General features: G+C 40.9%; 2 long non-coding RNA genes across 4 annotated transcripts; both read left to right on the forward strand.

Annotated features, from left to right (window-relative positions):
- Window positions 1-7,842: 7,842 nt before the first annotated feature.
- On the forward strand, window positions 7,843-59,896 carry LOC135982333 (uncharacterized). Of its 2 annotated transcripts, XR_010599616.1 has the most exons (5): window positions 7,843-8,326; window positions 13,593-13,636; window positions 16,811-16,911; window positions 54,837-54,973; window positions 56,948-59,896. It is a non-coding gene; the product is annotated as an uncharacterized LOC135982333 (long non-coding RNA). The 2 variants fall into 2 exon arrangements; XR_010599617.1 differs by lacking the exon at window positions 13,593-13,636.
- On the forward strand, window positions 31,712-36,847 carry LOC135982334 (uncharacterized). Of its 2 annotated transcripts, none has more exons than XR_010599619.1 (3): window positions 31,712-32,012; window positions 32,745-32,812; window positions 35,865-36,847. It is a non-coding gene; the product is annotated as an uncharacterized LOC135982334 (long non-coding RNA). The 2 variants fall into 2 exon arrangements; XR_010599618.1 differs by lacking the exon at window positions 35,865-36,847 and adding an exon at window positions 33,502-35,255.
- Window positions 59,897-72,089: the final 12,193 nt, after the last annotated feature.

The following is a 72,089-nucleotide window of genomic DNA, read 5'->3' on the forward strand; positions in this document are numbered from 1 at the left end:
TGTGAGGAGGGACAAGTGGGGAAGAAGGAATAAGGGGGCAGCAGCAAGATGGCAGAAAGTGAGTTCAAAATTAAGAATAAAGGAAAAGAGAAGGGATAGAGAAGGAAGGAAGGTAGAGGAGGAGATGGGATAAGGATAGAAGTGGCAAGAGAGAAAAGGTGGGTCATGTGGATGGAAAACGGGAGAGGAGGAAAAAGAATACAGCTTCATGAGAGAGTCCAAGAGAGGAAAAGTCCAGAAGTCCCCTCATGTGATTTCGGGTAGCTGAGGTTGTGGAGTTTCTTCCATCTGGTTCCCTACTACTGCTGGTATTGGTTGATGATGAGAGGAGGCTTTTGTGGGTTAGGGGGTCTTGAATTTCAGTTTCAGATATTTAAATCTTAAATTTCATGGTATTGAAACAAAGCATGAATAAGTATTTAAAATGGCAAAATATAAACATGTAAAGTCCTTGACAAACCCCCCCACACAAAAGTGATGGTCCCCCATACTATGCCACCCCTACTTCTGTGCTGCTGCTGCTGACAGCATTGCTTTCAGAACTGAGTGGCCAGAGAGTGGCAGCTGCTGTCTGCGTGCCCAACTCTGAAGACAGTGTCGCTGCCAGCAGCAGCATAGAAATAAGGTTGGCATGGTATGGTATTGCCACCTTTACTTCTGTGCTGCTGTGGTGGCGGTGCTGCCTTCAGATCTAGGTGGCTAGAAAATGGCAGCTGTTGGCTGGGCACCCAGCTCTGAAGGCAGTGCTGCCACCAACAGCAGCAGCATAGAAATGAGTGGCATTATGGGGGGGAGGGCTTGTCACCTTTTTGGGGAGGTCATCATGGGCTTTACATGTTTATATTTTGCCATTTTTAAATACATATTCATGCTTCATTACAACACCATGAAATTTAAGATTTAAATATCTGAAACTGAAATTCAAGTTTTTAAAAATGCTATGACTGTGAAGCTAAAGAAAATTGACTGTGATTTTGGTAGGGCTCTATTTATTGTAAATAGTTTTCTAGTTGATTAGTACTTAGTAGTGTAGGTAGGATTAGTTTCTTTTTCAGTCATCAGTTCTGAGGTTTCCATTTCTTGATACTGAGGGAGCCTTGGTCACTGAGCTTCAAACCCTGGGTCTCTTGTGCTAGGCTGATGCCTGTGAGTGAGCCACATTCAAGCTCTTTGAAGTATTTAGAGGAAGCTCAAATTCAGCCAAATCTGCAAAGATGTTAAACCAAGGGAAAAAAAGACAGAGATGCCAGCTAAAGTTTTTGCTTATGCAGGCAGCCCAGAAACCTCCACCAGATCCTCGCTGTCCTGACTTGGCACTGAGTGCGTCAACATTGGTTAGGAGAGTACCTCCTATGCTATCCGAGAGCTGGCACTACTTGCCTTCCTCAGTGCCTCAGAAGAGGCATAAACCTCTGGACAGACCTCGGAGAGAGGAAGGTCACTGGCACAAAAATCTGATCCCTCCTCCTGCTTTTATAGCTTGGGAATCACCAAGAGTGGAATGCACATGTGCAATCACTCAAAGAAGAAATATCAGTTACTAACCTTTTGTAACTGTTGTACTTCGAGGTGGGTTGCATATGTCCATTCCATGCCCCACCCTCCTACTTCTGAGCATTGGACTTGTCTGGCAAGAAAGAAGTGAGGGGGCTCTGAGGCGGGTTGGCCCTTTATACCAGGTTGCAGGGGCATGCGACAGCATAGGGCACTCGAGCAGCCACGATGGGTTCCACTGAGGGAAAGAATTTCTGACAACTGTGTGCAGGGCATGCACACACTAAGAGTGGAATGGACGTATGCAACACATCTCAAAGAACAACGGTTATGGAAGGTTAGTAACCATTTTTTAAAGCAAGGTCTGCAGCAGCTTTCAACCGATCCACACATCTGCTTGCATTTTGCAAGTGAAAAACCATAGAAAGCAAATGTTATGGCAGACATTACAAGCACTGCAAGGGCTGAGGCAGCCCTCCCCTCACAGTCCACTCTCCCCTGCTCCCTGGCTCCTTCTAGGCAAAATAATTTTAACTAGAACTTCTGAGAGACTTCCCCCTCCCTCTCCCAAACAATGTGCTGAAGATTCACTGAATGATAAGTTAAAGGCTGATATACAGAAAAATAATAGGAGTACTTGTGGCACCTTAGAGACTAACAAATTTATTAGAGCATAAGCTTTCGTGGCCTACAGCCCACTTCTTCGGATGCATATAGAGTGAAACATATATTGAGGAGATATATATACACACATACAGAGAGCATGAACAGGTGGGAGTTGTCTTACCAACTCTGAGAGGCCAATTAAGTAAGAGAAAAAACCTTTTGAAGTGATAATCAAGCTAGCCCAGTACAGACAGTTTGATAAGAAGTGTGAGAATACTTACAAGGGGAGATAGAGTCAATGTTTGTAATGGCTCAGCCATTCCCAGTCCTTATTCAATCCTGAGTTGATTGTATCTAGTTTGCATATCAATTCCAGCTCAGCAATACTGCAACACAAGTGAAATTTCAGCATAAGATGTTTTAGGCCCAGATTTTTAGCAGTCAGGGTAATCAATCATCAGAACCGATTACCAGGATATGTGATGAATTCTTCTTCACTTGGAGTCTTTAAATCAAGAATGGATTTCTTTCTAAAAGATATGTTCTAGTTCTACCATGAACTCTTGGATTAGGTGCAGGAATCAGTGGTTAAAATTATATGCCTGTGCTATGCAGGAGGAAAGACTAGATCAGGGGTGTCAAACTCAATTGCACAGGGGGCCAAAACTCAAAACTCGCGGGCCGAACAGTATAACCATTTATTTAACAGACTAAATATTTATGTTTTTTAACCATTAATATGAACCAAAATACAGGATATCATTCCAAAATAAATACATTTCAACTTAAAATATTTTGCTCTTCATAAAAAAATATCCTGTCAATACAATACATTCAAAATCTGTACATGCTGGAATATTAAAAAATCTGAAAATATAAATAAAAAATTGAATTTAAAGCAAAAGTATAATCATAACAAATCATAACATTCCATTTTCTTGTCCTATTTAGTCAGAGCCTGATACTTGGAGTCTTTTCTTTGCAACAAGTTCGTTTATGTTTGGGGTTAGGTTCTGTGTTGTGAAGATTCTCAGGATCGATTGCAGGTGTTCATCAGTGAGGCGACTCCTGTGTGACGTTTTGTTAATTTTCATCACGGAGAACAGCTGCTCGCACAGATATGTGCTGCCAAACATGGACAGGATTCGAGCCGCATGTTGGCGGAGCTGCGGCATCCCTTCAGGAATGAAGCGAGTGAACTGTGCTGGCCCCGCAGTGTCGTACTTTGCCTTCAGTGTCCCGTTACATTGCAGTTCTATCAGCTCCATCTGCATTTCTACAGGTGCGGTTTCCACATCGACTGCAAATGGGTTGCGAAGCAGCTCGAAGTTACTTTTCTGTGCCTCAAAGTCCCTGAAGCGCCGTGCGAACTCAGTGCGCAGCGCGCTGAGTTTTTCAGCAAAGGTGGCATTTGGGAAAACTGTGGCACTTTCTTGGTTCCGTATTACTTGGCAACAGGGAAAGTGAGACAAGTTGCATTGGTGCATTTGTGTCTCCCATAAGCGCAGCTTCACTTGAAATGCCTTCACTGCATCATGCATATCGGTTATTATGTGCTCCCGTCCCTGGAGTTGAAGGTTTAAAGCGCTAAGATGCGACGTTATGTCAGCCAGGAACGCCAACTCACATTTCCACTTTTCATCCCGCAGAACTGTGCAGTCTTTCCCCTTACTGTCCATGAACTGGCAGATTTCCTCTCGCAGCTCAAAGTGTCTTTTGAGAACTTTTCCCCGACTTAGCCACCGGACCTCCGTATGATATGGCATATCGCCAAACTCGCTATCTATTTCCCGCAGAAAAGACTGGAATTGGCGGTGATTTAAACCGTGGGCTCTGATAAAGTTGACGGTTTGTGTTACAGTGTTCATCACATGATCCATTTTTAGGACTTTAGCACTCAGCGATTCCTGGTGTATGATGCAGTGATACACTGTCAACTCACCGGCACAGTTCTCCTCCCGCATCTTTGAGCGCATCCTTCCCACCAGTACATTTTTTTCACCACACATAGCAGGTGCGCCATCTGTTGTAAGTCCAACGAGTTTTTCCCACGGCAGTTTCATGTCGATTACACTTTGAAATACATTTCCAAAGATGTCTTCTCCTTTCGTTGTCCCGTGCATCGATTTAATGTCCAGTATTTCCTCTGTTACGCACAAATTGGAATCCACACCACGGATAAATATCGCCAGCTGTGCAGTGTCAGTCGCGTCAGTAGTTTCATCCACGGCAAGGGAGTATGCAACAAAATCTTTTGCTCTTTCAATCAACTGTGTTTTCAAATCAGTCGCCATCTCACAAACCCGATTAGCAACAGTGTTTCTGCTGAGGCTTACATTTGCAAACGCTCGCGTTTTATCTGGACAAAGGACGTCGCACACTTTCATCATACAATTCTTTACGAATTCCCCCTCGGTAAACGGCCGTCCTGATTTGGCGATCTCTTCGGCCACAATGAAACTTGCTTTCACAGCAGCTTCACTTTGTGATTTTGCTTTGGTGAAAAACGTCTGCTGGGATGTCAAATTCTTCTTCAACTCCTCTACCTTTTGTAGCTTCTGTCCTGCGCTCAGGTTTTTGAATTTGTTCTCATGTTTCGTCTCGTAGTGCCGTCTTAGGTTATACTCCTTCATTACAGCGATATTACTCCCGCAAAGGAGACACACTGGTTTACCTGCAATTTCAGTAAACATATACTCATTCTCCCACCGGCTTTGAAAGCCTCGGTTTTCAGAATCAATTTTTCTCTTGGCCATTGTTGGGGTCTAGCTTTGATTTGATATTAGCGTTGTATACATCAACAGACCGCGAACTTGAACCGCGGCTTGCCGTTGGCGGCAATTGCACTGCATCATGGGATTTGTAGTGTGTGTTATTGGGGCGTCATATCACAGGGCCATTAAAAACAGATATATAAAACGATTTCGCGGGCCGGATATAATTGTATGGCGGGCCGGATGTGGCCCGCGGGCCTTGAGTTTGACACATGTGGACTAGATAATCATAATGGTCCCTTCTGGCCTTAATATCTATGCATCTTTGCAAAGGTTTCTCATAGAAAAGTTCATTTTCTGACCACCTCATACAGCCCTTTTTTAAAAAACAGTCTAGCCTATGAAACACAATGGGGAACAAGGAAAATAACCCAGTGTTTCAATTCTGTTTCACCTCTGATGGCTACTTATAATTACCACACAAATAGGAAATGTTGCAATTGGATGTTTGAGACTGGAATAGATTTGGAATTCATGCCTCATTGTGCTCTGTCAGCTACATTCCATGAATACTTTTACATGTGAGCTGATAAATATGAGTCTGGGAGCCAAAGAACTGGCAATGAGATTCAGCACATGATTTTGCTGAGGGGCATGCTTGCAAAAAAAAGCTCCTCCAGGAATTGAACCATAATGATTTCTTTCAGTTGTAGCATTTTTGCAGGTGACATCATAGTTTACGACTGACATTATTACATATCTTTAATGGCAGGATGCCATATATGATCACATCACCAGAAATTTAATTCCCCCGAAAAGTAAAGCTGAATTAGAGTTTCCTATTGACATTCATTGTGTGGGCAAATATATGATACACAGTCATTATATAGCTTTAATATTTTCATAATCACAAGATTCTACATTTCAGACTGTATGAGTCAGTAGAAATCACTGGCCTGCATATCCGTTATTGTCATCGTACACTTTGTGTTGTGAAATGAGTTCAATGGTCTCTGCCTAATTTCTAATTGAAGACCCTCTATCTCAGAAACACCATCCAACCAGTCAATAGATACCCAGTTGATGTTCAGGAGAAATTCTGGACTGATTGAATTAATAATGTATAAATTATTTTTGACCTCAGCAGAATTTGGTTTTACCAGGTTAGGACAAAGTCAGCAACTACTGTTTAGGCTGAGCTTTGACAGGATCACTGACAATTTTTACATGAAGAGTGGATGTTTTTTCTAAAAGATATGCACTAGGAATTATTTTGGGGAAGTTCTATGGTCTGTGTTATACAGGAGGTCAGACCAGATGATCAGAGTGGTCCCTTCTGGCCTTGGTGTCTATGAATGTAGCCCATATAGAGAAAAAATAGTATTTTTATAGAATTGTTATATTTAAACCTACACTATATTAATTTTAAAAAATGTTAAGGATCAAGCATAAATCCATAAAAGAAAGGAAGCTCAAATAAGGCAATAGGCTATCCACGGTGTGTGCATCAGAGATCTATGTATGAAGCTATGTAGGAGATTTAGAAGAATGGATAATTTAAGGGTAGGAGCAGTGAGTAGAGCTTCGTGAAAATTGTCATATAAACTTTTTTTTTTTTAAAGAAAAATGCAGATTTGGTGACACCAAAGCATTTTGGAAATTAATGTTGGTGTCATCTAATTGTTTTGGTTAAAACAACCATTTAAAAAAAAAAGAACAAAAATGTTGAAGTGGTCATTTCAGCAAACATTTTGGTTTGTCAGTTCCAAATGACTTTTTGATTCAAAATTTCCTTCCCTTTTATTAAAAAATTAAATGTTAAAAATTAAAACATTAAGATTTTATTCTGGACCAAACAAGATATTTCATTTGAACCAAAATTAAGATATTTTGACTTTTTAATTCACCAAACTTTCATTTTCATTTCCATCCTGAATGGTTCTCCGGTGCCGAAGAAAAGCAAACATGGGGAAGGCAGTGGAGTGCGACCCACATCGGGCCACTCCTCCACCCCCGGTCCCACGGCGGCATCATTGACTCTGCCCAGAGGGATGTTGAGTCCGGTGCAGTACCCCCCCGCCGACGCAAGGAAGTTATACGCGTGCCAGCAAAATCACGGTGACTTCTATCCCGGAAGCCTTTGCAAGTGGCTAGGGACAACTTATTGCTGCCAGTACTGCCATCCCTGATGGGACAACTGCCGGCTCTGATAAGCATGAATGAATAGGAGAGAGCCTTCCTGGCACTGGGACCTTTGGTACTGTCCAGGGGCAAACCGACCCTGCTTTCTTCTGCAAGGTCATCCCCGGTCCAACACTATTTCCTGGACCCTCAGCAATTTTCAGAAGTGAATGGACATGAGCAATCACTTGAAAAAGAAAACATGATCGTTAACATTTTGGTAACTGTTGTTCTTCTAGATGTGTTGCTCATGTCCATTCCATGACCCATCCTCCTACCCCTCCGTCAGCATTAGCCAGCAAGAAGGAACTGAGAGGATGCGGGGCTGGTAGTGCCCCTTATACCGTTGCATAAGTGCTTGGCACCAGGGGTGCTAGAAACGGCCTGACGGATACCACTGATGGGAAAATCTCCAGCCACGGTGCATGTGGCACCCGCACACCTAACGTGTAATGGACATGAGCAACATATCTTGAAGAACAACAGAAAGGTTAGTAACTGGTTTTTGTTTTGTTTTTTACAGCAATTCAGGGGTAAATTGGCAAGAGTCGCTTGCCATCTGTCTTACAAAAAGGTAGTTCTAGGCATTAAAATCCACATATTTAGCACCTGCACAAACTATGAAATATAAATAATATAATGCCAAGGCTGTGTTTAATGAAACAGAACCTTTGAGAGCACATAACACTGAATGCACTACTTCTTTCATTTTTCCTACTTTATAGTCATCTCTTTCTCAGCCTTTTTTATAAAAATCACAAACTGTATCTCTGAGGGGCTTTGCCTCTCAGTAAATACATATTGAGTTAAAAGGATTGACAATAGTAATCATAATAATAATGACCACATGATTGGAATGTTAAAATCAATGGTGACAACCTATTTAGCAAGGATTGAATAGGCAAAATGGGAGGGGAGTGGCATTCCATGTCAGAAATTACATTACCTGTTTCCAAGTGTGGCAGGGTGGACTAGGTCCAGAGGCCCCCTGCTGGAGGCCTTACAGCCCTGCATCACCCTGTCCCAGAATAGAGCAGCGAGAAGTCCTCCAGGCAGCCTAGAGTGGCTGCAGAAAAGTGGCCAATCAGAGGGGCTGTTGGAGCAACAAATAAGGGGCCAGAAGGACCAGATAAAAGGCAAGCAGCAGAGCAAAGCCTTCAGTGGCTGTGTGGTGCTTGATGAGGGAGGACCGGGTGCCTGGCTGGCTAGATGACTAGCAGGCCATGGCAGCTCACTGCAGAGAGCTCACTAGGCAGAACTGAGCCCAGGGAGGGCTGCCAAAGACCTGGTGCCTAGCTGGCTGGATAGAGTAGCAGCAGGACTATGAAAAGGTCAGTGTGGACAGGCTGAGCCCAGGACCTGGCCATACCAGGCGAGGGTACCAAAATGGGCCCTGCTGGTCTGGTTGCAGACTGAACCCAGGGAGGGCTGCTGAAAAGTACACCAGCTGAGGGTACTGAGATGGGCCCCAGCTGAGTGTTGAAGAAGGCAGTGCCTCGGGGAAGAAGCCTTAGAGCTATGACCCCACACCAGGGCCGAGAAAGAACTTTGAGTGTATACCCTGGAAGGGGGGACAGTGTGTGCAGCTTGGCCGGAGGGCTGAGCTGCCAAAGACTAGCCAAGAGAACCAGCAGCCAGGGGGGCGAGAGGCAGGCACCACCTTGATGTAAGACCAAAAAAGAAAAGCAGGCTCATGCCTAACCGAGAGAAAGGGGGCCATCCACGAGAGATGAGTGCTCCATCCCACCTGAGACAGAACTGTGTTTGTAGGCACTAGTGGCCAGAGGAAAGGGGGCACTCGTAAGAGGTGGGTGCTGACCCCGTTACACCAAGTCACTTGTAACTTGGTCAAAAATGATCTTGAATGCTTAGGATTGATGTCTTAACAGATAAAACATAAGATATACTATTACTTGGTATGTGCTACAGAGAACAGGATGATTGGCTGCTTATGCATCTATCCATAATGTATATTTTTTAAAAAGCTGTATGGTTATAGGGGACTTTAAATTAAGTGAAATATACTGGAGGGCTCCTGCTGCCACTGCTAACTATTTGGAATTTCTAAATATTATAGATGACAATTTTATAGCTCAAAAAGCGTCGCATCCAACATGGGGGAATTCTGTATTAGATCTTGTCTTGACAGATAAAGAGGAACTGATCACAGAACTAAAAATGAATGGGACTTAGGTAAAAGGGATCATGGCTTGATCACATTTGTTGTGGACAAAACAGGATAAAGTCCAGATCAGTAATATATATACCTGGTGCTTTAAAAGGGCCAATTTCAGAATGCTGAAAACAATTATGAGCCAAATCAGCTGGGAGGAATTTTTATCAGAAAAATGTGAACAATAGTTGGGAATTGTTTAAGAACACTTCACTTGATGCCCCCAAAGCCACAGTCCCATAATCAATAAGAAGGCCGTATTGATTAAAAAATTGACCTGGTTAGTGGGGAAGTGGAGGCAGCTATAAAAATAAACGAAAGAAAGGGGAAGTTGCTAGTAATGAATAATAATTCAGAAACTAGCACTTTTTAACAACAACAGAAAAAAAAGGATGGAAAGGGACACAAGGAGAAATCTATGGCAAGCAGAGTTAAGGACAATAAGAAGGTTTTTTTAAAGTATACTAGGAAAAAGAATGTAGGCCAGAATTCAGAACTCTATCCTGGGAAGCTGTGACTGGAAAAGATTTGGGGATTGTGGTGGATAATCAGCTGAACATAGGGTGACCAGATAGCAAGTGTAAAAAATCAGGACACTTTTTTTTGATGGAGCGGTGTAGTTGCTCATATAAGACAAAGCCTCTAATATTGGGATTGTTCACCCTAGCTGAACATGTGCTCCCAGTGTGATGCTGTGGCCAAAAGGGCTAATCTGATCCTTCAATGCACGCATTCGGGAATCTTGAGTAAGAGTAGAGAGTTTATTTTACCTCTCTACTTCACACGTGTCCAGTTCTGATGTCCGCAGTTCAAAAAGCATGTTGATGAATAGGAGATGGTTCAGAGAGAAATCACAAGACTGATTAAAGGATTAGAAAACATGACTTATAGTGATAGACTGAACTCTTTGAGTCTATTTAGCTTAACAAAGACAAGGTTAAGGGGTGACTTGATTGCAGTCTGTAAGTACCTACATGAGGAACAAATATTTGATAATGGGCTCTTCAGTCTAGCAGAGAAAGGTGTAACTCGATCCACTGGCTGGAAGTTGAAACTAGACAAATTCAGATTGGAAATGAGGCATTATTTTTTAACAGGGAGAGTAGTTAACCACCGGAACAATTTACCAAGGGTTGTGATGGATTCTCCATCACTGAGAATTTTTATTTCAAGATTGGCTGTTTCTCTAAAAGATCTGCTCTAGGAATGATTTTGAGGAAATTCCCTGGCCTGTGTTCTACAGGAAGTCAGACTAGATGATCACAGTGGTCCACCCTGGCTCTGGAATCTCTATGTAGAGAGAGGCTCATCTAAAATCTGATAACTTGGTGATTTTGAATCATTAAAACTTTTACATTATTTTATTGTCTTTTAAAATGCCTAATAAGCCATAACTCCCCTGTGCTATCTTAATGTATTTGTTGGTTTCCTCCCTTCTGTATAACTATTCCAATCCTCTTCTCTGTCTAGCCTAATAAGTTCTATATTTTACCCATAAACTATCCTCACACTTCCCTCAGATGATGGGTCCTTTCCTAAACACCTTCCCCCTAAAATTCCAAATTCCAATAAAGGCTGGGAGGATGCTGGACTCTGATATTTGTCTCTCTTTGGTCTATCCAGGGCATAGAGTTGATACCAGGTATAAAAGGGCATAAGTTTCATGGATCTGTGACAGAGCGTAAACTCCGCTGTCACTGTGATACAAGGCTGTGATGGTTCTGCAAGGCACCTACCCATTACCTATCCCACTTTCCCACACCTAGCAGCCAACCTCCCAGCTCTACATATGAACTCCAGTTCATAGAGTTAGTGGGGCTACTGAGGATGTTCAGGTGCTGTTCCCTGATTCTGCTGGGAGGGGAAGGAGAGGGAGGAGCTGCTGGGGCCCTTATGTCCCTGAGAAGATGCCTACATTGGTGAAATTTGCAAACCCCAATGTAGACATGCCACAGGGATGTAAAGTGGGATTTACACCAGTGGGACTTAATCACAAAATTACTGGAGTTACTGGTACTATATTTACACTGGTGCAAATGACTCTTAGGTAGACAGGGCCTTACATTCTCTTCACTTATGATTTCTAATTGCACTCTTGAGTGGACTTTGTAGCCACCTAAATTCTGAAATGGATTGTTAGTTTACTAGACTGGAGTCACTATATCACATTGAGCTAGGTTTACTAATCTCACTAGGGTAAAGAACAACTGTAGACCTTTGTGTCTTTCCCTTGGTTTCATATGTGTATTCTTAAGAGCATAGGATAGTGGTGACCATACACATTTTTGAAAACATCTGAATACAAATAAAGATTAGTGGGCCTTATGCTATCAACTTTAAACAGAATTGTGCCTGAAAACAACTGCGGAAAAATCAGTGGCACAATTATAGTCCAGCATAATTGATAAGATCCCACGGTGATACTATTCCATGGAGGTGGGAAAGGAGGGGAAAGCCATATTGACTGAAATATCAGGAGAAAAAAAATCAGATTGGAAAACATGTTAATAAAAAATTAGGGTGCTTATTGTTAATATGATTGTGTAGTATTTGGAAATTGAATGTAGAGGGTTATTGTGCTTCCATTATTTGTTAAGACAGAAACAAAATCTAACTAAGATTACTTTAACAAATTTTTCTGTTACCACTGCACTGAATAAGGAAACCCTGGATCACTTTGAAATATTTCCACAGAGAAGCACATTACACCTTAATGACTACACACTAGATGATGGAAGGCACTTAACTTTATCTAGAAAAAAATGTTTTTTAATGACTTCATTTATTCATTTTTTTAAAAAACAGTAAAGTTATCATGTTATAATCTCCCAGAGATACTCCCGGGTGTGCTGTTGAAAGGTAATTTCAGTGCACCTAAGGCTTCACACTGTAATAGAACCTGTTGTGCCTTTCAGCTTAATCACATAGTGGCATTTAGAAATCATTCATTCTGGCAGGCAAAAATGTCTTGCAATAACACCATTACCACAACTTTCATTTTTATAGCAAGTTTTACTATCGAGGCAAACACATCCAAGTACTCTACAAAACATTTTAAGTACATAGCAGTCGCAGAATCACTGAACATAGCAAGTCCCTTGTGAACAAGCAGTGCCCCTCATATAATAAAAGTATCTCACTTTTTCATAAGGAGTTATTATTGTTATAAAACATGCACATGTTGTTAACTTGCATACAGCTTCCTTTTCCAAGCAATGTTATTGAATCAGGCCCTCTGAGAGCAACGTTTAAAATATAAGGTAGCAGTTTATATCCATTTTTGGGCTAGTGAGCTGATGCCAAAAGATCAGATGTTTTACAGGAAATCAGGAATAAAATGTGTCTGTAGCAGATCGCTAATCTTAACTGGGGTTTACTAAGCCTATCAGTGTAAAGAAAGATTTTGGATATTGTGGTTTTTCCCTTAATTCTGTAAGTGTATTTCTTAGAGCTGAAGAAAGATGTAATCATCCACACTATGGAAAACATTCAAATACTGAAATGTCATTTTGTCATGAGTGATTGAATGGAAATGTCCCCCAGGAAACAAAAGTATATGTAATTTATTTAGGTTTTGGTTCTCATTTAAAAGCCTGAAATGGTCCGGGTCCTGCACACTACAAAAACTGCTTTTCTATTAATGTATTTCTGCAGCAGTTTCACTATACCTAGTCACTCGAACTATCAGTTCATTGGTTTGAACTGGCAGCACAGTGTTCAATGAGGAGTCCTTGACTCCTGCAACTCATTTCCCCACTTGGTTTGACAGAGCCCCTAAGCATGTTGACCTTGAAGGCAAATTGTAAAGGGCTGTCGTTGTTAATCCTGATAGACTAGGTGAGTGAGGAAATACTGTCCTCTGGGTTTATTGTACATATTTGTATGTGTTGTGTGGTACAGTCACGTAGGCTGAAGGAGGGGTATTTTTTGTAAGTGAAACTAAATACACAGAGTATGCAAATATTATAGAAATAGAATGTTTTACATTTATAGATGATATACTCAGTCAGATAGGAGTGAATCCGAAAGTAGCTTCTTTCATATATTATAGTCGACACAAATATGTAACATATGGAATATATATCACCTACTCCCTATGTACTTGAAAATATGCCCTTTCCACACGGGGTGAAGTGAAGCTGTTTTCATCTCTGCCAAACTAAAAACACATCCTGAATCTCTTGCCAAGATGAAACGTAATGGCATTTGGTACAGTTATTAATGTGTTTAAAAACACTCCTCAGGATATGTTTTATGTTGTTTTTATAGAACTATAATTGTACAATATTTCCTCCATTACCCATTTTAAGAAAGGAGATAATATTCCCATTCCATTCTGTTTTGTCTGACAAAAAAAATCATTGTGTTACATTTTGTGCTAGAACATGCATTGGTTACGCACATTTCCCTCCTTTCAAATGCAGTTTAGAGGGTAGAAGAATGTCCGCAGTAAGACTACACTGTCAAGGTAGGCAAATTTTGGCGCTTGCCTAAGAATTTTCAGTGTTTTCTTGATCTCAATAAATACAAATCAAAAACTTTACTAACAGTACTATAGATCTAGCATTTTGTGTCTGATTCAGAGGGATTTACCCTAAAATTTAGAGTCTGAATCCAGATCTGCATTTTGAATCCCCATGAAATATGGGGGTATGCAAAGTTTTCATTTGGGCCCATCTCTTTTAATTAAAAAAAAAAAGTCTGAATTCAGTAGTCATTGCTAAACTCTATTGATATGTGTGCTTGCACTTGCAAACTGAGTTTCCACACTGAAAAGCTGCAAGGTGCAGATTTCCTGACCAAATAACCTCCTGGTATGCTATATATACAATGCTGGTACTCTGGTACCCTATATATACAATAGCTGATAAAGAATTCTGCACAGTGCAAACCTTGCTTTAAAATCTATAAAATTGTTGCCTACAGATCATAGAGGTCACCTAAGATACAATATGACTTAAAGCTGGCACCTTCCTCACTCCTATATTGCCTTGAGATGAACTCTGAATTGAGTCAATTTTTAAACAAATTCTGTCTAGTAATATGTGTTAGTCAGAATTACAGGAGATGTGAAATATCTTTCAAAATGGAAACTTTGCAGGTATAATCTGATCACTGTAAATGAAAACCAATGATCTGACAACTGAACGAAATTATATTATGGTAAATAGGGAGTAGGTTTGGCAATGGCACCATGATAGATAAATAAAACCAACTGATTTGATCACTCCAGGCAGTGATTCCTATATCAGAATTCCATGGTATACGTGCATGTGTATATAAATATCTTAGGTGGTCTGAAGGCAGAAAATAATGTTAAGGTAGTCTTTCTGATTTAAGTCTGTGCTGATCATAATACTAAATACAGAGTAATATGACTGTCACTCTTCAGCAACTACTGTAGCTGTTGCAGTGATAATTTTTATTAAACTATATATTCACTAAAAGTGAGGGGAAATCTATGGACATATTAGTTTATCACACAAACATTAACATTAACTATGTACAACAAAGAAGGATAGGATCCCTCTAAATATTTGAATATGGACTGATGTGTCATCCTGACCTGGTTTCTCTGAAGCTACTCCTACCCCCTTCTGTATAAGCAGCTATCATGATAAAAATAACTTTTCCTCCATCCAAGGCCAGGCTCATCACAGATTGGTTTGTAAGGGGCACTTGAATAGAAATTTACTCGCATCCTTCCTCAGCTCAGAAACCAAACTCTTTAAATTGTAATGCCCAGTATCGTTCCTCAATGCCCAGCTGGAGTCTCAATGCTTTAGAACCTGGAATTGGGCCAAGAAGAGATCATTGGTTTAATATTTTAGACTGAATTGATTTTCATTTAATGTCTCATCTAATTACCAGTAAAATTGCACATTTACTGCTCATTACTGCTTAACTGGAAATCAACATTCTTCAATATTATGGATACTAACATCAGACATTTTCCCAACGTTTAAATATTTTAAGTCATTTATAAAATGTAACATTCATTTGGAATATAAACTCTTTTTGGGCTTCATTACTTGTTTTTATCTCTGGGTCAGATCCTGCAATCTGACCATCCCACTGAAGACAGCATAGCTCCAGACAAGCACATAGGCCTGCCCTCACAAGTGTAGTTGCCAAATTGGAGCCTAGGTTTGTGAAGCACTACGTCAATTTACAAGGCCATATGAAAAGTTAGTTATAACAACACTACTAAGTGTTTGCTAAGAATGAGCAACACAGTTTAATGATGTTGAAATTTTTTAACAGTTGCCAAATAACAGCTCAATGCAACAATAAAAGGAAAGTGGAGTGGTGGATGGGTGGAATAATTCTGTGCTTCATTCATTATTTCATTCATTGTATACTTCACATGGAACAAAAGGGAGAATTTAAATAGCACAAAGCAGGATTTTTATGTAAATTAGGACATAAATACTGGTGGTTTATGTCTGATAATGTACTAAATTTGGCTAATGCCTGTCAAGCTGTGCTTTTAAATGTTTATATAATTCAGTAGGATTTTCTGTGAATGCTTTAGCATAAAACAAAAGGCGAAGAAGCACACAAAATAAGGAAGAGGTAGAATTCCCAATATTATTATAACTTATTACCTAACTATGTGATGGGCACCTCAAAGCACAAATGAAGACAGACCCTGCCTTGAAGAGTTATACGCTATGGCCCTGATCCAGCAAAAGGAGCCACATGAGCAGACCTTTGTGCCTGTGCAGGACCCCCTTGAACTCAATGTGTTTGTCCAGTGAAGATAGCACCTGGGCCTTGATCCATGATTGGAGGCTTTAGGTGCCACAGCAATACAAATAATAAAAATAGGGCTCTGTAAGTGGGGCAGTGATCCTCCCACTTGCACCAAGTTGCAGAATCAGGGCTCAAGGCACTAATCCTGCAAACGTTTACTTGTGTAAATCAGTGGGACGGTTCATATGCATAAACATTTGAGTGATCAGAGCCTTAGTTATGTCATACATACAACTAGAAGGTTTCAGTGGGTCCTAGTGAGTATACATAGACACACAGGCACAAGACATGTAAACATGCACCATCCTCCCTAATTATGTTTTTTAAACTGAAAATTCAGTAGTTAATTGGATCACTTACTTATCAAAGATGAATCCTAAATTAAAATCTCAGCTTTCATTTAATATTTTCCTGAATGGTTTGGGAACCTCTTTAATGAAGCATTTCAGAGTAGCAGCCGTGTTAGTCTGTATCCGCAAAAAGAACAGGAGTACTTGTGGCACCTTAGAGACTAACAAATTTATTAGAGCATAAGCTTTCGTGGACTACAGCCCACTTCTTTGGGCTGTAGTCCACGAAAGCTTATGCTCTAATAAATTTGTTAGTCTCTAAGGTGCCACAAGTACGTCTGTTCTTTTAATGAAGCAGTTTCACCAGAAATTGCTATTTGAATACTAACTTGTCAGTATCATATTGGTTTTTTTTTTCCTTACTGTGTGAAGTTTGCTCTGCCACCTTCAGCACTCATGCTTCCACACTATAATTTTAAATGCCCTCTTTAGGTTTTTTTGTTTGGTTGGTTGGTTTTTGGGGGGGATGGGGGGTGGTTTTGGGTGTGTTTGTTTTTGGAATTGCATTGAACCCTGTTTGTTTTTGTTTTTTGTAGGAGCATAAAATCTTGCCTGTAGGTTAATTTTTGTCAACTGAGAGAAGATCCTTAGTTGGTGTAAGTTGTCAATGGAGCTCTGTCATTTTACACCAGCTATGGTAACTATTTTTAAAGCCTTCTATTTCGTTCCTTCTTTTTTTGTGTCTCTGGTTGTTTATTCTCTATCTTCAACTTTATAATTCTGCATCCCCGCATTCTGCATTTCTTAACCATATTTGTTTCTTAGCTTGTTGCTGTGAACAAACACAAACACACAGCATTCTGCCATACGACCATTTAAAGTTACATCCAACTGACTGCACACCACTGAGATAAACAATCGACCTGCAAAGCAATGTCCTTTTATCATTAAAAACTACACATAAAAATGTTCTGTCTCCTGCTATGAAAAGAAAGATTCACACTTGGAGACTTTGGAGATTTTTTTCTATTTAAATGCAGATTACAGCTTTCATCACAGCCACTTGGAAGCCATTAATCCTTGCAATGGCAGCTTCTCCTCAAAGGGGAGGAAGAGATGGACACACGGTTGGTTTTTAAAAACACACTTCTTTTCTCTGTGAAAGACTTTAGCTTTGATAAATTGATGGATTTATCCTAGTTTTACTGAAAGAAGAAGAGGAGCTTAGGCATGTTAGCCCCAGCACTATAAGAGCCTCATTATTTCCAACAGATGCTTTATCACTAAGCAAGATTTTGGGTCCTGATGCCTCCAGGGGGTGCATTTTTAGTATGAGTTTATAGATCTGCGACTGTTACTATAAGGTCAACAGTTGTCTGGTGAATAGGCTACTGCTCTGGACTCCGCTGAGCTGGTATCTAATGAGGATTCTCAGGCTTGCCATTGTGTTGGGTTTTCATTAACTGTTAGGGCTTTTCTAAGCTGGCAACATAAAGCGCTGCCACGGCAGCACTTTAACATGGCTTGTGTGGTCACAGCAGAGCACTGGGAGAGAGCTCTCCCAGCGCTCTAAAAACCCCACCTCCACGAGGGGTGCGGCTCCCAGTGCTGGTGTACTGTCTACACTGGCACTTTACAGCGCTGTAACTTGCAGCACTTGGGGGGAGTTTTTTCACACCCCTGAGCGATAAAGTTGCAGCGTTGTAAAGTGTCAGTGTAGACAAGCCCTTAGTTCCTCACACATTTAAGAGTCATGTCCATAAAAAGTATGTTCATTTAGAATTCTCTATATGCCCAAAATTGCACTAAGAGTCAGTCATTTAGGCCCGGAGCCTCAATGGTATTTAGGTGTTTGACTTCCATTGAAATCAATTAGAGTTGGGCATCTAAGTACTTTTGAGGATCTAAAATTATGTTTATGTTTATAAGATCTAAAGTTATGTTTATGTTTGTAAGAAGAGCAGCCTTGTCCACATAGAAGTAAACACTGAAATAGGAATTTATAATAAAATTACCTTGATATCAAGTTGCCTGGAGAGAAACCACTTCTGCAAGAGGGCAGCAATACACTGTGCTAGTCTTTCCAATTAGAAATACATTTTCTGTTTGTATCTACACCTGAAAGGTTAAAGGGGAATTAAACAGACAAAATGTACAAGATGGAGCAAAGACCACTGAAATATAATTGTACGTCAGGGACTTAGATAATGTAAACAGTTCCACTTAATTATAAAGAGGACATTAGCCTTGGAAGGCCAGTAAAACCCAAATGCTCTTGTTGTTCTCCCCAGTGGCTTCCCTTCCTTTGGTTAGGCTGACAACTTTAATATTAATGAGAAAGGTGCCCAAATCTATGTATTGGGACTAGGCAGTTTGTAGTAGTGGGGCTTCTGAATGGAGATACTGAACACAATCCTAAAGGCACTTAAATACCACCGGTAATGTATGCAATATTAGCTAGAATACTAAAATTCCTGTGGCTGCTAATGAAGTCTTTGGTTATTTTAAGCATATGAGAATAAAAAACAAAGTCAGCTTAACTGATTGAGGAAAGATGGAAGGCCCTAAATCTTATACCATGGAAAGCTTGTCAAAAAAGGACACCAATTTCCAGACCTTATTACAAAAAAAGACAGTAAAGGGCCTTTCAGAATCCTTCAAATGAGATTTCTGTCAGCAGAGGAGATGGCCAATGAAGTTCTCCACAGGGATATAACTGTCTAGAGCTCTGAGCGCAAGCACATTAGACTAATATATTTTTGGTGACTGGATCACAATGATTAGCTAGTCCTGCATAATACAGGCCAGAAAATTCCACCTAGTAATTCCTCCAGTGGAGATTATTCTGCCCTATTAGGTAAAGCCCCAGTTTAGGAAAGCACTTAATCATGTGCTTAACTTTAAGCCTGGTGTTAAGTGCTTTTCTGGGCACTGATGCTGAAGGGGGCGTAAATAAACACTATCAGCCCCAACAACTTTTGTAGTACATATATTTTAGAAAGACATCTGATTGTGATTTAAAGACAAGAGCTGGTTTGAAATTTTTTGATGAATCATTTTTTCATCAAAAAATGCTGATTTGTTGAAATTGAAACTGTTTGAGAAAGCTAAATAGACTGAAAAAAAGGTTAGAAAAGGTCAAAATCAAAGTTAAACATTTCAAAATGATCAAAATGAAATGCTTCAATTGACCTAAAACAAAGCAAAAAAACCCTTTTTTTTTGGTTCACAAATATTTTTGAGATTTCATCTTTTTGCCCAAATGGGAAATGAGACCATTTTTTGAACTCTTTAAAATATTGATGGGATGGGAAAGCTGTTTCCCAGCCAGCTCTATTAAAGAGACTATATATGATGGGAGCTCCCGGATGACTGGAAAAAGGCTAATGTAGTCCTCATCTTTAAAAAAGGGAAGAAGGAGGATCCGGGGAACTACAGGCCAGCCTCACCTCAGTCCCTTGAAAAATCATGGAGCAGGTCCTCAAGGAATCAATTCTGAAGCACTTAGAGGAGAGGAAAGTGATCAGGAACAGTCAGCATGGATTCACCAAGGGCAAGTCATGCCTGACTAACCTAATTGCCTTCTATGATGAGATAACTGGCTCTGTGGATGAGGGGAAAGCAGTGGATGTGTTATTCCTTGACTTTAGCAAAGCTTTTGATACGGTCTCCCACAGTATTCTTGCCGGTAAGTTAAAGAAGTATGGGCTGGATGAATGGACTATAAGGTGGATAGAAAGCTGGCTAGATCGCCGGGCTCAACGGGTAGTGATCAATGGCTCCATGTCTAGTTGGCAGCCAGTATCAAGCGGAGTGCCCCAAGGGTCGGTCCTGGGGCCGGTTTTGTTCAATATCTTCATTAATGATCTGGAGTATGGCGTGTACTGCACTCTCAGCAAGTTTGCAGATGACACTAAACTGGGAGGAGTGGTAGATACACTGGAGGCAAGGGATAGGATACAGAGGGACCTAGACAAATTAGAGGATTGGGCCAAAAGAAACCTGATGAGGTTCAACAAGGACAAGTGCAAGTCCTGCTCTTAGGATGGAAGAATTCCATTCACTGTTACAGACTAGGGACCGAATGGCTAAGAAGCAGTTCTGCAGAAAAGGACCTGGGGGTTATAGTGGACGAGAAGCTGGATATGAATCGACAATGTGCCCTTGTTGCCAAGAAGGCTAACGGCATTTTGGGCGATATAAGTAGGGGCATTGCCAGCAGATCGAGGAACGTGATCGTTCCCCTCTATTCGACACTGGTGAGGCCTCATCTGGAGTACTGTGTCCAATTTTGGGCCCCACACTTGTGGAAAAATTGGAAAGAGTCCTGCGGAGAGCAACAAAAATGATTAGGGGGCTGGAGCACATGACTTATGAAGAGAGGCTGAGGGAACTGGGATTATTTAGTCTGCAGAAGAGAAGAATGAGGGGGGATTTGATAGCTGCTTTCAACTACCTGAAAGGTGGTTCCAAAGAGGATGGATCTAGACTGTTCTCAGTGGTACCAGATGACAGAACAAGGTGTAATAGTCTCAAGTTGTAGTGGGGGAGGTTTAGTTGGATATTAGGAAAAACTTTTTCACTAGGAGGGTGGTGAAGCACTGGAATGGGTTACCTAGGGAGGTGGTGGAATCTCCTTCCTTAGAGGTTTTTAAGGTCAGGCTTGACAAAGCCCTGGCTGGGATGATTTAGTTGGGGATTGGTCCTGCTTTGAGCAGGGAGTTGGAGTAGATGACCTCCTGAGGTCCCTTCCAATCTGATATTCTATGATTCTATAGCAAATGCACCATTCTTCTCTGGCCTGTTATTTACTCTTTACAACTTTTTTATCTTTATATAACAGTCTTGTTACAGACTTTCGGGCATTTACATTGGTATGGGGATTATCGTATCCAGAACATTTATTACTGAACACTCTCCTTTGATTCTTCCTTCACTATCTGTAAAATGTCTATTAAAGATGCAGGAGATACGGTATAGTAATATTAATATTATGTTATCCCTCCTGCTGTCTCTCTGTATGAAAACCTATTGTTACACTTACATGGATATGAACTAGAACTAGTAATACTTAGCAACATAAAGATAGGTTCCCTGAATAAAATAAATGACAAATGAGGGGAACACTTGATAGCTAAGAAGTGCCAAAAGCCTTGCTTTTGATGAGGTGGAGTGTTCCTATTTCCTGCTTCATGTTGCCTCTTACAATTATACTTAGCAGTTATGTAGTGCTTTTCATCTTCAAAGCACTGTACAAGCATTAACTAATTAATCCTCCAATTAGGTGAGTAAGTATTATCTCCATATTACTTTCTGCCAGAGAGGTAAGAAAAAATAGGTGACAGGATTTTAAAAAGAGTCTTCTGTCTATGTGCATTTGTTTATCTTTGTGTTACATATACAGTATCCCAACAACCAGGTCTCCTCTGGGGGCACACAGCAGAGCAATAACATGCTACCAGTATTTACCTGACCTTTGTTTTTTTCAATGGTCAGCAGAGATTTAAGGATATAGTTCCCTTCTGTGGCTTCTCTCTCTCTCTCTCTCTCTCTCTCTCTCTCTCTCTCTCACATCATTTATGGCCAACTCCTCTCAGTTGTACCTTGCAAGTTCATAAAGTAAGCATATTTAGGTTGTAAAATTAATTCTACTCTAGACATAGGCTTGTAGCTCTTACCTTCTCTTTAACTCTTCCTTCTCCCCTTTAAAAATCCTTCCTTTCTTCAGACATGACAGTGCTATTCTACCCCAAAGCTAAAAGTACAAGTGATTGGCATCAAAGCCTGTTCTAAGATGGAACCTCAGACGGTGGAAACTGTCGACTCTATCTGTCTCACCTCTTTCTCCACTTTGCTACACTCACTGCCTCTCTCCCCCCCGCCCCCATTCCCCTAGTTCCTGGAGGTCAAGCATGCAACAATACTGTGTATCAGATTTAAACAGTCCTGGTGAGTTACTGCCCAAGTATAATCCTAAAATTGATATGATCCTTTGGAGCCACAATGTAGATACAATGAAATGTAAATTAGTAGTCATTAAACAACATTTTGCAAGAACTAGTTTGAGGTGTGCTCACCATTCCTTAGTGGCACAATATTACATGCCTTATTCTATAGAAGAAGTATTTGTGGTTGATGAAGAGTGATGAAGATCTTGTTACAATGAAGATCAATGAATTTATAGTTTATGCTGTGTGGGTGCTGGATACAAAACACTGTAGAGGGATGTAATTTTAAAAAGAAGAGTGCTCAGCACTTTTGAAAAGATCAGCCTCTTTTAGTGTGTCTTATGATGGATACCCAAAAATTGAGGAATGCAAATCACTAGTTGTTTCTGAAAATCTTGACCATGATCCTTGCTCCAAAGTGATGACATTCTAAATTGGACAAACTATAGCATGTAGATAAATAATACACCAGGTGACCAGGAATTGGAAAGTCCAATCAGAAATTAGTTTAGGAACTTTTATTGGATATTGACCCGATATGCAAACCTTGTAGTTGACAATGGTGGTGGAACTGAGAGGATGTCACGTTCCTTTCAGCCACTCAACATCTGAGTGACTAGCTGCCTCTTACTGAGCAGGCCTTCTGTGTGTAACTCCAACCCTATCCAGAAATACCTCCTCAATGATAGCCAACTGCAGCAACAGCTTTATACCTCCCTTCCAGGGCTCATTTCCCTGGCTAGCAGCTGAGGCTGTCAAGAAGTGCAAGGGAAGACTGTAAGGGATCCCAGTAGAAGTGAGATGTAAGGGGTGGAGGGAGAAAGGGAGATGGAAATGAGTCTCTTTCAGTGGGGAAGGAAAGTGCACACACAAAAAATGGTCTGGCTTTTCTCTGTTCTATCACTCACCAATTCAAACATTTTCTGTAAAAGAAGGAGATGGTGGCAATGCAGAGATAGTAGCAGCATTTCCTTTTCCTATTGCTCCTGATCTTTGTGTTAGACTTCTCACAACTACACACTTTTATACCATGGAAACTAAATAGTTTTTAAACAAAATCATATATGGTATGTAACTTGCTGCAAACATCCATGAGGATATGCAGCAGGCAATTTATGCCAAGAAATTAAATATGCCCCTGCTCCAAAGAGCTTACAATAAAGGGGAGAGTGGGTACAGTACACAAATGGTTTATGCTCTGAGACACAGTGATTCAGAAGATTGGTGCTTTGTCACAAATGTAATGGAATTTTGCAAATTTAAAGGCTGAACTAGCAAATCATTAATTACGGGACTACTCAAATGAGTGACTATTATTCATGTGAATATAAGTTTGCAGGAGAGCGTACGTACATTTTAAAATAACTAGACTGCAAATAATTGGTAAAATTTCTGTTTTTAAAAAAAGAAAAGAAAAAAACCCTGTAAAAAACTATCCAATTAGTTGGAAAATCTTTGCCTTTTTCTACTTTGTTGAATGACCCATGACAGATTTGTCACTCACTCAGCAATATAGTTGTGACTAAAACATAGAATATTCTATTTCAAACTCCCTTGTCAAAGTATATACATTTATTAAAAAAACCAACAAATCCTCCACTACCCTTTCCTTTCCTACATTAATAACAGAATTTATGATCAATGAGGTTTTTTCTAAAAACATGAAAGGCTATTATAGGCACACACACACACAAAAAACCCCAAATACACACCAGTTTTCCCCCCATTAAAAATAATAATAATAAATGGCAAGAAGAAACTTCTTTAAAAAATAATCACTTCAAAAAATCCTTTTAAGAAATAAGAATTGTAGCATACACAAGATAGACTAGACAAAAGCTTTCAGCTGGAACATTGCTATTTTTCAAAGCAAATTAAAGGAACAACTGCATGAAATATATAGCACTCATATGTAGACGTAGCTGATCTGATGGCTTGCTTTTTAATGGACTTTTCTGGTAGCCTGTCAAGACTTGTTTGCCTATGATTTTTCAATTGTCTAGTCTCTGAATCTCTCTCCCTCCCTTGCTGCTTGTTTCTGATATGGTGATTGCTGAAAACCTTTCCTATTCCATCTAGATATACCCTGTTCCATCTACCCACACAGAATATCTTAATGGATAGAGGGATACTTTTTTCTAAATGGGATGGATTTATCATTTGAGGGGAAGACATATAAACACAAGTCATTGTAGTCCATAGTTTTAAAGAAGACAAATTTGAATGAAATGAAAATGCTGAAAGTATGTGAACCCTGTGTGGGTTCGGTCACAGAGACTCCCCTCAAGACTGTCACTCGATGAGCTGGGATACCACTGAGAACAACCCGCCTGCCAGAACAGGTGCCCCTCCACTCCTGTCTTGCTGAGTTAGACACTCCAGTTAGTTCCAGCACAGACCCAGAGGTTGGGCCACACCTCTCTGCAGTTCACTGAAACTGAGATTCACTCAGCTCAGAGGCTTCTCAGTTAACAGGGACTTTCCCAGTGTTCAGCCTTTCTGGGAGCCTGAACCCAAATAAATCCATCTTACTCAGTATAAAGCTTATACAGGGTAAACTCATAAATTGACCGCCCTCTATAACACTGATAGAGATGCAGAGCTGTTTGCCCCCCCAGGTATTAACCACTTATTCTGGGTTTATTAATAAAACAAAAGTGATTTTATTAAGTATAAAAAGTAGGATTTAAGTGGTTTCAAGTAATAACAGACAGAACAAAGTAAGTCACCAAGCAAAACAAAGCAAAAGACACAAGTCTAAGCCTAATACATTAAGAAACTGATTACAGGTAATATCTCACCCTCAGAGATGTTCCAATAAGCTTCTTTCACAGACTAGACTCCTTCGTAGTCTGGGCCCAATCTTTCCCCTTGTCCAGTCCTTGTTAGTTCCTGCAGACATCTCAGGTGGTAAAGGGGTTTTCTCATGACTAACAGTCCCCTTTGTCCTGCTCCACCCCTTTATATAGCTGTGGCGTAAGGTGGGAATCTGTCTGTGCTTGTCCCCACGCCTGCCTCATCAATGAAAAAGTACAAGGATTAAGACCCCCTAGTCTCTATTCTTCCTGGGTTGGCTCACAGATACACAGGAAGGTTTGCAGGAAAATAAACCATTTACAACCAATTGTCCTAGTTAATGGGACCCATCAAGATTCTAAGCCACCATTAATGGCCTACACTTTGCATAATTAAATAGGACCTCAGAGTTATACTTCATATTTCTAGCTTCATATACAAGAATGATACATGCATACAAATAGGAGGAATATATTCAGTAGGTTATAACCTTTGATATAATACCTTACAAGAGACCTTTTGCATAAAGCATATTCCAGTTACCTCATATTCACACTCATAAGCATATTTCTATAAAACATATGGAGTGCAACGTCACAAACCCCATACCTTTTAACTCATAGTATGTTGGCCAAAACTCCAGATCATATTTATGGAGTTGGAACTTGCATATATGTGTTGAATTCTTAATAGAAGAACTTCCTATGTTGTTATAGTAGTTATAAATGTTTTCTATATATTAAAATTATTGATATATGGTAACAGTATTTTGTACTACTATTATGTAATGCCTTCTAAAATCAGTTTGGTGTGGTAGGTCTGTGTTGTTATCCCTGTTGACCGATGGGAAAACTATCACAGAAGTTCTCAGGTCACAGAATGAGAGCTGAGAATATAACCCTTAATTCTATGCTGGTGTAATTAATGCTGGTGTAGCAGTAATCAATGAACATGCCAGAGCAGATGGCAACTGGCGAGGGGAATGCTGATTTGGAATGAAAATTTGAAAGGTTGCAAGGGAAAAACTGCAACACAAACCTGTTTACCCAAGGGTAGTAATTACAATAGTGAATGCGTGGTAAATATACAAGTACAGGAGAAAGAGACAGTAATATCCCTCTTTCTGGATACACCTACGTATCCAGCTGTGGAAAGGAATATTTGGTATCCAAAATCAGGCACCGCAAAATAACCTGAAAAGTATAGCTGTGCGGTGAGTTGGAATGGGGAGTGACACCTACTGTATCTGGAGACAAGAGGATGGGTCTCGCATACACTGACGAAAGCATCAGGGAAAAAGGAACAAGCTGAGCAGTGAGAATGTATGCCCCAGAAATATACTATTTTGATTTTGCCATGTAACAACCTCAAATGGTACCTTACTAGATTAGCATTGGAAGAGTTTAAGACTAGATGTGCTCTGCATACCATTTATTTAGTTTAAATATGTTTTTCTCTCATCAAGTTTTGTTTTACCATAAACAAGGAGATTTTAAACTGTAGGGAATTTCATGCAGCCTATCACAAATGTTGTTTGACTTCTTTAACCTCAAAGAAGAGGTAGCGAAGGAAAGATGTTTGGAAACTCCCCCTCTCCCAGATTCTCATAGAAAAGAGCATGGGCTAAGGCATCTTATCTCCATTAAATGCGTTATGGTATGTCTACACTGGAAACGTCAAAGCGTCAGGAACGCTCCTGCAGCAGCGCTTTGAAGTGCAAGTGTGGTCGCACATGAGCGCTGGGAGAGAGCTCTCCCATTGCTCCTGGTAATCCACCTCCACGAGGAGATTAGCTCTGAGCACTGGGAGCGTGGCTCCCAGCACTTGGAGCCTGTCTACACTAGCGCTTTAAAGCACTCAGACTTGCTGAGCTCAGGAGGTGATTTTTCACACCCCATAGCCAGCAAGTTAGAGCACTGTAAAATGTAAGTGTAGACAAGCCCTTACATTCATGGCCTTTGAGCCTCCTCATAGTGTCATAGAGTATAATGCCAGAAGGGAGAACCAGATTATGTAGTCTGCTCTTGTGTATATCACAGGTCACCAACATCACCCAGCACCCGCACACTAAGCCCCACAGCCAAAATTAGATGAAAGTATTACAGCCCACAGGAGATTAGACTATTACATGTGACAGACAGAGAACAGGAGGGACTTAGGTGCACCAGTGCCTGAGGCCTCTGCAATGATAGGGAAATGGTTAAGTGAGATATACCCAGATAATCCTGGTAAGTGACATGCAACCACATGCTGCAGAGGAATGTGAAAAACCCCAAAGGTCACTGCAGTCTGACCTGGAGGAAAATTCCTTCCTGACTCCACATATGGCAATCAGACCCTGAGCATGCAAGCAAGAACCAGCCAGCCAAGTACCTGAGTAAGAGAATGTTCTGTGTCACCTTGGAGCTGTGGCCTGTCCCAACTCTAGCTGTGGCCATCTCTGAAGGTTCAGAGAAAAGAGATAAAAAAAACAAACAAACTTAAAATACGTATGCCTGATGCATAATAAATGCTTAATGATTCTAAGTAAAAAATGAGTTTAAGGTGATGACCCTCAGAGTTAGGTCAATAATGTTTTTCTTTCAACAGAAATCTATCTAAATTGTTAGCACATCGTGTGTTCTATATTGTGGTAATTAATATGTTCTGCAATGGCTGTTTTTAGTTTTTAAAAACTCTGGAAATTTTTCATTTATTTTTGTGCCCATTTGGGTGAAATTTGGTTTATCAACTAATGCCACGTGATTTTGGTGAGAATATGTTGTTGTTTGCACATCTTATTTAGCCAGCTATTTTCTAGGAAGGCTCTTCTATTTTATTGTGTCGTCTGTCACATTCTCCATTGTTAAAGGTTGGTTGTTTTTCTTTTTAAGTATAAAGGTTAGATTTTTGGACAGAATACTAATATTTTTATTCAGGAATATTCTTACTACTTAAAATTCTTCATTTTGTTCTCTCTCTGTATTCAAGCATCTTTCTTGCATGTAAGTTCAGTTTGAAAAAAAAAACACACATGCTTTATGGCAGCAGATTCAAGAGCAACATATAGACCTCCAAGGGAAACTCTGCAAAAGTGTGGAGAGGTTTTTAAATTCCTAATAATCAGTTACAAAAATATCACTTCTGGGTGACTGGTGTGTTGAATTTTGCACTGGTGTTTATTCTTGTGGAGCTACAAAGGGTGAAGTTCTCTTCAATAGCATGATTCTGAGGAGGTTTGTTTACAAGAAGAGCCCATTTACTGGTCAGGATTCCAGAATGAATCTTCTTAAACAGTATCAAGACTGACGCTTCATACTTTGGTACTTTCCCATTTTGTGTTATGTACAATTTAGTGAAACACTTCTGGGTCAGGTGCTCAGCATCTTTTCTTAGTATGCTAGGAAATAATTCAATTTCCTTTCCACCAACTATTCACATTTTTTTAAGTTGCTTGTATATTAGTAGGGATGTTTACTAACAACAACAACATAAAAATAGCTTAAAGGTCTTTTCTGTGAGAATTTTTGATTGGCTGGAATATTAACAAAGAAGATAATGTCTTCTTGTGCCTCCTGTTTCCTCATTCCAGTTTATTCAACATGCTACAACTAAAGTCCTCTTCCTTGCCCACTGCTCTGAATCTCCCTCAGCTCCTCAGTTTGATTCCCTCTGCTGTCTTCTTATCTTGGTCTGCATAAAGATTAAGCCCCTCCTTATCTTCCAGGCCCTGCAGAGTGCTCCCCTTGCCAATGTCTCTGCTACTTTGTCTCATATATTACTTTGCCAGTCCTCCCCACCTTTCAGAGAGGATTGTCTGCTTCTCCTGCTGATGCCTCTGCACTCTTTTTCAACAGCCTGCCTCCCTCCAAGGAGCCAAGAAGCTTCATACTCATCCTTCAAATGCTTCTTGAAAACTCATTTCAGCACCTTCCACCACTAATTGTCTGCCTCTCCTCTCTTACCTCATCTCATTATCCTTGAATTAAGCACACTATACAGTATAATAACCAAATATTCAATGTATAAACTACAGAAACCTTGGGGTTAACAAGGCATGTGCCCAGCTCAACTGATCATTCACTTTGCTTTTGCGTTGCATCCCCTTCACCCCCCCCCCAACTCCTTTCCCAACTCCTTTGTCTTCATTTGTTGCACACAGAACAACTATATTTAAAAAATTCATGTTTCAAAATCAAGAACACAAGTTAGGGAATACCAATACTGAGTTTGGCTGTGCAACTTTGATTTAGCCCCGTTGTGTGTAATGCATTATGGTACAGTCTTTAATTACATGATCACATACTATTTTTTCCATAGGATCCCTGCCTTATTCTGTGCCAAGGATAGACGGTGCTTACTTAATGAACAGCTATTCAGTATTTTGTTTTCTCCTCAGTGTCCAGTGTGTGGCCCTAGGACTTATTTTCTGCACACTAGTCAAACCCTGCTCTGAAGAAAGAATTATTGGTTTCTAGGGCTGTTGATTAATCACAGTTAACTCACACGATTAAGTAAAAAAAAATTAATAGCGATTAATCGCAGTTTTAATCGCACTGTTAAACAATAGAATACCAATTGAAATTTATTAAATATTTTTGGATGTTTTTCTACATTTTCAAATATATTGATTTCAATTAAAACACAGGATGCAAAGTGTACACTGATCACTTTATATTATTATTTTTGATTAAATATTTGCACTGTAAAAATGATAAAAGAAATAGTATTTTTCAGTTCACCTCATACAAGTACTATAGTGCAATTTCTTTATCGTGAAAATGCAACTTACAAATGTAGGGGTTTTTTTGTTACATAACTGCACTTAAAAACAGAAAAATGCATATCTCTAGAGCCTACAAGTCCACTCAGTCCTGCTTCTTGTTCAGCCAATTGCTAAGACAAACATGTTTGTTTACATTTACGGGAGATAATGCTGCCCACTTCTTATTTACAATGTCACCAGAAAGTGAGAAAAGGCGTTTACATGGGACTTTTATAGCTGGCATTGCAAGGTATTTACATGCCAGATATGCTAAACATTTTTATGCCCCTTCATGCTTCAGCCATCATTCCAGAGGACGTGTTTCCATGCTGATGACGCTCATTTAAAAAAAAAGTGTTAATTAAATTGTGACTAAACTCCTTGCAGGAGAATTGTATGTCTCCGGCTCTGTTTTACCCACATTCTGCCATATATTTCATGTTATAGCAGTCTTGGATGATGACGCAGCACATGTTATTCATTTTGAGAACACTTTCACTACAGATATGACAAAACACAAAGAAGGTACCAATGTGAGATTTCTAAAGATAGTTACAGCACTTGACCCAAGGTTTAAGAATCTAAGTACCTTCCAAAATTTGAGAGGGATGGGTGTGGAGCATGGTTTCAGATGTCTTAAAGGAGCAACATTCCAATGCTGAAACTACAGAACCTGAACCACCAAAAAAGAAAATCAACCTTCTGCTGGTGGCATCTGACTCAGATTATGAAAATGAACATGCATCGATCTGCACTGCTTTGGATTGTTATCAAGCAGAACCTGTCATCAGCATGTCCTCTGGAATGATTGATGAAGCATGAAGGGACATATGAATCTTTAGCGCATCTGGCATGTAAATATCTTGCAACGCCGGCTTCAACAGTGCTATGCAAATGCCTGTTCTCACTTTCAGGTGACATTATGAACAAAAAGCAGACAGCGTTATCTCCCGCAAATGTCTTAGCGATTGGCTAAACAAGAAATAGGACTGAGTGGACTTGTAGGCGCTAAAGTTTTACATTGTTTATTTTTGAATGCAGTTATTTTTGTACATAATTCTACATTTATAAGTTCAACTTTCATGATAAAGAGATTGCACTACAGTACTTGTATTAGGTGAATTGAAAAATACTATTTCTTTTTTTACACTGCAAATATTTGTAGTAAAATAAATATAAAGTGAGCACTGTACACTTTGTATACTGTGTTGTAATCTAAATCAATATATTAGAAAATGTAGAAAACATTCAAAACATTTAAATAAATGGTATTCTATTATTAACAGTGCAGTTAATCGCGATTAATTTTTTTAATCGCTTGACAGCCCTATTAATTTCTCGTGGGCTTTTCTATGGTGCTCCTCACTGCAGTATCTGAGTGCTTCACAAACATTAGTGAATTTATCTTCACAACTCCTCAGTGATATATGCGGGTTTTATCCCTATGTTACACATGGGAATGGAGGCACAGGAAGATTAACATCAAAAGTGTAATTTTAGGTGCCCAATTTAAGATACCCAGGACTTGAGTTTTAAGGGTACTGAGCATTATATAACAGCTCCCTTAGATTTCAATTGCAGCTATGAGTGCTCGGCACTTCTACAAATAAGGCTCCAGGGTCTCAGGTTGGGCACCCAGAGAATGAGGAACACACATTTACTGACCCCCTGTGAAAAATTTGGCTTGAGTGACTTGCACAGCATCATATAGGAGCTCTGCGGCAGAGTCAAAGATTTTTTTAAAAAATTATAAAAATACATGGCTGAGTCATTTTTTATGAAACTTAAAATAAAAATCACCTTTAAGTAGAGAGAGAGAAGCTCGAAAATTAGAGCCAGACAAGAGAAAATTTTAGGAAATTATGTGCAAGTTATAACAGGGCTAGAATGCAAACAATTTTGCAACTTTAACTAGAGGGTTCACTGCTGCTTCCACTGCAACAATCACTTATTACCACACCAAGTACAGAATCATCCGTCATGTATATGGTACAACCTGAGGAGACTTGTTGAACACTTCTAGTTTTCTCTTCTTTCATAGAAAAGTATAGCCTTACTGGTACCAGGTTTAATTTCTGCTCTGGAGGCAACTAAAAACAGTTCCCATATCTCATGTTTACCACAGTGACTGCAAAATGCATGAGAGAGGCACCACAGGTAAATCTTACATCTAGCTTTATTTCTCCAGCATATTTTCCATGTACCGTGAGAAGTGAATCTGTGTTTGCTGAAGCAACAGTATCCCAGGAGAGATGAAGCTCTGTCTTCTGTCAACTGTGCAAGCACTCAGAGTTTCACAATTTACTGCAGGTATTAAGTAAATGTTTGCGCAAATTAGTGCTGTTTTAAGTGCAACAAAATTAAAAAATGAAATGCAAACACCAGACGTTCTAGTGCATCTGATGATTGATGAAAAATTAAACTAGATATAAAGCTTTAGGTATTCAATAATCTTGCTTGCAAATGCTATATCAGTTCCCTTTAAATATTGGTCTTGTTAAGCTTTTCTGTATTTGGTAGCATTTTGGCTGTTAACCAGAATTGTTTAAAAAAATCAATCACAAGTCTATAAGCAAGGAAAACTGATTTGCCTCCAAAATACAAATGTACTAACTCACTTGTCACATTTTAGTCTCTCTCCTTATAGTGGATTCTTGTAAATGGGCCTCTTGGCAAAAGCTTGTTTCTTATGTCAAAATGACACTTTGAATCAAATAATTTTGTTCAAAATGTATCAGGGAAATAAAATTGGACCAGGACATGAAAGAGAAGCATGTGGAAATGTGGTGGACATATTCAAAAAGGGAGTGTCAGGTACAAAGATATAGAGGTAGGCTTAATACAAAAAGGGGTTATCAGATAAGTGAGCAAAGAAGCATGGGATGGAAAGGGATTTGATGGATTGCCAGGTAAATGTTTTTTTAATACCAAAGGGATTTACATTAATGAGGACATGCCACAGGTTCCAGGTAGCTATTTTGTTGGTAGCTGGAGTATCATGCATTAAATAAAGTAATCTTTCTCTTTCCTCAATTTGTCTAGAAATGTTCAGATTAAGACATTTGGCTTCTGACCAGATGCTGTATGAAGGCCACACTCAATAATGGCAGGTAAAATAACAAATGTTTTTTTGGTAGAGAATGTGGTGAAACTGTAGCAAGATAAGAACAAATTGAGGAGAATGAACACAAGGAACAGAAGGCTTCATTAGGCTAAACTAACATAGACTTCTGTACAACTATTTAACAACCAAACATTCCTGAGTGAGTGCCAGCATTTCAGTACGCATAAAAGACAAAGAAATCACACTTGTGACTAATGCTAAACCTCAAACTCTAACATTCAGAAAATATGCAGGATTCAAGTGCTATCTAGAGCAGTAGAGAAACTCAGAGGCAAGGTGCTCCTCTGTTTTTTAACTCCCTTCATTGTGTCTTAAGTACTATAGCATATTCTTTGTGGTACAGAAAAATCTACTACTAGGGATGTGCATGCATAAGCAATAGTATGAATATCATGACTTCTGATCCTAAATGGGCACAAAATTGTTACCTTGTCAACAAGTGGTTCTGAATGATGTTGCAAAGGAGATGCAGTCCCTGATAGCCCCTCATGTGGATGATCATGGAGAGCCATTTAATGTTTGAGGGCAGGTCCAAGGAACCTAAGCTTACCACTGTGTTATATTGGCCATTTTCACTGTGCATATATTAGGGAACAGGGGACGGTAGGAGAGAGCTTCTGTGCAGAAGTTCTCTTCATTTTAATTAAAAGAGATGCTTCATTTGTTACCCTACAGTTGCCTGCCTGGTCAGCTGGAGGAGTTGGAAGGGGAAAAGAGGACTGAATCACTGAATTGGGAGGAAATGAAGCAGAACATTGTGTACTCCCAGGCAGAGTTATCTGCTTCCCATTTAGTGACTGGTCATATCTGTGAGCTAAAACTCATGCCCAGTCTTGACGTAATGCAAGTCTGGATTAAGCTGGGTCAGAGAGGGTGTTGAAGGAGGGAATCTCTGTACAAAAGAGGTCAGACAGTTCTCAGGTCCTGCTGCCTGTGCGAAACTATGAAGTGCAGGTGTTTGGGTAGCTGGAAGAAGATGAGTGTAACAGAAGGATGAAGAAAGGACTGTTCCTTTCCACCCTCTTCTCTCTCTGGATTTGGAAACTGGGAGACATGTGAGCACTTATCAGCATCCTGCGTGCCAGAACCTGCCAGTTTCCCAACTTATCCTCCTTCAACTCCCACTTTAATACTCATCTCTGCCATAATACATACTGGAAACACCCCTTTGGTAATGTCTAGGTAGGTGGGGAGATGTGATTATTGCTGCTGCTTGGCTAAAAATTGCACATGCAGTTTGTCTGTGCAAAAACATCCACCCAATCCTGCCCACTTGTTTGTTTCATCCACCTGTCAAGGCTTGTATTTCAGTTGGTGGACTCTCAGACCCAGAGCAGGTGGAGACATGGGAACTGCTCAGGCATGACTTGTTAAATTAAGGATGTTGTTTCAGACTCTACTTAAATAGGTTCTAATTTTCTGCACTAAAATGGTTAATGTCAAGTAATCTATGCCCATCCAATTTAAGGGGATTATACAGTTGTGGGATATATCTTCACATCGAGATACCTGGGGGATTTGTCTAAACTAACTGTCATGATCATGCCACTAAATAAAAATGCAAACAATATTTCTATGTGGCCAATGTAAACAAAATGTTTGGTACTTTATTTCTGTTTTCTTTAAATAAAATGCCTAGTTGGTCCCAGTACTGTATGCATTCTACAGAAATCAATAATGCTTGTTAACGAATCAGAGCCAGACTGGATTCTACAGTAGGAAGCAATCAATGTTTTTAGAGAAGTGGACTTCACTATGTAGCATTGTTTAAATCCTACAAGGCTTGGTTTGAAGGGGGTGGCAGGGAGCAAACCCTGTAAGTACCTTGAACCAAAAGCTATAGTTTAAGAAATACAAACACTGCATTGCTAAACCAGGGGAGCTTGTAAATTCTCAGAATGAAAGCTCTCCTGTTAAACTTATTGCTATTGATGGATTTCATTCAGAATGCACACACTGTGGGACATTTCAAGTTTCATACTGATTATTACAGGCTTCTTGGGGTTCTAAAAAGCTGGCACTAGCTGTCCCAATCACTGGTTCCAGGAACTCCAAAAGCTCTGTAGACAAACTCAGTGAAGCTTCTAAGTTCTGGAAGAGAAATAACTTATAAATGATTAAATCTACTATTCCAGCTCCCTGAGTCTCCTATAGAGTGTAAGAAGCCCACTGCTTCTCCTTAATTCAAACTCTCCTGCTTCAATTTTTATAATATATACATGACAATAAATTGTTTTTCTTCTGCAAAAATCTTACAATGTCTAAAGTGTTTTCTTAAGGATACCAATGGGCAGATTATCTGCGGGTAGTGGAGCTATGCCTCAAGTTCATGGAGCTATGTCAGTTTACACCAGCTGAGGATCTGCTCTTGAACATTCCCCAAACCAGCTTATATAGAGGTAGGCTTGGAAATAGGTGTTTCAAGAATGAACCACATTAGAGTTTTGTGGTGGGTGCTGTGTGATTCAGAGTAAAGATTCCACAAACTTAACTCTGACCCTAAATTCTGCATAGGTGGTTAGTGGACAGGAATATGAGTAAATAAATATTCAAATGGGTTCGGTAATCTTTTCCTATTACTAGATCACTGGCTACTAATGAGACTATCCTACACTCATGCAGGGCTTGTCTTTGCTCCTTTTGAAGTAGTAAGGCCATAAGGCAGGTAGAGTGAGTCTGCTTATAGAAGGCCGATGGGATACATTTGGTTTCTCTGGTTCATAATTGATTTGTTGATAATGGAAGGGTGACCCTAAACCTCTGGCTAGTGGAAGGCGGGGGTGGTTCATTCCATAATTGCCATGTTCTGCACACTCTCCCTGAAGCTCTGGTATGGGTCACTACTGGATACAGGCCAAGAAGAACCATGATCAAACTCAGTAAGGGAGCTGTAGTCGCTTTGTAGAAGGTAAAATAAGGGATGCTGTGTTTCTAGTAACACTGTGGAAGGATAGACTGATAAATGGTAAGGTTTCTGTTCTTTATCTTGAGGAGAAGAAATGAGAATTTTTGTATCTCTGGGCTTGTCTTCACTACAGGAGAAAGTCAACCTAAGTTACGCTAAGTTGACGAAGTTTAGGTCGAGTTATCCCAGTGTCTTCACTGCACTGTGTGGACGGGAGACACTCTCCTGTCAATTTACCTTAATCTTCTCGGGGAGCTGGAGTACCGGAGTCAACCAGAGAGCGCTCTACCATCGATGTAAACTAAATCGATCCCAGCTGCATTGATTACAGCAGCATCGATCTCCCTGTAGTGAAGACCAGCCCCCTGTCTCAGAATAGTTAAGGTATATATATTTCCACCCTCTTCTCATTCTCCACCCTCATTATTACTCACATGCTTAAAGTTAGGCACATGCTCAAGTGCTTTGTTGGATCAGGGCCAAAGTGCTCAGCACCTTAGAATATGGAGCTCTACACTTTGAAGAGGTCCTTTTAGTTAAGACATACAGTTAAAGCTGTACAAGAGGCTGCCTTTATTAAGCCACAGCCAGTGTTATGAGAGCCAACTCAGAGTATCCCCAAATGGAGTTACTACAGTCCTGTTCTATTTTATTAATAGACCACTTCCATTAAATTTGTCAGTCTCTTGAGTAGTTGCATAAGACCAATTTCATTAAGATAAAATTGGAAACATATACAATTCGGTCACTTATTGTTTATTCTGTGAATTACAGCAGACTTAGTAGGTGCTACTCTATGAAGTTTTATAGTCTATGCATGGTCATGTCAAACCATTCAAAGTTTAAAACATCAGTTATGTGTTAGTGACTTATTGCAGCAGGCAGGCCTGCGGGTGCCAATTAGTGTGGGCTCAGTGATCTTTGACCTTATGATTTATTAACGGCACATGGCTGTAACATGAACTCAATTTTAGAAGAAATAAGGGTATTGACACATATATATATTATCTACCAAGTTCTGATTCTGAGCCTCTCTCATTCTTATTCTCGTCTGACAGATTGTTAATTTTCAGAGTGCAGTTTATGTTCCCTCATGCTGACTAGATGTAAATTGCTCGAGAGATTCCTTTTGATTTGCATTCCCCTATTAATGTTACCATTAGCCTTGATAGCTTTGTTGAGAAGGTTATGGAATCTAATAGTATATTCTTCAGGGACATTATACTTTCTTATTTTGCAGGGTTTTTTCATCCTTAAAAAGAATTAACCAAATGATTACCTTAGTTTTAACTTTGAAGTTAATGTTTGCCTCTCTGCTGGAAAAGTTCTGTGCCTCTTGACATCTTTTTTCCTGAGGCTGGTTTTATATACATATATATTTGGTTGCAAATAGACTGCCCTCTGGTTTAGATTTGGAGAAATATGTTTCTCTGTGTTTTGTTTATCCTAATCTATTATTTCTCAAGCTGTGTGAATAACTGATTTTATTGGTGCTCTGGGAGTTCCTAAATAAAATTAATAAATTGTGCCAGGTAAAACTAAAATAGACATTTTTTTTTCAAATCAGAACAGTCAGAAAACATTAGTTTTGGGTTGAATATGTTTTGGGTATGCTTAATAATACGTTTGGGTTTAGTGCGCAGGTGCTGGGTTGTGTTGGTGGCTGTGATGTGCAGGAGGTCAGACTAGATGATTCTGACCTTAAATTCTATGACATTATGAAATGAAGGGCTGGATAAATAGAACAAAGAGAGCAAAATTAGCTCTATAGCCAATGGGTAAGGGCACTCAGCTGGGATGTGAGACACGCAGGTTCTATTCCCTACTCAAATGAATATTTCAATATTTAATGGTCTCCCAAAGGAAATGAAGGAAGTCTCATCACTAGGGCCATTTGGTACAGTCTAGTTTTAAACACAAGCCAATGTACTGCAGGGAGCAATCCTGTACTGAGAGGGAGGTGGACAAGGCAGTCTAATCACTGATAGGACCAATTTATGAGTCTATATTGAAAGCTATGCATTTTTCATCCTAGTGGCCACAGATTACAATTTTGCCTGTAATGTAAAGTATGTATTGGATTTTCAAATCACTCTTGGCCATGTTTTTCTTGCCAGGAGGGTGGAGTACTATTTTTTTAACAATAGGTTGACTTATTAAATAGGAATAAAGACTTTATTCTAATATTCTGAAGGGCAGAATTATTTTTCTGGATCAGGCTGCCATATATTTGAGCAGAGGGGTTGGACTAGATGACCTCCTGAGGTCTCTTCCAACCCTAATCTTCTATGATTCTATTATATTGCACCATGTGCAAAAAGAGTAAAAATAGAAAAAGCAAATGCCGTGTCTTAAAGTTTTGGTTGCAAGGTAGAAGGTCTACTCTGTCAGTGCCCAAGTTAGACCAAAGATAGCCTTGGTTATATCACTTCTCTTTACTTCCCATCTATTTCCATGTATCCTGAGCCTAACTGAACAGCCCCCCTCCCACTCCCACCCAATTACTCATAGGCTATGTCTACTCTGGCCTGCGTACTGAAGTACGTGACTATAAACATGCTTGTGCATGCTGCCCATACTTGTGCCAAGTGTCCACATTATGCTGTGCTGGACAAATGTATAGGAGATACTCAAGGAACCACTTTGCTGTGTGTTGTTGGTAGTCTCCCACCTTCACACATTTGCCAATGGCAATTCCTGCTCACCTGTCTCTCTTGCCAACCTGGGTGGAAGACATGGAGTAATGGAATGATGATCTGGTTCTGCTCCTGCTTCTTATTGTGGGACAAATGTTTATGCAGTGGAGTAGGCAATCATGTAGATGCTGGATGGACTTTGGGGAGAATTTTCTGACACAGCAAAGACAGCTGATGTCAGGGTTCCTTCCCCACTCTGCACTCTGGGGTACAGATGTGGGGACCCGCATGAAAGATCCCCTAAGCTTATTTTTACCAGTTTAGGTTAAAAACTTCCCCAAGGCACAAATTCCTTTCTAGCCTTAGTATCGCTGCCACCACCAAGTGATTTAAACAAACATTCAGGGAGGGACACTTGGAGCCCTACCTTCCCCAAATATCCCCCCAAACCCCTACATCCCCTTTCATGGGGAGGCTTGAGAATAATATCCTCACCAATTGGTACAGGTGAACACAGACCCAAATCCTTGGATCTTAAAAACAATGAAAAATTAATCAGGTTCTTAAAAGAAGAATTTTAATTAAAAAAAGGTAAAAGAATCACCTCTGTAAAATCATGATGGTAAGTACTTTACAGCATAACAAAGACTCAAGAACACAGAGGATCTCCCCTCTAGGCAAAACTTTACAGTTACAAAAACAGGGATAAACCTCCCTCTTAGCACAGGGAAAATTCACAAGCTAAAACAAAAGGTAATCTAACAAATTTCTTTTCTGCTATTGCTTACTGTTTCTGCAAGACTAGATGCTTTGTTTAGATATGCTTAAGGAGATATAATTTTCCTGTCCTGGTTTCTTGTCTGGCTCCGAGAGACACAGACCAAAACCTTCTCCCACAGATTTGAAAGTATCTTCTCCCCGTATTGGTCCGTTTGGTCAGGTGCCACCTGGATTATCTGAGCTTCTTAACCCTTTACAGGTAAAAGAGGAATTAACCCTTTACAGGGTAAAGAGGGGTTTTATGCTACCCTTAGCTGTATGTTTATGACAGCTGATCTTGAGGGTCAATGACAATTTATTCAGCTTACATGGTACAGATATGGTGAATGTTGATATTGTCACAGTATACCCTTGGGTGGATCATCACTTCTGATTCAGGAGAACCAGCATGGTGGGGAGGGATCACATTGCTTTGGAAATGTGGGATAACCAGCAGTGGCTTCAGCACTTCCAAGTGAGGAAACAAACCTTCATGGAGCTGTGTGAAGAATTTGCGCTAAACCTCCAGCACCAGAACACTCGATTTAGGTAGGCCATACTGGTTCAGAAGCAGGTTGCTGTTGCCCTATGAAAGCTGGCTACACCAGACATTATAGGTCCATGATAAACCACTTTGGAAAATCTACTGTCGGGGTCACGGTTGTGTAGATTTGTGAGGCAATTAACACTGTGATCTATCTCCAGGTGGTTGCCATAAGGAAAGTTCTAGAAATAATAATTGGATTTCACAGGATGGGATTTCCAAACTGTTCAGGGGCATTAATGGCCTCCATATCCCAATATCTTGCCCACAACAAAGGACAAGTGAGCATGAGCAAGGCTCCTTCAAGGCTTAATGGACCACAGAGGCAGATTCAAAGGTCAGAAACACTGGAAAGGTTTATGACACCTGGATTTTGCTTGAAAAAGCAAAGAAGAGATTTTATTCTCCAGAAACAATATTGTTTGGTGCGTCTGTGCACACTGTTATTTTGGGGGACCACTAGTACCTGCTCCTGCCTTGTCTCATGAAACCATACCCCAACATCAGAGACCCTGGAAAAAGGGAATTTAGTTACAAGCTCAATAGCCACAGAATGACCATGGGTGTGTTTGGTAGGCTGAAATCTTGTTGGCACTGCCTACACACCCGTCTGGATGCCAGCTCTGGTAAACGCTCTGTAATGTTTTAGCGGGTAAAGGGGAATGCTTCTATCCTGAGTGGGCTCAGGATAAATCTGGTTTACAAACTCTGTACAGGCAGTTGCATCCCACCTACATGCACACTGGTTCTGGTTCCCAGCAGTGTGACAGATTTATGTTACCAATCTGCCTGGGGCGTCAGGCGATCAGGCTGAGGCCGCAGGATTTTTAGGGAAAGAGATGGAGGAGCAGATCAAGTGACTAAATTTTAAAGCTTTATTAATAAAATAATAAAATAACAGTGGAGAGTGCTGGGGGTTCCCCACGTCACTCAGAGGAAGGAAGAAAGCGTTAGTACCCCACGCTCTAACCCACTTTTATACTTACACCCACACTACCTGAGGCTGGCCAAGCCTGGGTGCAATGTAAGAAGAAGAGGGGGAAGGGTGGATGGGAGTTCTTGTCCCATGCACAGGTTGTCCGGGGTCCGCTGTTGATCTCTCACTTGCTTCGGCTCTCAGGAGGGTTTTTAAGTTCTGGGTTCTTCTGGGGACGTTTCATCCAGGGACCTCTGTCCCTGGTGCTCTTTGTACCAGTCCAAACCAGCCTTCCATTGCTTTCTTAGCTTTCCCAAAACACACCAGCCTCAGGGATGCGAAAAAGGTTGTTTCCCCCCCCCCCCCCCCCCCCGCTGACCTTCACTGTCTTGCTTGTTTTTGCAGCCCCTGCAGTCCTGTTCAGCTGAATCCTTCTTTCTTATGGCTGGTTGGGGTGGAATAGGCCCCCATCTTTCTTGGCCGGCAGCCGAGAGTCAGATGTATGCTGCGGCCTTGGGCTGGAGTCAGCGTCTTATTTTTGGACTGAGCTAGCTGAAGTGTCGAGTTAACCCGTTCTTTGCTCTCTACCTCCCTCTTTGGACTCTTGCAGCCTGCAAAAGAATCTTTCACTCCACACACACACCTTTGACCCTTCCTGACATGCTTTGCAATGCCTGCACCAACATTAGCAACATACAAGACTGATCTGCCTCCCCAGGGAACCCTGTGAGGGAGGGGGCCACTGGGTTGTGACTGAGGGAGGGGGCCACTGGGTTGTGACATTTTTTTTGACCCCGAATCAACATTTTGTTGTGAGAGTTTATTATTTAGGTTATTATTTATTATTATTATTTTGATGTGGTGACTAGGGTTATTGTTGTTTTTTTCATAAACAGCAATAGAGCACAAATAAAATTGTTAGGGCAGCAACAATTGCATACACTAGCTAGTAATGGCTTTTGGCTTTATTAGTAACATAGCATAACACATTTTTTTGTTGACATAGATGTCCCCTCCAGATGTCTGTGACAAAGGCAGCTTTCTCCAGATTAAACATGTGCTGCAACACCGTAAAGGAGGAGGCATTTGCCTGGAATACAAACAGTTGTTTCTGGGTGTGTGTGTCAAGGGCAGTGTAGTAGGTTTGGGCCGAGGTTCGGCCCTCAGCGGGGCTGTGGGGTGTCCCACCGCCTCGCTCTGGTCCGGCGGTAGTCCGGGACAACATGCACACAGTTAGGGGCTCAGGCCCGTAAGTAGGGGCTGAGTCAAGAGGTCCGAAACGCAAGCCCTTAAGCAAGGGCTGAGGCAAAGTCTATAGCAGCCCAGGCCCTAGGTCAGGGCGGGCAGCAAGCAACTAGTTAGTCAGGTACCCAGGCCTTTAAGCAGGGTCTGGGTCAGTTTGTGGCAGCCTTCCCAAAGGCCTGGTTGGATTTTATAGCAGGGGCCCATACTCCTTTCATGGGACCAAAGGCTGTGAAGGAGCAGGCTATGCCTGTGCACTTTTAGTTAGTGAAAAGGCCATTGCTCCAGGGGAATACCTGAGTGGAAGTGGATTTCCCTGGGCCTGCCTCCATGGAGCACATTTTTCTGGATGCTGTGGACTTGTTGGGTTAAATATTGTTGGAGCTGGGCACACACCGAATCCCACGCTTGTTGGTCCCCAGCCTTAATTATGGTTTTAATTAGTCCCTGCAAGGTATTCCATGTGTGGAGGGCTAATTTGGCAGTATGTTTGAGGGCAGTGGTGGCCACTGTCAGGTGGGTGAGATCCGCACTTGTGACCAGTCCCATGGCCTTTTTTAATTGTTTTAATTGCTTGTTTTTTATGGCCCCTTGCTGAATATTTTAAATACTAGCTGCTGTATTAGCCCCATTTTATAAAAGGAAGCAGGGAAGGGAAATCAGGGATGCCATATGTGCACACATCTTGGCCCAGCAGGGAGGCAGGGGATGACATCTGCCTGTGCTGAGGGATACCGTCACATCCTGCACAGCTATTGGAAATGCACATGAAGGAACATTGGTACACGCATGGGGGCGCTAAATAGCTTTGTGAGTGTTTTGTTCCCCTGCAGTGGAAGGTCATTAGCTGTTTGTTCCTGTGACATTGTGCAGATTAGAGACAATTATAACAGGGCGCCTCCATTTGCTTATCACCTAAGGGTTGGGTTTGTGCTGTGGCGAGTGATGCCAAATTGTAATAAAGTCACTGTGCAATGTTTTTGACTTCATTTGTTTACAAACCTCTGTTATTGGGAGCATTCAGTCTCTCTTAATGGCCTGCTAAAGATTTTCTGGGTGTAGTATGCAGGCATCTTTTTTTAACCATTCATTGTTCCTTAATGGCTGTTATAGAGCCCTAATCTCTACTATGGTTGAAACTGTTTAAGGAGGGAAGGAGATGCCACTTATGAATGGATGTTGTCACTGCCTGTAATAGCTACTGGCATTGTGTTTCAATTTTCTGCCTGCAAACTAAGCCACAAAGATGCCCATCTGACCTTTTTTTTGTGACTTCTGGTGTGTTGAAAACTAGTAGTGCCTTCTGCAAGCACATAACACTAACTGCACTTTCCTCAAACCTCTCTTCTATCTTTGTGACTCTGGATATTTCTGAATATGAGGGTAAGAGGGACAGAAAGAAAAGTGTTTGCAGTGTCATGGCAACAGACACTTATACAACTCTGTTTCATGTGTTGTGAATTGTCGGGCCCAATCCCCAACTAAAACATTTTTAGTTCATCATAAGAACATAAGAACAGCCATACTGGGTCAGACCAAAGACCATCTATCCCAGTATCCTGTCTTCTGACAGTGGCCAATGCCAGGTGCCCCAGAGGGAATGAACAGGTAATCATCAAGTGATCCATGCCCTGTCGTCCGTCCATAGCTTCTGGCAAACAGAGGCTAGGGACACTATCTGTACCCATCCTGGCTAATAGACACTGATTGACCTATCCTCCATGAATTTATCTAGTTTTTTTTTAAACCCTGTTATAGTCTTGGCCTTCACAGCCTCCTCTGGCAAAGAATTCCACAGGTTGACTGAGCATTGTGTGAAGAAATACTTGTGTGTTTTAAACCTGCTGCCTATTAATTTCATTTGGTGACCCCTAGTTCTTGTGTTATGAGAAGGAGTAAATAACACTTCCTTATTTACTTTCTCCACACCAGTCATGATTTTATAGACCTCAATCATATACCCCCTTAGTAGTCTCTTTTCCAGGCTGAAAAGTCCCAGTCTTATTAATCTCTCCTCATACAGAAGCCATTCCACAACCCTAATAATTTTTGTTGCCCTTTTCCGAACCTTTTCCAATTCCAAATATATCTTTTTTGAGATGGGGTGACCATATCTGCATGCAGTAGTCGAGATACTCTGGAGCCCTTTTAAAAATCATACTTAGGAAGGAGAGGCCACGCATAAGTTAAGAAAAATATAATATTTATTAAAAGTATGAGATGGAACGTGTCTCTGCTGCAGTCATCTTCAGTAAGCTTGAGCTTGGTCACTTAATCTGTCTGTGCCTTAGTTCTCCATCTATAGCATGGTTCCACCTTTGCCAGCTTGTTTAATTAGGCCTCGATTCAGGAAGGCAGTACATCCCTGCTCAGGAAAGCACTTAAGCAAATGCATAAGTGCTTCCCTGAATCATGGCCTTAGTTTGTAAGCTATTCAGGGCAGGGAGTCTCTCTCTCTCTCTCTCTCTCTGTGTGTATATATATATATATATATATATATATATATATATATATATGGTGTACAGTGCCTAGCACAATGGGGCCTGGTCTTGGTTGTAGCCTCCAGGTATTATGGTAGCACAAATACATAAGGGTAAATAATCTGTAGCTCACGAGCTCAGATACTAACCAGTTTGAGAGTGAAAGAAGGATATAACCATCTGGTAACTGTGGGAATGTCTACACAGCAACTAAACACCCATGGCTGGCCTGGATCAGCTGACTCAGGCTCAGGCTGCAGAACAGTATAATTGCCATGTAGATGTTTGGGCTCAGACTGGAGCTCAAGCTTTGCGACCCCATGGGGGCAGGGTCACAGAGCTCGGGCTCCAGCCCAAGCCGGAATGCCTACTCAGTAATTTTTACTCCGCAGCCCAAGTCAGCTGACCCGGGCCAGCAATGCCCATGCTGTCGGTCTTTTATTCCAGTGCAAGTGTTTTAAGGATGTGTGGTCTCAGCACAGCTACTGGAAGACAGGTGTCCATATCATAGAATCCACAGTTGGGCTTCACAGTGATGGTCCCCTCCAAGTCACAACTGAAGAACACTGAGAGGACAGTGGGGAAGCTTGCTCTCCTCTTGCCTGTGCTGTATTTGTTTTGTGGATAAACATGTTGGGCTTCATTTTCCAGTGTTGTCAGACCAACACCTCTCAAGCACTAAATTACATTAAAAAACAAACAAAAACCAATTAAAAATGACCACAGGAGGAATAGACAAAGAATAACATTTGTTGCTTGCTGTTGTAATGGCCATACCACTTCCTCATCAACTTGAGTCCTCTCAGGAGAACAGTGGTAAATACTTTTTTCCAGCTGATCTCTAGTCCCTCCAGAGAATCACAATTTTCTTAGTGTATCTATTTTAAAATGGCCCTGCATGTAAATGCAAATGAGATAGAAAATGGCCTCCTAATAGGCTTATTTTTGTGTCCAGTATTAACTTAAGTGTATCTCACTTACTCAGCATGCTGGTGCCGACAGTGCTAGAGTCAAATAGATATTGCTACAGCATCGCTTCCCAGTTAATGCCGGGTTATTTAGTGTGCCTCGCTTTATCATGACTCTCCCAGATTATGCAAGTTTCATCCCTTCTGTGTCTTGAGTTAACGGCAAGGTTTTTGGTTTGTGGCTGATTTCTTGGTTGCATCTTAGCATAGATATTAATACTTTACATAAATTTTGTAACAGCTGTGTACAGGGAATGACCGCCGCATGCACTTCCCCTTAAAAACTATATTTGAATATTACAATATCCTAGAAGGATATTGGGGACAGTAGATGTCTCCTAGCTAGTTTGTCTCTTTTGAGGTTTGTTTACAATAAATATCAAGCTTTTTCTTTATAATGTGTACTTATTTAGCATCTGTCACTTAGATTGTACCTTTATCGTCTCCTCTGCAGTCAAAGTACTTTATTTATTATTTCCTGCCAGAGCTCATCCCATTTCCTCCCCATCCATGTGCTCTCCGTGCTTCTCATCTTCTAGCAGGTGCTGAAATTTGTTCTGTAAATGTTAACAGAAACAGCAGAAGAAATTTCAACATTCACTCACAAATGTCCTCAGAACACCAGCAGTAGAAGGAATCCAACAAAAGGCTCCAGCCAGAGACTATTTGATCATAAACCTCTCAAGCAGAAAATTGGCAATCACTGCAGAAACAATTCCTCAGGAAAGTATTCAACTTTCAAATAACCCTGAAATGCAACTCAATAGTATTTGATTTCCAGTAAGGGAGCCTGACAGTCCATCCCTACATCAGAACTCCAGTGCGGGGGAAAGTCCAGTTTACTGAGCCTGCAGTTAATGCAAATGCTATACTCTAGGAAGTAGAATGAATGCAAAAATCCTTTGAGGCTCAAAGGATGATGATTCTGTGCAATTCATGCTTCTGACTGATTAAAGGACCACTGAGACTGTCCTAAAAAAATGTGTTTTCCCCTAGGGTTATCTTATTGATCTGACATAAAGTATGCAAAATAAATAAAACAGGCACCATTAAGATCTAATAGCATCAACTTGTTCCTGTGCCTTCTGTGTGTGTACTAAATATGAAGAAATGTGGTGCGCCTTTCACTGCACACAACATGAGGAAAGGACGAAACATAACTCTTTTCTGACCAATCTCCCTCAATCACTTTATATTTAAAGATGAAATAAACTGGTGTCGGTTTGAGGAATGAAGGTGGGGACTAACAGAAGGGGCCAACAGCTGTGGCAGATATCTTTACTGCAAGATACTAGCTATTTTTCCACCTCTTTCAGCTGCAGCACAGAAAAAAATAAGAGACAGAGATCATTACCTACATTTTGATAGCCATTCATCCATAAGTGCAAAAGCATCCACTCTGGTATGAAACAATGAAATGTGTTATCTACAGCAATCAGATTGCAAAAAAGTTTCAATGGGAACTCTGTGTAAATGAACAGGTTGGAATGCTAATGCAATAATAAATTGTGAGATACCCTTTGTCACCCAAATGTGAACAAAATAATATTTGTGCTGAAAAATGCAAGAATTGCAAGTCTTCTCTCTTTTGTGAGCATAAGCAGAACATGTGAGAGAATAATATACTTATTCAGTAAGCTGAGATATTATGGGGGGGAGGGAGTCAACTGTCTGACAGGATAAATGAGCTTAAATATGAGATACTATATGGGTACTTTGGTTTTATGGCAACTCTGATGGCAAATATATCAGTGATTCAAAAACAATTAGACTTGTAAATAAACTACCCTATGGTGAGAAGAAAGGGGCAACTGTTTATTTTGGCTGGCCACATAAAAACACAGGGACATTGCCTGGTTTTGGAGGAGGGGGGGATTTAAGAGAGAAGTGGGGGGAGAGAGAGAGGGATGTTAAAAAGCAGCAGAATAATGTTTTATATCCTATGTTTGGTTCCACTTTTTAGTCATTTGTACAAATGTAGAGGAAAAAATAATCCAAATATAACTGCTAGGATAATTTGAACATGTAAAAATATATTTATGGACTCTGTGTTCCCTTCCTACAACTACCTTATCTCCTTCAATACTTGCTCCCGTACCCATCAGTGAGCCCTTCCTTGACTATTGTTCTTAGACAGTCATGATTCCTTGGGACAGATGGTGATCTATATTTGTAGCTTTTGCTTATTACGATTTTTATTTTTACGTAAGTCAAACAAGATTGTCATTCCTATGGGCCTCGGTGATTGAAACCTTACCTTACATTCCAAAATGGTCAAGGCTAATGGGAAAGTAGATTAGAAAGAGAGAAAAAGAATCCTTGGCTCTGATTTAATGTCATTTACACTGTGTAAATCATTGGTTTCAATGGAATTTACTCCTGATTTTCACCAGCATGAAATCCGAATGTGGCCCTTGGTACACCTCACCCAACTAGGTCCTGCAGTGAGCAAACTAAATTCCAAACATTAATCTTGGAAAAAATAAATGAAATCTCTTTGGGCTTGCTTCTAGTTCTGCCCTCCCTGTGCCCAGAGTTAAGTAAAGCTGATTTTTTACAGAATATGTGGTGAGGTGTACCTGTGCATTGGATGGCAGGAGTTAAGTGCTCAGTGGTATGAGGGGAGTGGGGTGTGTGGGTGTGTGATAAATGCTGGTGACAAGACTAGGTAGTCTTCTCACATCCACTTTACCCCCTTAAGAAATAGCAGTAGCAGACGTGAAATGCTTGAGGCATAGCTATTGATGGTGCTGGTGGTGAGGGGCATTTCAACTTTTAAATTAAATAATAATGTAGTCAGAATGATAAAAGTAATAAGTGAAATATTTAAGAGGGGAGAATGGCAGAATTCTGTAAATCCCCAAAACAGACGAAGGAAGATAACATTGTACAATTAGTGGTTCAGTGCCAATACGTGGCAGAGTAGATGATTCCAATAACTCTTGTTTTCTCAAGTACAGAAATGACACACTTGTTATACAAGGGGTGTTCTTTGGGAAGGTGGCAGGCACTTCCCAATGCTTTTAATAATTTTAAAATTGCAGGGGAAATAAAATGACATTTGTGTTCATGGAAACACGGGAAGGTGGGAGTTATGATATATTCCAGCCTAATCCAGAGATTGAGACTGTCTATAACTCACTCAAAAAGTCACCAGCTGGAATTTGTTTTTGTTTCACTTGTGATATGGAAAATGTTCTATTACTGAGTGCCTAATAATTGTAATATTGATCACACAAGGCATATTCTTCATCTTCAAAGTACTTAATAATCTAAAAGTAATGTATTACCCCTTTTTTAATGCCTGGGGCAACTGAGGCAGGGAAGCTAAGTAGTCTGCTTATTTTCAGTTAGCCTAATTAATTTTTTCATGTTTCTGAATATAATTTTTAAAAAATTTCAAAAATGATTTAGGACTTGATCTACAGCCAATTGACGCTAATGTGAATAAGGATTACAGTGGGGTTTGGATCAAGTTCTTAGTCCATATGACATTATTTGAGTATTTGTAGAACGTCAGTGGATAGCACAGGGAGTCAGACATTCCATTCATGTATTTGTTTGACTTAAAGCTAGGGAACTTGCTAGGGATTAGATTGTTTATCAATAGTCACAAAACCATGACATCGCCCAATTTTGGTGGCATTTAGCACAGTTGGCAACTGTACAAGTATCTCCTTAAATCTGGAACAAGTGTTTTGTAAATCAGGAGGATAAAGATACACTGAAATATCTGTGGGAGCTCCTTTCTCTACTGTGCACTTTTATGTGAATCATATTAATATATACTGAAGGGGAAATTAAGCAAAAAATTCACGTCATTCCCCCCCCCCCCCCCGAGATTATGAATACCAATGAAGATTTGCATTTCATGCTTCAAAGTGGTGTTTATGACTTAAATATTGACGGACTTTATAGGGTAGCAGTCAAAATGTTCCCTAATGTTACTGCAGGATGTATACAATATGGCATAATATTGTTAAAGATGTAACAAACATATCACAGATCTGATGTTCAGTATTGGGTTATTAGAAGGCTAAGTTGGTGAGTGGGAGGAAAGTAGGGTTCCTAGGGAGAGGAGGAAGAGAGAAGACCTGATTGAGATTGTCCTTATGGGCCAGAATAGTTTTTATATTGTATCCAATGAAAAGATATTTTCTGGGAACAGATTTTATGCCATTTACTCACTGGGTATAATTCACTTTATCCTTATGAAGCCCAAGAATTTGGGATAAGTGCAGGGGTGTAAGAAGGTGAAATTCACACAAACGCACAACAAATGTATCCAACACAGGGATCCCCTCCATGTCTTCTATGGAGTGTGAAGTAGTTTGGCCACCATGGCTGACATTCTGTGCTGTTCCTGTTCAGGACTCAAGGAAAATTCTTTCACCCTGCAACTCATCCTCATCCACTTTTTCTAATGGAGTAGAACGTTGTCTCTGCAAGTTCATTACTGCTGTGACCAGGAAAGTCCACAGCACTACAAACAGTAATTGAACTAATTGATGCAACAAAGACAACAAAAGCAGCACAAAACCACCGATTCTTATTTTGATTGAGGCCTTCCAAATGGCGACTTTTTTTAGAACATTCAGTACTAGATCACAGTAGCGTTAAACTTAGCACTGAATTATTTAGTAGTGTCTCTTTAAAGATCAGTCACACACAGTTCACTAGTCCATTAGTGTGGGTGGTTTCATGTTCCCCTGGTCAATTTATTTCCCTGCTTACTTATTGCTCAGCGATCATGAACTTAAATATCCAAGGATCAATGAGACCATTTTCTTAAACTAGTGATTTATTCCATTCAAAGAACTTTCAAGCTGGCTTTCTTTCCCTATGTATTAACTTTGTATGCTGGACATGCTTGGGGACAGTAATCTACTAGATGTGATCCTTCAATCATGTCAGCTAATTTTTCACTGGAAAGCCATGCACCATGTAATAAAGCATGGCTGCTTGGTTTTCCTACATTAGTACCTTAAATGCCAGACTCATCTCTTTGGAACAGTAACTTGCATATTAAAGGCTCAGTCCCTTAAATTTGAATTCTGCTCAAATATTTCTTTGCTGACTTGGAATGGATTGAGAAAATGGAAAAGGTTTTTGGTGTCAGTTCATTCTGTGTTTTTTGTGTTTGGCTGAGATTATGGGTTTTGCTTTGCAATACAAATTGTAAAATTTAGGCCATGTAGATGCACTAATCATTATGTGGAAGGATTCTGGATGAACTGGGTTGTGGATCCTTAATGTCCAATGTATAGTGTACCGAAACCAATTTCTACATGAAACTGGGATATAATCAGTGTCTAAGGGTAGGGCAATGCTTAATTTGTACCTGGGCTTGCCAAGGCTGAGCCCCAGCACCTCTGGGCTTGCCGTGTCAGTTATAAAAGTAAAAAAAATTGCTTGAGCCCCGGCACCTAATTGCTTGAGCCCTGACACCTTGTTCATTACAAATTAAGCACAGGGCTGAGGTAGCTAAAAAGTTCAGAAAAAAGCTGAAGATTCTCCCAGAGTTCTGCTAAAACTCTAGCTGAATTCAAACATTCTCAACCCTCAAACTCTGAATCTAAATCCTTCCTATGCCATCAGATGTCACACAGGGCACAAATAAGGTTCTGCCATGCCTGCCTATCCTGGGCTGCTCCTTGCATTTTCTCTGTGTTGTTAATCCCTATTAGTTGTCCCTCTTTGAGAAGTGTTTGATGGAGGGATTCTTCCAGTTGGCTGCTGTTATACATGTTCCTCCAGCTGCCATATGGCAATTGAAGTTTTGTAGTTTCGTCTTTAACTTGTAGTTTTTCAATGGCTAAATCTTATTGAAACTGGTGAATGCAGCCTTGCCAATTTGTAACAGTATTTCCTTCTAGAGGTCCCCAGTGGCTTGCACATTACTGCCAACATATGAACTGAGTCACTTCTTGCATTCCTTTGCCTTCTTACATAGCGCTTGAGTTGGAAATTGTTGTGGTTTTCATAACTGATTATTAACCCAATCTTTCTTCTGATGCTAGACAGTCCTTTGGTATTTACTTGCATGTTAGTTGAGCTGTCACTTAAAAGTGCAACATAATAAAAAAAAATCTAGATCTCCATGCAATGCCTGTGATGTATCCATCTACACTTTGTCTCAGAATGAAATCAATGGCAATGCCAAACAATGCAGCGAGAGAATGAATCCTTGTTTGACACTAATGACTATGTTGAACCATTTGCTCAAGCCTGCCCTACTTGAACTGTGTAAACTGTACTTTGATATAAAGCCTTGATGACAATAATTAATTTTGTTGTCACACTAGAGCACTTCAAGAGATTCTAGAGTGAATCGTGATGGCGTTTATCAAATGTTGTGTTGAAATCTATAACATTTATGATGAGTGCTTTTTGCCATTCAATGCTCTCTCCAATGATTAATTTTAAGGGTGAAAATCTGGTTGACACATAATCTTCAGGGTCAAAATCCAGCCTGCTCTTCCCTTAACTTTGCCTCAACTGTTTACCTTATTCTGGTTAAGATTATGCAGCAAATCCTGCCTATCACTGAAAGAAGTGTAACACTCTCCAAATAGTGCATTCACTTAGATCATTTTTCTTCAGTATTTTGACTATAATGCCATTGTTTCCATTGTTCTGGAGGCTTTTCTGGGCCCCCTGCTTTGTTAAACAATTCGGTGATTTTAAGGATGGTCTCAGCATCACAAGATTTCTCCTAGTGACTTGGTCTTAACCTGCAGCTTCCCCAAGTTTTAATTTTTTTAAATTGTGTTTTTCACTTTGTGATGTGAGATATTACAGTGTCTAATTCTGGGTGATTAATTTCTTTGCCAAAGTTTCTTGTGGTTTTGGTGTTTTGCACCTCTTGAAAGTGCTTTGCCAGTTACTTACTTTGTTTTTTTTCTATTGTTATATCTTTGCTTGTTTATCCTTGACAGCACCTCTGGCTGGTGTAAACTTGCTAGACAGGACCTTGTTGAATTGATAGTGTTTCACCTCTTTCAACATCCACTTCAGTTTCTTTGTCATGTTATCCATGTACTTCCTCTTGTCTCCTCTTGCACTGCTTTTTCCAGATCTGTCCTTTTGTTTTATACAGATCTGGAAAAAGATCTCTTTTGGGGAAAGGAGGGAAGTGTTTTTGCAGTATTGATGTTTACTCTGGCTTGTTTCCTTTTTTTCACTCAGTTCAACATATCCTCACGTATGCAGACTTTATGTTTGCTTGTCTGGGAACAAGTTACGGTTGCTCCAGCATCTATGATATTGTCATGCAGAAAAGACCATTACACATCAGTGTTGACTTCTTTTGGCGATTTAATCCTTGTAGCACTTGAAATCTGTCCTCCAGTTCAGCTTGAAAGTGCTGCTGTGACGTCTGTCTGCTAGGCTTTTACTGTCAATTTTCTTAATGCTTTTTGGGGTTTTGTTTTTCTTGAGTTTGATCTTTAGTCTTGCCACACATAAAACGTGGTTACTTCCAACACCAGCTCCTTTCTGTGCTCTGACATCCTGGAGAGTTCATCTAAATCTCATTCCAAAATATAGATATTCAGTTTGTTTCCTGGTGATTCCAGTTGGGTAATTCCAAGTTACTTTCTGGATGTCTTTGTGTGGGAATAGTGTTCCACCAATTATGTGTCCTGATACTAGGCAGTTCTATCAGTCTTTCACCATTCTGATTTTGGGATCCAAGGCTGTGATCGCCCAATGTTTTTTCTACTCCATTGGTGTCAGCCCCAACTTTGGCACTGATGTCCCCTATTACTAAACATATTTGGGGATTATGTCATTTTTGTCATATTTGGGGATTATGTCATATTTGGGGATTATATCAATCTGAGTTTGTAGGCAATTGTAGAATATATTGATCTTTGATCTCATCACCATGTTGGCGCATAACATTGTACAATTGTCATTTTCACATATCATATCCACCTACTCAGAGAAGGCGGAGGACAACCTGCTGTTCCAGGTACAACCCAAGGGGAGAGGAGGAAGTGGCCCAGGGGAGCGGACTTTAGTCTGGCTGCAGCTTTGTCTGGGACATGGACAGTGTGTTGTGGTTGGGATCTCCGCTGACCCAGTGGTGGACGACTCCTCCTCTGTTAGGGCCCTTGGTCGGGGGCCGGTGGAGTAGGGTGTGCCCAGACCCCACCTGCCATCTCATGCCTGGGGTGGCAGTCTCCCCTTGCCAGGCCCAGTGGCCTTTGTCTGTCAGTTGTCTGCTGAAGATAGGACGCTTGACCCCTGGGGTTTCTCTGGCTCTGCCGTAAGAGCCCAGAACTGATTGATTGCTGGGTTTTCCCTGATCTTGCTGCAAGAACCAAGAACTAATTGAATACTGGGGCAGCTCTGGCTCAGCACCAAGAACACAGAGCTCATTGACCAATGGGTGGTCTCTGGGTGCATCAAGAGGGAGGCCAGAGCTGATTGACTCCTGGATTTGCTCTGGCTTTGTAACAAGAGCCCAGAGTTAACTGACTACCAGATTGCTCCCGCTCCAAAGGACTGGAGCTGATTGACTCTTGGGGTTGCTCTGGCTCTGTAACGAGAGCTCAGAGCAAACTGACTATTGGACTGCTCTGTCTCTGCACCAAGGGACCGGAGCTGAGTGACTTCTGGGTTTGCTCTGTCCCTGTCTCCAGAGTTAATTGACTACTGGTGTTGCCCCGCCCTGGCCTGAAGGGCTTGGAGCTACTTAACGCCTGTGTTGGCCTGGGCTCAGCCTGTTAAACTAGTCAGGATGCTAACACCTACGCTAATTCCCCCAAATACCAGGCTGAGGTCCTGATGGCGTAGTGAGGCAGTGTGGCCTCCTTCCGATCTAAAGGGGGAGGGATGATCACCACCTGATTACACCATCTCACCTCCCTGAATATATTATGGCTTTGTTTTCACTTTTAAATTGCTTTTTTATCAACTCCTGATCATCAATATTCACTTACTACAAGGATTAGAAGGTACATTCATCCATTTCTTTCATTACCTGTGTGGCTTTTTTTTGTTGCAGCCATTGGTCTAATGTTACAGAAGCCAATTTTCATAGTTTGTTTTGCCTTTACTAAAGAACTTCTTAGAGTCTTGATTTCCAGATGTCTTTCATCAATGCTCAGAATTTCTGCCAAGACAGAGTCCATTACTTTGGCATTATTATGTTTCGTGACATATACAGAGAGAAGTTAGATAAAAACCTAAAATACTCTTACTGGAAAGTTGCAATGTAACACTACTTTATATCTCATAATTCAGAATGACAACACATAAGAACCCCAAAACAGAGAGACAAACCACACTTCTCCTTAAAAAGCAGAGATACAACTCATCCCACCTTACTCTAGGCTGGCTCTCTGGAAACTGACTTTTGCTGAGCCAGATCACATACTACTCTACAGAGCTCCCTAGCCTGCAAACAGGATCGGGGAAAAAACTTTGAAATGTAAAGTGTGCGCCTAAAATTTTAATGCAGTTTTAAATATATCACAAGCATGCTGTTTGCTGGAATGGCTACCGTATGTTTCTGTAACCTGACTTTTTTTTTTTTTTTTTTTTTTTATGAGGATCTGTTGTTGAACCATAGCTCAACCCCCAACCTGGACGACCAGTGGACTGCTCTTCATCTGGTGCCTACCCTCTGATCCGCCTGGCTTAGGTAGCCCTGCCAGCAGCTAAAACTCCTGCCTGTATAGTTCACAAGGTCAATGGAGCACACAAGCCTTAAATTATTTCATTATTTTTTTTGTTTTCATGCACCCCATCACTTCCTTGTCTCATCCAGGACAGGAAGCAAAAATACTACAGGAAGCTGGTCTCATGATCAACCTTATTGAAACAGGATGAAATTGTGGTGAGCCTCTAAAAGATGCAGTACAGAAATCGCTGCTCTGTGAGGGAGCAGGTGGCTTTAAACTACCTTTGTGCCTGCCTCATCCTGGGTTTCTATTTGGTTCCTGTCATAACTTAGACAGTCCTGGGGACCTATTTAAGTTATGGAAGCCTCCCTGGGTTGCCCTGTGGGCTGCAGCACTTGCCTGGAATCTCCACAGCACTTCATGTTATATGACCCCACGCTGATACATCCCTCCCATGCCAGACTCACCCCTCATATGCCCCTGTGCCAGGGCTTGCGAGTGGGATCTTTGGAGGACAGCCACACAGTTGTTTTCCTCAGTTCCTGCACCAGGGAACCTTTCCCTAGCTGGATATGGGGCTTTTAGAGCCCCTTTATGCTGCTCCAGCCCTCTGCTCTAGCATAAAGAGGTCAGGGTCGAGATGCAGATCTCACCCAAGGAGTTTAAATGGAGGCCCCATTATGAGGGTTCTAGAGTATTGTGTGTGTGTTCTGTGCTGCATGTACTTTGTGCTGTTTAGGCAGAGTGAATGTAGTATGTGGATGGTACTTATTCTTCCACACCAGATATGTGCTTTACATAGATTTCTGTATTGTTCAGAGTATCGTCTATTAGAAAAGAAAAATCTTTTTTGTTGGTTTACATTTTCCCCATTATTTAAACCAAGGAAGTGCCATCATTGGCTATTAGTAGCTGGAAGGAATGTGTTAGAAGAATAGAGTAGCCAGTTTAAGCTTCCATAGCTAAAAAAAGAAAGCCAGGAGTCCCAAGTGTAGAGATGGCTAAACTGGTTCAAGTAAAGTAAGAACAGTGCTAATTTTTTGCCCAGCTTCTTGCTTCTTTCTCTCCTCTATCTGCCCATTACAAACACTCTCTCTCTCTACCTCCCCCCCCCACACACACACACACTTTTGTCCTAGCATGGAGCAGGGGGGAGTAAACATTTGGCTGAAAATTATTTAAGCTTTTAATTTTCATGTGCCTCTGTCATTTTCATTTTGGCTTGGAAACAAAGCAATAAAGCCATAAAAGAACCTATTTTCAGCATGTTTCCCAAACCAGGAATTACTGGAAAGCTGTGAGATTTGGAGTATATTTCCACGTTAATGAGGTGCAGGTATATATCCAAACTTCATTTTAGATGCCGCTCAGAATAGAACCTTTTGAGGTTTGCCCATCATTATCTGTGTCAATACACAAGGGTGCAGTAGATTGACTAGAATCCAAGGGACATCCTCTGTACTATGGTTGGTGTTTTTATTATGGATGGTGTCTTGCACAGTGCATAGGTGTGGAATAAAAGAGCTAACATGCCCAGGCAGACAAACCATTAAGTTTTGCACTGAAGTCTCTGGGAGGAAAATAGAATAAGCTGGCAAGTGTGATTGGAAGTAATTTACAAGTGCTAGTGTTTAAAAACCCAGAAGATGGGTTTGTGAAGAATCCTGAGAGAAAAGCCCATATAGTAATGCCAGTTAACTCCTGGGATACAAAAAGAGGCTTCCGAAGATATGGCGGGGGAATAGCAGGGACTAGTCTTTTGCCAAGGAAACCAGGCTGGGCAAGATAAATAAAAACATGGGGAAATGAGAGGGCAAACCTTGAGAAATAAAGGAGCTGGATGCAAAGTGAAATCAGCAGAGAGCAAGGCTGAACACAGTATGAGATTTTCCAAATGGAATTGTATCTAGGACACCAAAGCCATTCAACCTACCCAATGAGAGTGGATATATCCCTACTCTGAGGTATGAAGCAATGTCATTTGCTGATATTTAAAATTATTTTCTCTTTATACAATATTCAATTAACCTCTTTTTTAGGTAAGTCAGTTTTCTGGGGCAAATTCACTGCATTACATTCCTGAATGGAAACAACTTTCTGAACAGTGATGGAAGATAAGGAGCAAACAGTAACTTACCTGGAGCATTCAGTCACAGTAGAGGTGTGACCTAGAGGTGCATCCAAATCACTATGGACATGGGGAAATTGGTTGTATATTAAGAGACATGAATAAATGAAGGCCACTGGAATTGACATATCACTCTTCTTTCACTGTAAAGAGTTTTTTCTGGAGAATCCTGCACGTGAGAATGGGAGAACTTTAAAGGTGTCAAGCTCTTCAGAATTTTTCAAAAGGTTGTAACATTTAGTGACATTGCACACTACAACTCATGTCTAATGTGTATGTGTGAAATATAGATGAATGCAATAAATATTTCTCTTCTGAGGTGTAGGACTGCCTTTATCAGGACCATCTGTAACATACTTTGCCCCAAAGTAGATGGTTGAGGGGAACAAACTGAGATCTGGTAGGCAATCTAATCCTTGTTCGCAGCTCTCTAAGAGCGGTCAGGAGCCAAGTCAATCCTTGGATGAGAGGTTTACAAGGAAAACCAAGGGTGCTGTTGGGACTCCAGAAGGTGGCACTTTTTGCTGTCAGTTCTGAACCAATGCCTTAACATAATGCCCAAGAGTACTGTGCTATTGCAAGTGCTGTCCTTTGGATAAATAATCATGTAGTCAAGGTTAGTCATCGTGACCTACACAAATCATACCTTCAGTACAGCAATGTGCTGTGCCTGGAGATTAAAGTGAAGGCCATGTGGAAATTTCACCTGTTCCAACATGGAGTGCCCCATCTCCTAAGCATTACAAGATAATGAGAGCACATCATTCCAGTGTGCAGCACACTTCACTGGCTCTCTAACCAGATTAAATTCAAGATCCTGGTCTTCATCTTCAAAGACATCAGTAGAGAAAGGCCCCTGGCTAGCTCAGAGACTGTCCTTCTCTATTGCACACTGTGGCAGGGCACGGGTATAAACCCCTTGGATGCCCTGCTAAAGGGGTGGCTCCCCAGGAGGGCAGCCGGGTGCGGGGGGCCACATACTCAGCAAGGAGCTCAGCTGCAGACCCTAATGAGGGCAGGCTCAGGGGAATCAGCTGAGCAAAGTGGAGCCAGCTGGGCTGGTGACTAGGAGGGGATATAAGCTCAGACAAAGGCTCAGTGGGATGCTAGCCAAGGGAGAAGACAGAGGGACTGCAGCTCTGCCTCTACTGACTACAGGAAGCCTCAGGGGCAGAGAGACCCAGGGAAGGGTCAGTGTGGGGATCGATGCTGGGAGAATTGGGGCTGCACTGAGCACTGTAAATAAAAAGACACAGGTGAAACAGTCGAGAGAGGAATTGGGACCCCTTCTTTGACCAGCCTAAGCACAGGAGCACAAGGACACGAGGCCAGGAACTTGTGCAGACCCTGTGACACACACCAACACTGGCTACATTCATGTCGGACAATGAAGCTCAAAGTGCCCATGGAGAGGCTTGAAGACTCAGATGTGCAGTTCCTCCTATCAGAAATCCGGATGATCACACATTTTTGCCACTGTGAATGAACTGTAAACCCCAACTCTGCAGAAGTCTTCCCCCAACAACAATGTAATATCCTGTAGTATGGCCTGACTTTGGGAAAAAGAAATATTCAGATCACTTCATAAATGTTTTTTATTTAATATAGTGCAGCAGACTGTGACCCTGAGCACAGGGTAAAAAACAGGTTTTTTAAATTACTTCCACCTGGCTCCAACCTAGACTGGTGCAATAGCCTTTCAAATAAATAAAACTTGAATTAAATCTTTATGAGCAAAAATGTCCCATTCTCCCAGGAGTCCTCATTGAGGTGGGCTTTTCCCAGTGCTTCTCCACAGTCTGAGGACTGAGTTCAAGCAGTCCAATTTTTTTCACTCAAGGCATGCAGGTCTGTTTCACGAAATCTGCCAGGCTGGCTGAGAGAGTGGTGAGCCCGGCCCCATCCTACTTACAACACTCTGAAGAGAACAGTAGCCTGGGGTGTATCCAATCAACAGGACCACTTCGTCTTGCTGAGCAGCTGTCTTTGCCATTCCCAGGGTCTCTGCCTACTATAGAACTCCTGGATGGGATCCCTGGAGGCTTCACCCTTTGCCTTTAAAGGGGCACTATACCCCATTACACACACTCTAATTGTGTAGTATGAAAAGAGGGAAGTGCAGTCCTGCCAACTAACTCTTGATTTACCTCATTTTGTTGGTTTGTGGATATTATAATAAAGGGGCATGCTAGAAATACTTAGATGGGGTATGTGAGCTTCCCCAGGCCTTTCATCTTCCTGTATGAAATGACATATATTTGCTTTTTGAGCATGTATGCTTGGTTATAATAATGTTCCCTAATCAATTTCTAGAGCAATATTATGTAACACAGTAATCTACTTCTTGAGCAGTTCTCATCAACGGTGTGAAATAAAAATCCATGATATTAATGTATATTTTGATATGTTGGATTTTTCCACCAAGCATTTACTAAAGTGGAATGGGTCCCATGTGACACAAGAATAGCAGATTTAATTTTGCTTTAGGATTAGGGTTATTCATCTCACTCAAATCCACTTAATACTGAACTTCTTTTTTATTAATCTGAGAGTATGTAAAGTTAGGAACTTGGGTCACAGTAATTCTCTGGTATACCTTGACAGCTTCTTCATTTTGGGGCCAAGCCAGGAGCAGGACTATATCGCTATGTAACAGGAAGCAATTATCTACATTCAGTTCATTTGGCATCATTGAGTGTAGGGGTTTCATCTTTTCTTCTTTTTCTGTGATCAAGCAGTATGTGAAAATTAATTTTTTATTACTCTGTGAGGCTTGACTAGGAATTCATTTCCACTGTATCATGGCTGATAATAACTGTCTTACACATACTTGTGTGTGTGTCTTTCTGGGAAGGCTTCTAATATAATATAATAAGACAAGTTGCATTTCAGTTAAAAAAAAAAAGGCGGCGGGGGGGGGGGAGTCAAGAAACACTGAAAAACCAAAAATGTTAAAAACTAAAATTAGTAATAGATATGTGGAACTCAATTTTAATCCAATTGAAATGCACAAGACTACATACAATTAATTGGAAGGAAAGGGTTTATTTTGCAAGTATAAAATTTTGCTGAAGACACAGGATTTTTCCTTCCTGAATATGCACACTTGGCATGCATGGGAAACTACTGCAGGTAAAGAGATCAATAATTAGATGGTTTTCATTCACTACTTCAGTTCTATTCTTATTAAAAAGCTTATCAATGCTGGATTTTTTTTGTCTTTTTGTTTTTTGTCTAATACATCTCATGAAGTGCTGTTGGCATGCATAAGTGATAGAGTGTCTTATCCAGAATAATGGGGAAAACTCTATTTGCATATAAAATCAAGGGAGACTTTAAAGTATATTACTACAGGGGGAACTGACTTTTTTCTCTCTCTCCCTTACATCTTACTAAAAGTTAGACAGACTCAGAAAGTTGTTTGTTCTGCTCACATAAAGAGGTAAATGATCATTACAGTGTAATCCCCTATTCTTTCCTGCATGGTTTATTTTTTATTATAAATTGTGTGTATTTAACCCATAAAGTAGAAGTTATTTCTGACTACAACCTTTTTATATTTGCATACGTATATCTGAAGAGCACTATGAGATGTGAAAGGAGATTAGTGGCCAACAAATTCAAAAGACCATATAGTTTTTATTCAGTTTAAATAAATGCATGAAATTTGAGACCCTATTGCTGTTTCTTCTGTGTTCTGGGACTTCCACTTTTAGGCACAACACAGAAGGATAGAGGCAAATGAAAATGAAAACTATAGCAACAGAAAAATTAGCAGAACTCTGTATTTCACTTCTCCACAGAAAAAAAGGATTTTTTCGGCTTGGGATCATATTTATTTATCCAAACTGTATGGGTATTGAAAAACTGGATTGGCTGGCTGTGGATTCCCTCAATACTTCTGGTCTTCCTCTAGGCACAAAAGGGTATCTCTAATACCTCATCTAATAGTTTATTTTAGTTTTTGTTTAACTATGCACTTTTAAAACTGTAATGCTTTGATGTTTTTGATCAGTGCTATAACAATTTAAATTAAGAACATCGTAATCAAGGAAGTACTTGTGACACTGTACCCCATATTCTTCAGTGATATTATTCTGATATGATTATGACATAATTATAATGTATTTTATGCAAGATAAGTCATGTGAGATGTTATTGAAAAAGTTATGAGGGGCCAAATATGATTATCCTATTTGTATGCATGTATCATTTTTGTATCTGAAGTTGTGATAAATGAAGGGGTGGGGAGCTCCCTTTTATGGACACCCAGCCAGTCAGTAGCTATAAAATCCCTCTTAGTAGCTGTTTTCTAATTGTTCTACCTGTAAAGGGTTAAAATGTCTCACTGGTATGCAGAGGTAAAAGGAAGTGAGTGGACACCTGGCCAAAAGAGCCAATGGGAAGGCTAGAATTTTTTAAAATGGAGAAAAGATTCTCCTTTTGTCTGTCTGTCTGTTGTTCTCCCAGGGAGAGGCGGACAGGGCAGCAGTTATGCTGTGGGAAGCTTGGGCCAGGTATCATACCTAGAAACTACTCATTTAAAACCCCAGATATGTAAGTAGATCAGAAAATGTCTAGGAAGAGGCGATTAGGGTTATCCCTTTTATTTTTTTATGGCTTGTGGATTCCTCTGTGCTAACCCCAGGTGCTTTTGTTTTGCTTGTAACCTTTAAGGTGGACCTCAAGACAGCTATTCTTGGTGCTTAATCCTTGTAGTTGCTCTTTTAAAATCTAGCAGTAGCCTGAGTTCCCAGATGTATTTTCCTTCTTTTTTTCTTATTAATAAAATTTACCTTTTTTAAGAACAGAATTGGATTTTTGTGTCTTAAGAGGTTTGTGCACGTTGTCTAATTAGCTAGCGGCAATAGCTGATTTTCCTTTTTCTTTCTTAGCTATTCCCCGTGGGAGTCGGGGGGGGGGGGGCGTGAAAGGGCTTGAGGGTAACCCACAGGAAGGAATTTCCAAGTGCACCTTCCTGGGCTCTCAAAGGGGATCTGCACTTGGGTGGTGGCAGCATCTACCAATCCAAGGTCAAAGAAAAGCTGTAAGCTTGGGATTTTAATATAAGCCTGGAGTGGCCAGTATCAATTTTTAGAATCCTTGCGGGCCCCCACCTTCTGTATTCAAAGTGCCAGAGTGGGGAATTAGCCTTGTCAGAAGTTATGAATTTTGACTATGTATCTATATTTCAAATGTAGTTACACCTGGGTAACGCCCACTAGACAGGCTGTTTTCAGTCTAGATAGTGGGTGGGGAAGGGCCTCAGAAAAACAATAGGCCTTAAGAGAAGCTTATCTCCCACCTGGGGAGCCTTCCTGTGAATGCTCCAAACAGCCTGTGAGTGATGGCTGCTGTGACTCTCCAAGGACATGTGATGAGACCACATGTCTCTAGACTCCATCTTGGGATGTCAGTAATTTTCCACAAACTGGTCTGGGAACCAAGCTTTGGGAATAAAGGGTTCCTGCCATATGTAAAAGCTATATGAGGGAGTGACTGACATCATCGGGTGTTCTTTGTGCCCCACACAAGAAGACTGCTGGAAATACCTGAGGACTGAACGGGGAAAGTGCTGGAACCTGGCTAAAGGGATTTTTAGCTTGTGAATGGAACACCTGGTGATTCCAAGCTATAATTAAGTGCAGCTTGCCCCTTAAAAATCTGCAGCCTGCTTGTATCATCTCTTAGGGTGAGAATCTGCTATTCATATCCAATCTATTTAGTATATTAAGTTTAGTTTGTTTTTTTGTTTATTTGCTAGGTAATCTGCTTTGATCTGTTTGCTATCACTTATAATCATTTAAAAATCTATCTTTTGTAGTTAATAAACTTGTTTTGCTTTATCTAAACCAATGTGTGGGAATCATAACTCAGGGGAAAAAGACTGTTGCATAATCCTCACCACATTGAGGGAGAGGGCAAATTTTATGAGTTTACTCTGTACAGTTCCCTGGTCAGCTCAAGATGGTATAATTTTGGGTTTATATTCCAGAAGGGGTGCGTGCCTAAGGAGTGGGAGTAGCTTTCCCATGCAGGGGCTGGTCAGAGAGCCTGTTTGTGACTGCAGCTCGGTGTGTCTCTACCTGTATGTATGTGGGTGAAAGTGCAGGCTGGAAGGCTTTGTAGCTTGTCACAGCAGTGCAGTGTGAGAGGGAGCCCAGGCTGGTGGCTCAGGGGGCTCAGTGGTACCCCAGTTCCAGGTGGCATCCCAGGGGGAACCTGTCACAGTATTGAATCTGGAAATGTCTCTTCCAAGCGCAGCGTTATTTGGGATTAGAGCTAGTCAAACTACTCATTGCAAATTAGTTAACTGAATTCAGCCCTCTCTTTCCATTCGTAAACTGATCCTGATTTCTGAAATATAATCATTATTAACAAGTATTTGCCAGAGTCTGTTAACACATTTTAGGTTCTAGAGTACTTGCAAACTGTTCACTTCAATTCTTTGTGGTATGTGATTGGTCACCTAAGTCACAGGGCAAAGTTTCTATTACCTGAGTGGATGACTGAATCTTTTTGAACAGGTTAATAAGAACTAATGAACAAGTGATAACAAATGACATATACAGAATAATCTTGTTCACAAACAAATACCCTTTTTTGCATGCAAACACAAGTATTCATATGAGGAATGTCATTTCCCAAGCATTAATGCAATCCCACCCCCAACCATTAATAGCAAATAGAAAGGCACAGTGAAACAAATAGCCATTTGGAATCCGAAATAATATTTTTCAAACAAAGTCAATGATGGTATTTACATTCTCTACTTGATATGTTCAAAATATCACAAGTGTGTGCAGGTGTCCTAATAGTTCTTTGGTACAAAGGTACCCTAACTTGTTGAACTCCATTAATCTACTCTTTACTACCCTTTTCTTTTGAGCTTTCAAATTTCCAATTGGCATAACTTTCTTATTCTCCCTCACTCCATGTATACCTGCAAACATATTATTTGAAAGTTCCTGATGCTCAGCAGTTTACAGTAACATTTGAAATTTTTTAAAGTGGACTTTTCTGAATGAAATAGTTGTGTGTGCTAGGATGGAGGGCTGAGTTAGGGGGATGCCTGTCAGATGTAATAGCTGTGTATTCACGTTGTTTACCCTGAAGCCTCTGTAATATGAATGATATCCTGCCCTGCTGAAATAATGGCAGATTCTGAAATGAAATATGCATTCATTACTGTCTTATCCAATCTTTTTGGAATGCTAGATACATGGCATGTGTCCAGCTCGGCTCAGAAGAATTTCATTTTTAGTTAGACCGAAATACACCTGGGAAAATAATGTTTATAAGATTTTGCCTAATCATTTAATACTCTGAACCAAGTGTTCTAGCAGGTTCTTTAGATGCAGAATTGCTCATCCCCTATTCCATAATGGCAGCACAAAAATTTCAGCTCCTTACAAATGCCAGAACTATAAAATTGGTTGAATAGGAGTCTCAGGTTTTTAAATCCAGATTTAAATGTGCTAACCTCTTGAGATCTTGTGAATCCTTTAAATTGGATTCCTCTACCAAAGTGGCTGCTATCTGTAACAGTGAATTTTGAGAGCAAGGGAGGGAGAAGGGAAAGTAACTATCAGGGTTCTGACAATAGGAAATTTGTGGGGAAAAAAGCCTGCAGAATTTAACTAGGATGAAATTAACAAGGTTCTAAATAAATAACTCCAGAAATCTATAGAATTTATTAGCGAATTTAATTCTTCTGCAGTTTTTTTTAAGCATCCTATAGAATACCATAGCAGGGGTATAATTTTCTATTAAGTTCTGTAGGACATGATGAAGGGAGCAAAGTCAAACTCTGGTTGACTAAAGATAGGGTCATTATTAGAATCAATATAGCAAAGGCAAGGAAGTAAATCTACACTGAGACTTAACTGTGACTGCAGCTACAGGAGAAAACTGCTGACAAATTCAGCTTGCAGTGATGCCTTAGGAAAGACTTCTTTCTATGAGTTTTATTTACTTGAAATGATCCTTAACATGGTGCTTATTGCTAAACAGGCTCAAGTTTGGCACTGTGCTGTTATTTCTAAACGACGAGTTAACTGGGGACTGTAGGAGTAAGTGAGATATTTGGCATATAGAAACCCACTTCTAAGTTCTGTTTGTCTAATTCCTAAATGTATCACTATGACTATGGCAAATTTAGGAACAACCTCACTCTTGGATAAGTTCACTAGAAGTACAGCTCCTCCTAAATTCAAAGAGAGATTACTTCTTTCTTCATGCTCCAACCCAGCACCTGAGATCTATTAGGATATTAAATTTGATACAGTCCCAGCAGTTGTATGTCAGAGGGATAATTTTCCTTAAGGGGGGAAAGGTTTGGGGTATTTGTGATTATTGGCATTGATTCAGTTCTGCAGGTGTGTGTACATAAAATGGGGAATACAGCATGGCACACTACAAAGATGTTATCAGCATGAGTTTGGGATGGCTGCATTACTCATGAGTGGCAGCGAACCCATGAGTGAGTGACACAGGTCTTCCTAAAAAAGGGATGGTGACAAAAGTGTTAGACTGCACCTCGTCTGAATTTGCCATCTGTGTTATGGAAACTATTTTAGGAACATTTAAAGAGTTTTAAAAGTGTTAGGATGGCAATTCTGTTGTCTCTACTTAATGCTAATAAAACCTTAGATACTGTTGGCCAAATTCTCTTCTGGTGTAAATGAACTAAAATGCCATTGTAGTCAATGGAGCTAGACTGATATACACCAACAGTGATTTCACCATATATAAGGGCCAGAGTGACATCATGGGTATCTAAAAAGGCCCCGTTGTGAGAATGGGAGGATTCCCCCAGCACAGACACTTTGTGTCAGGAGCAGTGCCACAGAACACACCCTTATGGAGATTTGTAGCAGCTTAGTGGCCTACTGGGTGGTCCGGGAACTGCAGTAACTTTACTTAGACAGCCCCTCAACAAGGCTAGCTAAATTGTCAGGGTCTTCAGTTCCTGGAGCAGCCTGGGATTGAAAGGGCACAAAGGTGGCTTAAGGCTACCTTTGCTTCCCTTCCTGTGTGGGTTGCAAGTTCTGTATGGTGCCTATTAAAGGTGCAGCACAGAATTTCAACCTTTGTCCTTGTGACTTAAACTGTACAAAGTTCAGAAACAGAGAAACATTAAAAGCAATAAATGGAAAAACCCCTTAAAATGGTCTAATAAGTATTTTCATAGATATAATTGTAATTACTTTAAAGTCAAATACCATAGAGCATTCCAGGGCTAGAAGTGCGGGGAATCTCATCTTTTCAGAATTGTACACCACACATGAAGCCCTGCAGGGATGCAAAACACTGGATTTTAAAATATGATAAATTTACATTGAAAGAGCTATAACTCGTCCAGAATTGACATCTTGCCTGTCCTAGGCTTTGGTGGGTTGGATGTGGGGGGAGATGTCTACATTTACATTTGGGGGCAGAAGGAGAAATATTTTCTCTCATAGGTCAACATTTTATAGTCACCTTTTGGAAGCTGCTCAGGCCTTTGGAATGTTAGGATAACTCCCAGGGAGATATATAAAATGGGCAGAGAACACGTGCCATGGTCCATACGAAGTAACAAATAAATGCATCACTTGCCTGTGCAACTTATCACATGTATCCAACATATATATGGTGCAGGTATTGGATATCGTGTATATAATAATATGTACTAGATTAATACACTTTAGGGTCATAAGGGACCATTAGTATGATCATCTAATTTGACCTCCTGCATAATGCAGGCCATAGAATTCATCTAATATTTCCTGCAGTGGAGGGAATATATTGCATAAGTGACAGATATCAAGCTTAATATATACCATTTTCAGGGGTGGGAAGGAAAGGGAACATGTTAGATATGTTTCTAGAGGCCACAGAAAGACACACATTTTATAAACTGTAAAATAAAATGCCAGCTCATACTACATCTGCACCTGGATAAGTAAAATGGAACACGGGCAGTGAACTGCTTTTATTTCAACTCCAGTCCCCTTAAATTGTGTGATAATGTGAAGATCCAAGGCAGGGTCAGCCTAATTAAATATCTGACAAACCATTTAAGATACTTTTAGCAAAATGCAGACAGTTTTATTCCAGTTACAGTTTGTACTGAGAAAATTCCAGCAATGAGCATTGCAAGGCAGGGGTGAGGGGACTTATAGCCTCTCTGGGCTCTGCGCCTACACTGCCTTGGCTTATATTAATAATGCATACTGAAATCCTTACCATAATCTGCCAGACAACAATTTATCCTCTGCCTTCCCACAAGGGGATTGTTAAAAATAGTCACAATCAAATATTAGATAGCAGACTGTGACTGTTGGGAGATTCTCCGTTCTTGCCACCAGTTAAATCAGAGTTCAGCAATGTTCTGCTTCTGTCACTGACTTCTAAAGCTCAGAGCCTCTGCCTCTTAACTCGCATTACTCAGACACCAAAGTCTGTCACTGAGTCTTTGTGAGAAATCTGCCTTTATAAGAAAAGTTCCTACACTTAGGTAAAACCTTGGAATAATAACAAAAAGCATATTAGTAATAGCCCTTTCCCTGCCTTCTTGTTATTTATAGTGCAGTAGAGTATAGAGGCCTCAGCCCCATTGTGCTAAGTGCTACATACAAACATAGTCAGAGAAGAGCTTGCAGTCTAAATAGACAAGATTAGACTGACAAAGGAGTACTGTTAGCTACATTTTACACATGGATTAGGTGACTTGCCTAAGGTGGTACAGCTAGTGTGTGGAAGAGTGAGGAATCCAAGTTCCAATCAAGTGCCTAAATCACAAGAATATCCACATGGTAAAACAGAACCGTTCTGATGATGCTAATGACATTTCTTCCTTACAACTTCCCTCCCAGTCTTTGGGTAGTTGGGATATCCTTAGAATATAGGATTCCTTTCAAATAGAACAGGCAGGAAATTACATGTTAGCCTAATAGCCCTAACTTACTTATTTTATGTACAGGCATTTCTTCACCACTCATCACCTAATATGTTAGTGCCTCACAAACATTAATGACTTAAGCCTCATAAAAGCCTTGTCAGATAGGGAAGTATGATTATTAATACTGGGCAAAATGTTTAGGTCAAAACTTTTTTCCAGTGAAAAATGCAGATTCTTCTTTGAGTAGTGTCCCTAGGAATACTCCACTGCAGGTGTGTCTGTGTCCCTGTGCACCTGATTGGAAAATTTTGGTAGCAGTCCATCTCGCCCATGCTTGTGCTGCTCTTCGACTGCCATGAGGCTAGCCAGTGTCTGTGGGCAATCCCTCTTCAGTTCCTTCTCAACCGGACCCGGCCAGAGGCAAAGTTAGAGCTTTCAGTTCATGGATCATTAACTCCCTTTAGTTTTGTTAATTTTAGCTTTCCTTAAAGACTTTTTCTTTGTTACCTCATTTGTATTTTGTTGGTCATGCCAAAAAATAAAGAAGAAAGAAGAAAGGATTTGCCTCCTGATAACGTCCCCAGGCAAGGGTATACCCATCTCCTCAGGCTTCAAAAAGCACCTGAGTTGCAAGCAATCTATTGCAGTGACTGACAGACACTCGCAGTGTGTTTGCTGCCTGGAAGAAAAGCACAGTCCACAAAAGTGTGGTTGGTGCCAGCAGCTGAAACCCAAGTCCAGGAAGGACAGAGAGTTAAGACTCAAACTCCAGCTCATGGAGTCAGCTCTTCAACCCCTGGAATCCCAGCAGGAACTCTCACTGCAAAGGGAGGTGAGCCCAGGGAAATGAAATGCTCACTCAAGACTGCTAAGAAAGGTCGGTGGGTCCCCATAGCAATCCCTGATCGAGTTGAAAATGATCTCCGACTCTATCAGTATTATCAGTACCGACAGTGCTGAAGCCACCTAAAACTGGTACCCAAAGCACGCGCAGTACCGAACCGACAGATGAAGTCAATCTGCCCAAAGGCCCGATGGGTGCAGGCAAAAAAGTACTAGTACCACAGGGGCGTGAAACACATAGAAGATCTGCCCCAGGGTAGATTCATCAATACAGACATTGGTGAGAGGAATAGCTCAGTGGTTTGAGCATTGGCCTGCTAAACCCAGGGTTGTGAGTTTAATCCTTGAGGGGGCCGTTTAACTGGGTTAAAAAAAATCTGTCTGGGGATTGGTCTGGCTTTGAGCAGGGGGTTGGACTAGATGATTTCCTGAGGTCCCTTCCAACCCTAATATTCTATGATTGTCACCAGTTGCTGTGTATGGCACCGATGGACTACACGGCCAGGTCCGCATCTCCAAATCTATTGGTGCAAGCCTCTCAGCACCAACAACCACCGCCAGTACCGACACCATCGACATGGCCGGATTTCCAGTGCATGACAGATCTTTCAGTTTCTGATGTACCAGACTCGCCCCTGCTAAGTACCAGGGTCCCGGAACCGACTTCACTCAGACCACTGGACTCACCAACATCTCCCTGCTGTGCACTGCATTTCTCATTGTCAGAGTCAGAAAGTGAGCAAGAGGACATGGATTCCCACCGCTCTTCTCATTCACCATATGGGACGCAATTTTCACTATGGGCACCAGGCATGTTGTCCACCCAACCCTCACCCTCCCTGGTTTCACCAACTGCAATACCAACCACCAGCCTCCTACCCATAATGGCCATACTGGGACCCTTGGCAGGCTCAGAGACACCTAGCTTTCCATGCCCCTAGCATGGCATACCAGCAGACAAGGGCTTTGGAACCCCCTGAATAGCCAGGGGAGGAAGTGAGGAAGTCACTCATCAAGCACATTTCTTATCATCCTCACCAGATGAGGTGGTGGTGCTCCCTCCGCCATCCATGGCTGATTATTTCAAATCAGTCCAGGACCTAGCATAGAGGGTGGCAGAAACCCTGCAAACACCATTGCAAGAGGTGATGAGTCTCACCACAACCTGGTGGACATTTTACATTCCTCTGCCTCTTCCAGAGTGGCCTTCCCAATTAATGAGACACTCCTGGGCCCCACCATATGGCGGTCCCCTGTGTCGGTCCTGTCAACATGCAAGTGGGTGGACAAAAAGTATTACATGCCAGCAAAGGACACGGAATTTCATTGTAGACGCAGTTAACTCTTGGGGCCACCAGCATCTGTTTAAATCCACCCCTTATGATTGGTACTGGAAACATCTGGATCAGTTTGGCAAGAAGGTATATTTATCAGCCACCGTCCAGTTCTGTGTAGCAAATTATCAAGCCTTTCTGGCAAAATCTGACTACCAGAACTCTACAAAATTTGGTTCCTCTACTGAACAATTTTCCTGACTCTCATAAGAACCAATTCAAGGTCATAATCAATGAGGGCCAACTGGTGGCTACAACATCCCTCCTGTCCACATTAGATCTGGCTGACATGGTGCCACGCTTGATTTCCATGGCCATTGTTATGAGACGGACTTCGTGACTGCATTTGTCTGGCTTCCCTAAAGAGATTCAAACCACATTGGAGGAACTTCCTTTCAAAGAGATGAAGTTATTCACCGAGAAGACTGACATATCTCTTTACATGTTAAAGGATTCTCAGGAAACTCTTCGATCCCTAGGGATATCCCCGCCAGCCTACAAGAGAAAATTACAATATACATCTCAGTACTCATTGCAGAGATCATATGAGCCACAGAGGAAGAAGCCGAGGTTCCCCAGGTGGAAGCAGTCAGGATTTCAACCAAATTCATCCAGGCCCTTCACCTCAAACGGCAGTTTTGATGAGTTGGTCAAGACGTCCGTAGAACCTGGGGGTGGATAACCTCCAACAAGTGGGTGTGGGAGACCATCCAGAATGGTTATGCCATTCATGTCTCCTCCCTCCCACCTCCCAAACACTCTTCCCCATACCTCTTCAGGGAACTTTCTCACGAGAGTCTGCTACATCAGGAGATAAACCATCTCCTCAGCATAGGACCCATAGAGCCCATGACCTCAAATGTAAGAGTCGGAGGCTTCTACTCTAGCTACTTCCTAATTCCAAAGGAAAATGGAGGTTGGAGACCCTTACTGGACATCAGAATGCTCAAGCAGATATATCAAGATACAGAAGTTCAAGATGGACAGCTTGATGGAACGATTATTCCAGCATTAGAAAATGGAGACTGGTTCTCAGTCCTCACCCTTCAAGCTGCGAATTTCCATATTTGTATCATACTGAGGCACAGATGTTACCTCAGGTTCACACTAGGCCAGCAATACAGAGTGCTCCCTTTTGGCCTCTAGTCGGCCCCAGGGTATTGTCCAAGGTCCTCTCGGTAGTGGTGGCCCACTTATGCTTATTCTTACCTGGATGACTACCGTCTCAGGGCATATTCTTGCACTTAAGATCAACGAGTCACCCAGACCACACTGAATCCTTTTCCAGAATCTGGGTCTACAAATAATGCATAAAAGTCGACAATAACGTTGATGCAAACACTGGAATTCATAGGCGCTGACCTCGACTCTATCCAAATGAAGCCACTCTTCCCACATCACAGATTCCTCAGTCTCTTCATGCTAGTAGAGACAATACAATCTGGCCCCCATATTTTGGCCAGACATTGCCTTCAAATTCTAGGGCATATGGCCATAGGCACTTCAGTCATAGCTCATGCTGGATTATGCATGAGATGCCTTCAGGCCTGGTTCAGTTCAGTTTACAGGCCAAACAGAGACAGCATAGACAAATTATTATCAGTGCCCATGAAGGTCAAGCAATCCTTGGGCTGGTGGAAAGAGTCAGTGAACGTATGTGCAGGATTCCCATTTGTACAGCCTCCCCCATCGTTGCTCCTGACTACTGATGCATAGGATGGGGTGCACAGATCAATGGTCTCACAGTGCAGGGCAAATGGAAGAGATTTCAGATCTGGTGTCAGCCCAAAAGTGTCACCCTGAACATGGCCACCTTACCGGTAGTCCTGGATTACCTATCAAGAAATCAGGTCTTTCTATCAGCTCATTAAAGGTGCACCAAGCAGCAATTGCCACATTCCACCAAGAGGTACAAGGACACTTTATATTTTCTCATCCAACTATGAAGAGATTGCTCAAAGGCATAATGAATCTCCATAACCTAGACTTCC

The sequence above is a fragment of the Chrysemys picta genome, chromosome 3 (genome assembly GCF_011386835.1).
Source record: "Chrysemys picta bellii isolate R12L10 chromosome 3, ASM1138683v2, whole genome shotgun sequence".
Lineage (NCBI taxonomy): Eukaryota > Metazoa > Chordata > Testudines > Emydidae > Chrysemys > Chrysemys picta.